Below are 72,089 nucleotides of genomic sequence, written 5' to 3' on the forward strand. Positions count from 1 at the left end.
GGTTAGGGTTGTGTTGTATTTATATGTAACACATATTTTCAAACAGCCCCCTTAAGTTTCAATCATGGTTAAATATGAGTTTAAAGATTTCCAAAGCTTATAACAACTTACGAAAATCAGTATGGACCTCCTAAATTTCTTAATGACACTATAATATGACCAATATCGATTTATTTAAGATCGAGGTCTATAATAATATTTTATAATAATTAAATAAGGTTCTAAAAAAATATGTTGAGTCAGGTTTACGTAATAAAAGTTTACAAAACGGTTACAACTCGGGACTCAAATTTGACGGATGTCACATTCCCCCTCCTTTATCTCTTCTTTCTCTCTCTTCGCCACCACCATCACCACACCATCACCATATCACAACCACTCCGGCCACCATACCCCCACCCACCCCGTTGCAGATTCCATTCCATTCCCACCGCCGCCGTCAGCCACCCATCTACAATCGCCACCACCACCCGGTCAACTCTCCATTAAACCTCCTGGTCGAAACCCGGCCACCACCACCACCGGATCCGGCCACCTCCAACCCATCCACCACCATCGGATCCGGCCACCTCCAACCCATCCACCACCACCGGATCCGGCCATCTCCAATCCATCCCCACCACCGAATCCCAACTCCAACCCATTTCGCTTCTACTTTCACCACCACCGGATCCGGCCACCTACCCATTTCGCCTCTACCTCCACCACCACCAAATCATTAACCCTAGAAACCCTAGATTTCAAACCCACCAAATCACCCAATTTCTCTAACTCCGGCGACAATCCAACACTGACCCACGAAACCCACACCCCCAATTCCCACCACCACCTCCGCTGCCGCCGTAAACCCACCGGATACCCTGTTGGATATCCATGAGCAGATCCGCCGCCGTAAACCCACCGTAAACCCTTCGCACCACCTTCTTAAACAGAGACAGGTTCCTCTGCGTCAAGTTAAGCCTGGACTCCCTTGGGATGTCGGGCCTCAGCAGTGACAATGAAAATATCAGATCCGACTGTGTTGGAGTAGTCAACGGAGGCGGTGATGTTGGTGTCACACCCCGACCAAAGGCGGCGGAACATGCCGGGGTGCAACGTGATTGGAAAATTACACAAGACACTATTTAAAGTGACAATATTTATTCAACTCAATTTATTTCAACAAATCAATAACAACACATCTCGTTCATATAAACAAATAGCATTCATATTGTTCGTTTTACTAATACCCTAATAGTCTTGGTAACGTTTTCCATCAAGCACTCGAGTCAACAAAAGTCAAACCTGTAACATTTCATAAAATAAAGTTTGTCAACACAAAGGTTGGTGAGCAATTCATAAGTTTGAGCATATAAGTATATAGTAATAAAAAGCCACAAAACTTGTATACAAAACAATAAATAAGAGTTATAAACCTGGATAAAATAGTTATCGCTAAACAAGTTAGCGACACCTAGCTATTGGCAATTAGTCTAGGATTTTATTGACAATTGCTAATAAGCTTACATTAGCACCACCTAGCTACAAGGGGTTGCCAAGTAGTCTAGGATTTTATAGTTATCGTTAATTGCATTACGTTAACGACACCTTGCCATTGCCAAATGGTATAGGATTTATAGTTCCACCATCCAAAAGCTGTAAACACATAGGCAAATAAGCATAGAACACCAAATAAAGCAATTATTCAAGTCAAGTATACAATCACGTTTGTGGGTTTAAGACTCAAGTAAATAAAATATTTAGTTTGATAAGTATGAAATGTCACCCCAAAATGAAAGATGGAAAAAGGGGTATGAAAGTACTCACCTCGATTGACGAATCGGAAATAATAAATGATCGACATATAAAAGCTTGTGAACGAAATGAACAATCCGACTTGAAAGCTAATTGAAAACAAATAAATAAAATATATTAATGAACTTGAACTTTTGTGAAACTATATTTGAAACATTGAACAAAAGGTTCGGTTGTAAATAGGATTATCGGTTAATTTGTTAATGGTTAGGGACTCGTACTTAAATGACAATTAAAATAAAATAATATTATTTTATTGAGCTTTTAAATAATTAACCAATATTAAATATAAGCAATACGGGTTTAAAACAAGGGTTCGGATTTTATAAAAAGAAATAATTGATAATAACGTTTATAATAATATTATTAATGATAATAATAATTCTAAAAAGATATGATATATATATATATATATATGTATATATATATATATATAAGATAAAGATGTTAATAATAAAAACAATAATTATTTTTAATAATACTAATATAGTATAATAATTATAACAATAATTATTATTATTAATACTAATAATGATAGTAAAGAATAAAATCTTGGTATTAATTTTAAGGTGTTGTTGATAAAAATAGTAATAATAATAAGTAATGATATTGATAGTAAATAGTGATACTATACTCGATGTCAGTTCGATTTCAAAACGAGTTCACAAAATAACTATATTAATATTATTGCTAGTAATTAATGATAAAATATGATTTTTAATAGATAATAATAATATGACATTTAATAATATTAATAACAATTTTAATATTTATAATAATAATAATAATAATCTTGTTAATAATAGTTTTAACTTCACTATTTATAATAATAATGGTAATAATAATATTAATAATAAATACCTATAATAGTAAACTCAACATATTAATACTAACAATAGTTTTTATGTAGTAATGTTAGTATTAATAGTAATACAATTTTGTTAAATATAAAAATAATGCCAAAACCGGTCTAGGATGAGACCCGAACCCGAGACCTCTAGCTCAACAACTTGTGTATAGCCAACCGAACCAAAATAACAATTGTTAAATTTAAACCCCTAATCAAATTCAAAACAACACTATATCCAATCCAACTCGTTATAACCAAACAATATATCCATTTATTAACAATTTGAATCCGACAATCAACATGAAAATTAATAATAACAAAACCCGAATTAGTTTACCTATTAGGTGATTATGAGGTCGTCGGAGATGAAGACACGGAGGGTTGCCGGAGCAAATTTCCGACAGAGCCGAGAGAGAGATGGAGTAAGAGAGAGAGAGACAACACGAGAGAGATAGAGAGGTAGAGAGAGAGAAAGAGAGAGATACGAAGACAGAGAGAGCGAGAAATAGAGAGCCGAGAGGGAGAAGATAGTGGCCGGAGCACCGGGGGCCATGGCAGCTGCCTGAAAAAAACGCGGGGGGGGGGGGGGTAGATCTCGCAGGAGAACGAAAGGAGGGAAGGAGGGGGTGTTGCGGGGCTGCCGGAAAGCCGAGAAGGGGAAAAGGGAAGTGGTGGTGGTGCGGCTGGAGTGATGGCAGCGGTGGAGGTGGTGGGTGGTGTTCGGATGTGAGGAAGGAGATGATGGTGGCCGGCGAAGGTGGCTGCGGCGGCGGCCGGAATTTCTCACCGGTCGCCGGAAATCGGCAAGAGGGAGGGGTGGCGGCTTGATGTTTATGAAATAGGGTTAGGGTTTGTTCTTTTTATAGGTGGGTATAAATGTTACGTTTTTGGCCCCTCAAGTTTGGTATTTAGTTATAAATGGTTTAAATCTTGAATAGGTTTAAGGAAATCCACTTTAGCCCCTAGAGTTTATTTAACCGAGCTTATAAACTATAAATAACTTTATTTTGACAAACCTCGCACACGCTAGAGTGATAGTATCAATGAGTTGATGAATTCCGATTCGAATTTACAAGTTTAACCACAATTACGAAGTATAACTTATTTAAAATAAACGCGAAATAAATCAGCATGTTACAAAAAGATTACAAAAAAAAAATGAATATAGAACGAGACTCAAATTTGACGAATGTCACAGTATCCCTAACTTTTTGGAAATTTCGTCCCCGAAATTAAAATAAACTTAAAGAAAAAGTAATTATTAACGAATATTATCCTTTGTAAGATAGTTGCATGAACAAATTTTAAGCAAAAGAATAACGTAAAATCCTAGCATGACTCGAAAAACGCTATAAATGAGAAACATGATAAAAGCATTTATATAAAGGATGTACCGGCGGCGTATCCACCATGCTTTTATCCCGATTCGCATTTCTATCGTTTTTCTGTTATCATTCTCGGGTTTGAGTTATCGCACACAACCGTACTTACCACGACTTTCATACGAGGATTTCGATAATTAAGTGTGCACCCATAATTATTTCGATCTTCGTATGGTCCACATGTTCGTTCCATTGCGTGGTTTAAGAGACATATTTATTTTGAAATCTTTAACTATTAAATGTGTAAATAAATTTTTAAATTTTTTTTTTTCAATATTGGAAAAAAGTACTAGCGGTTGAAAATTTTCGGGATTGACTTTTTAATAAGTAGGAAGTTGGGATACACAAATGAAACATTTAAAATTTTAAAGTATAATCAAGGTGAAGATAACTATTTTGGTTCTAAATAAGTAAAGGCGATCAAATAAAAATTTAGGGTAAACAATATAAAATAAGATTCGAAGCCAAAAGTCGTCAAGAGAATGAGGTGAGTTCTTTGGGGTGACGCATACATGCATCAATATAAATAAAATAGTATTTAGTTAACAACCAACAATCGATGAAATGTGATAAAACGTAAATACGGCCACTATTGTGAAACCATTTATATAATCGTCATTATAATAACGGTTCCTAATAGCACCAAAAGTTGTAGACAACTACGCATAGGCAGTTAATAGATTAGATAAAATGATATAGAATAATGTATAGAATTGTGTTTCCATAAATGCTCAAATATGAATAACATAGTCATGGAAATATCGTTTAAAAGATAAACGATATTTTTGGCAAAGTTAAAGTTTTGAAAGTATTACACAAATTGTTATTAAATAGCTTGGATTCGGTCAAATCAAACACCAAAATGAAATCTCATGTGCATAAAGTTACCGTTGAAACATCTCATCAATGGGAAAGAAAATCGCAATAATAGTGAGACTCGATTAAATGACGAAATAGGTAAATCGCGTTTTCTATGTTCATTGGAAATATAAGAATAACACCGAAATGGAATCTCAAGTAAAGTCGTTTTATTGTTTCCAAGAAAATAAATATAATAATATCAATATATCGCGGTATCGCCGGCTAAAGAAAGGTTTTGATCATTATCAAAAGTAAATCTTGTAAGTCCAATTTGTTAAAGGAGTTTGTATACATAGAGTTATTGTGATGAAAATAAATTATATAAAGTGATGATGCTTGCGATAATAAGAGGTAATAGTCGCGTAAATCGTTATTGAGCAAAAATTTGTGTGGCCATATAAAATATTTATAAACGCGTCCCAAAAGATTTGCAAAGCCATGGTCATTTAGTTTATGCAAAATGATGAAAGTTGAAATTTGTTATTGAATAAAACTTACATTCAACATTCAGAATGAAACCTCGTATTTATAAGGTTATTAAAAGATTTATCACCTTAGGTGACAATATTTAAAGCCTTGAAATTATACATATAATCGTTTAATAAATCTCTTTGAAAACAAATCCTCATAATCAATTTTTTGTTGTCATTACCGTATTATATTTTACAACGATGATTTATAAAATGTGAGTATAATAATATGTAAATCATCCCTTTTTTGTAAAAATTTATAATTTAAAAGCGATTATTTGAATACATGAGGTTGTTATAAATAAACTAGTTGTATGTAGGTATACATACATTTATATATATATATATATATATATATATAATATTTAAGGGTAAAACGAAGCTTGCGTTTGAATGGAGAGGTTTTTTTTAGGCTTCGAATGGTAAATGGTTTGGAAATTTGGTGAAGAGTGAGAGTGTTTCGGTTGGCTTGTGTAGTTGGGTTTTCTTGAGTTAGATTTTATGAGATTTGTTGAGTTTAGGTCTTATGAGTGGGTTGGTCTTGGATGATTCGTGTAAGTAATGGTTGTGCTAATAGGTGAGGTTTGGCTTATTTGAACTCTGGTGAGGTTGATAAGTTGAGATAATTTGATCTTAACTAGTTTGGGTTGAGATTCGGTTTATACATATATTTCGTATGGAGTGTTTGGGTTGTTACTTTTGATATCAAACTCTATGGTTGGATGGGAACGGTGTGGCGATATGGTTTAGATTTGACATAGTATGGATCTTTTTGTTGGGTTGATTTTTTTTATATCTTGGGCTTGCATGGGGTTTGGGTAGGTGAGAGTATACTTTTGGATGTTTAGGTTTCGTTCATATTGAGGAAAGATTTGAGTGCTCGGAAAACTTTTGAAATGGAAGGGTGGCTTGATTTAAAGTGGTAGTTTGAGAGGGAATACGGGTGTTTGGGAACTTGTGGCTGCGTTTAGAGAGATTTTGACTAATTGTAGCTATTAAATTGAAAATATCGTAATTTATAAATAATGTTTGAAATGTCCATTAAAATTTGATGATTGAAATTTCAAGTTAATACATATAAATATTTATATTATATTATATAAATAAAATTTTCTGAGATCCGAGCGTGTGAATCACATAATTTCTATAAAGGTTACAATAATTTTTTATTTTTTTTTATTCTTTTTTTTTGCTTATGAGGAAATTTAAAATACGTAAATTAAATGTCAAAATTTGTTTTACGAGATATCAAACATTGAATGATGAGTGTCGTTTTGGGAATATAAAGTTGTGAAAATGAAATTTTTTTTTACCAAGTTCGTTATCTAATGTCTTGTGACGAAAATATCATAGTAAGTTAGAATGACCGGCATTGTAAATCGAGAAAATCACAAGTAAATGATTTTTGTCTTTTAAGTAAAATTTCTATGAAGTTTTGCGTGAGGATTTCAAGAAAGTTATAAAATATAATTTTGCGAATTTTCTTAAAGAATCAAAGCGAAACTACCATAAGAAATTTAAGACGAGTTGTATCATAAGATGCAAGTTTTAATGGTGAAAATTTATAAAGAAGCAAAAATGCATAATGAAAGTCGTTGTAAAATAGATTTCAGGTAATGAGAATTCTACCATGGGTATTATTTAATATAACTAAAAAGTCGTGAAAAGTCTAAATAGTTAATATTGTGAAAGGATCGTTCCAAATAAACGGAATAGTTATAAAAATGAAATTTTATACAATTTTTTTTTTGTTAAAGAAATTTAAAGTTTATATAATAGAAGATTTACTTGAAAAGTTGAGGTGAATTTATCATAAAACCTTCTTAATATGATGAATTTTTTTATATAATAAGATTTTCGTTTGTAAATCGTCTTAATGAAGATAAATGGCATATTAAAAATTATTATGAATAGATCAAACTCTATATATACATGTATTTATTTATTTATTTTCCTTTTTATAACGACGTGATTTTAATGAACGAAATTGCAATAAAAATCCTTGTGAAATCAAAATGAGAAAATTGGTGTAAAACTCTACCATATAAAATCGAAATATAAAAGAATTATTAACAATGTAAAATTACCTTTATAAATGAAAACTTGTGATAAGGACTTATAATAATATAAAGTGAAAAATGGTTTAGATTTTTGAAACGTAATAATAATGTTTTAAAATTTAAAGGTGGAAAAACCGTGCATGAACCACCATGACTTGATATTCCGACACTAAAAACCTTTTTACAAAACTACCACGTTGGGGTCTAAACATGTGCACGAAATCACCGCGACTTTTTCATGTTTTAGACTCAAATAACAATGATAACACAATAAATCGAGATACAATGTCATGTCAAAACACTAGTCCACGAAATCACCGTAGTCCTATTGTTTTAACACCAAAAATTTGGATGGCGAACGGAACGCTCGCATTCGACTACTTAAAGTGGTCATCTAATATGAGACAATCTTTAAGGAGATTTGAAACAACGGGATCCAAGTTAAGCTCATGATCCAGAAAACACTATAAAAAAACTATTGTATTGCGTTTTAAGGTAAGGATACCTTGGAGTACTATGTAAGTGTGTGTTTGTTTATATTTATGATTTTATAAAATAAATAAGTATATAAATAAACAAGTGCAATGAACAATCAAGTAGGGTAAACACGTATAGGCAACACGTATAAGGACCCTAAAGTAAAGACTATACTAGGTCGTCACGTCTAACCACCTATCTTATAGTCTTGTGGCTCTGATACCAATCTGTCACACCCCGACCAAAGGCGACGGAACATGCCGGGGTGCAACGTGATTGGACAATTACACAAGACACTATTTAAAGTGACAATATTTATTCAACTCAATTTATTTCAACAAATCAATAACAACACATCTCGTTCATATAAACAAATAGCATTCATATTGTTCGTTTTACTAATACCCTAATAGTCTTGGTAACGTTTTCCATCAAGCACTCGAGTCAACAAAAGTCAAACCTGTAACATTTCATAAAATAAAGTTTGTCAACACAAAGGTTGGTGAGCAATTCATAAGTTTGAGCATATAAGTATATAGTAATAAAAAGCCACAAAACTTGTATACAAAACAATAAATAAGAGCTATAAACCTGGATAAAATAGTTATCGCTAAACAAGTTAGCGACACCTAGCTATTGGCAATTAGTCTAGGATTTTATTGACAATTGCTAATAAGCTTACATTAGCACCACCTAGCTACAAGGGGTTGCCAAGTAGTCTAGGATTTTATAGTTATCGTTAATTGCATTACGTTAACGACACCTTGCCATTGCCAAATGGTATAGGATTTATAGTTCCACCATCCAAAAGCTGTAAACACATAGGCAAATAAGCATAGAACACCAAATAAAGCAATTATTCAAGTCAAGTATACAATCACGTTTGTGGGTTTAAGACTCAAGTAAATAAAACATTTAGTTTGATAAGTATGAAATGTCACCCCAAAACGAAAGATGGAAAAAGGGGTATGAAAGTACTCACCTCGATTGACGAATAGGAAAATAATAAATGATCGACATATAAAAGCTTGTGAACGAAATGAACAAATCCGACTTGAAAGCTAATTGAAAACAAATAAATAAAATATATTAATGAACTTGAACTTTTGTGAAACTATATTTGAAACATTGAACAAAAGGTTCGGTTGTAAATCGGATTAGCGGTTAATTTGTTAACGGTTAGGGATTCGTACTTAAATGACAATTAAAATAAAATAATATTATTTTATTGAGCTTTTAAATAATTAACCAATATTAAATATAAGCAATACGGGTTTAAAACAAGGGTTTGGATTTTATAAAAAGAAATAATTGATAATAACGTTTATAATAATATTATTAATGATAATAATAATTCTAAAAAGATATGATATATATATATATATGTATATATGTATATATATATAAGATAAAGATGTTAATAATAAAAACAGTAATTATTTTTAATAATACTAATATAGTATAATAATTATAACAATAATTATTATTATTAATATTAATAATGATAGTAAAGAATAAAATCATGGTATTAATTTTAAGGTGTTGTTGATAAAAATAGTAATAATAATAAGTAATGATATTGATAGTAAATAATTATACTATACTCGATGTCAGTTCGATTTCTAAACGAGTTCACAAAATAACTATATTAATATTATTGCTAGTAATTAATGATAAAATATGATTTTTAATAGATAATAATAATATGACATTTAATAATATTAATAACAATTTTAATATTTATAATAATAATAATAATCTTGTTAATAATAGTTTTAACTTCACTATTTATAATAATAATGGTAATAATAATATTAATAATAAATACCTATAATAGTAAACTCAACATATTAATACTAATAATAGTTTTTATGTAGTAATGTTAGTATTAATAGTAATACAATTTTGTTAAATATAAAAATAATGCCAAAACCGGTCTAGGATGAGACCCGAACCCGAGACCTCTAGCTCAACAACTTGTGTATAACCAACCGAACCAAAATAACAATTGTTAAATTTAAACCCCTAATCAAATTCAAAACAACACTATATCCAATCCAACTCGTTATAACCAAACAATATATCCATTTATTAACAATTTGAATCCGACAATCAACATGAAAATTAATAATAACAAAACCCGAATTAGTTTACCTATTAGGTGATTATGAGGTCGTCGGAGATGAAGACACGGAGTGTTGCCGGAGCAAATTTCCGGCAGAGCCGAGAGAGAGATGGAGTAAGAGAGAGAGAGACAACACGAGAGAGATAGAGAGGTAGAGAGAGAGAAAGAGAGAGATATGAAGACAGAGCGAGCGAGAGGGAGAGAGCCGAGAGGGAGAAGATAGTGGCCGGAGCACCGGGGGCAATGGCAGCTGCCTGAAAAAAACGCGCGGGGGGGGGGGGGGAGATCTCGCTGGAGAACGAAAGGAGGGAAGGAGGGGGTGTTGCGGGGCTGCCGGAAAGCCGAGAAGGGGAAAAGGGAAGTGGTGGTGGTGCGGATGGAGTGATGGCAGCGGTGGAGGTGGTGGGTGGTGTTCGGATGTGAGGAAGGAGATGATGGTGGCCGGCGAAGGTGGCTGCGGCGGCGGCCGGAATTCCTCACCGGTCGCCGGAAATCGGCAAGAGGGAGGGGTGGCGGCTTGATGTTTATGAAATAGGGTTAGGGTTTGTTCTTTTTATAGGTGGGTATAAATGTTACGTTTTTGGCCCCTCAAGTTTGGTATTTAGTTATAAATGGTTTAAATCTTGAATAGGTTTAAGGAAATCAACTTTAGCCCCTAGAGTTTATTTAACCGAGCTTATAAACTATAAATAAATTTATTTTGACAAACCTCGCACACGCTAGAGTTATAGTATCAATGAGTTGATGAATTCCGATTCGAATTTACAAGTTTAACCACAATTACGAAGTATAACTTATTTAAAATAAACGCGAAATAAATCAGCATGTTACAAAAAGATTACAAAAAAATGAATATAGAACGAGACTCAAATTTGACGAATGTCACATTTGGTACGAGGAAGGAAGGCGGCGACGTGTTGGAGGTCGAGCATCTCACCTCGGAGCTTGTCGGCGTTGACTTGGGTTAGGATGGTCTGTGCAATGGCTTGGGTTAGGATGGTTTGTGCTACAAGGGAGAGGAGTAGAGAGATAGAAAGAAGACGAGAAGAGAGAGAGAGAGAGTATATCTTTAATATATATTATTTATTTTTTACAATAATATATTTGAACCACTTCGTTGAAAAGACCAATATACCCTCACATGCGTCTCAGTGAGGGTATTTAACTGCGTTTTTCTAACCCAGTTAGCGTAAAGGATGTAACGTGTAGGAAAAAAATGTTTAAAGGACACTGACTGCAAGAAAACTAAAAAAAGGACATAAACCGTAATTTGGCTTTTTTTAAAGAACAAAATTTGTAATTCTATCTTTATAATTTGATTATAGAAGTACCTAAATCTCGTTTTATTTTCTAGTGTTTCATATGACATTTTCATTGGAGAAATAGTAAGAATATGGCTTTTCACTAATTTTTGAAGCAAATAATTATGTGTAATTAGAGTTAACTTCATAGTTGGTCCATATGTTTTGTAGATATTACACGTTTGATCTCCAGACTTAAATAATTACAAATTTGATCCTGATAGTTTTAAACTTTTGTTTATCAAGGTGGTCCAGATGTATGAATTTTGCAATTATTGTTGTTTTTACCCGTTAATGCCATTAAGTTTTTTAGTTAAGTTCATGTAAAATGACTAAACAACCCTCAACAATAATAAAAAAAAACATTATTAAACAATTTTCAATTGAATTCTCAAACTAGTTTTATTTGAGATTGTTGTGACTATCTTAGAAATATTATTCGAGAACTGACACATCTCTAATTAACTTAAGGTTTCACCAGTAGATTTAATCAGGATTTCGGTTCTCGAATTTTGGGACTAAACCATTCTCTTTAAACCTTTTTGTACGGCATGCTATTATCTAGGTAGTACTAGCTTATTATTTTCAACTCCATGGGGTATCTCCATGCACAACACCAAAACACCACCTAGATATATGGTAATCGCTGCGGTGTATTGTTTATTATTTTCAACACATGACAATAATGAGTATGAGCTACTTAACACTCACATACATGAAGGACTGAAGGTGTCATTTGTTGGATGCAGGGTTGATTGTGGAGTTGTTTTGACGCTCACATTTATACATGTTTGGTTTATTTGGTACGTCTTAAATGCATTAGCTCACAAACTTCTTAATTGACTTGTATTGTGACAGCGTGTTTGTTGGTGCATTTTGTGACCGTCGCTATGCAATTCTGACCAGCGGAGACGCCATAGGCGAAGTTAGAACAACTTCGCCATAGGCGAAGTTAGAACAACTTCGCCTAAGGCCCAGCCCAAGCCCGCGAAGTTGGTTTATCTATATATATGTGTGTCTTGTTTAGGGTTCAGTATCAAGAAAGTTAGAGTGTTTTGTGTTACAGTTCATTTGTCTAGAGAGAAACAGAGAGGTAGATTCGTGTGGGACGGCCCGAGGTAGAGCTCACCTCGGGTCGGCCGTGTCTTTGTTTATGTTCGGTTTGTAACGTGGTTTGGTTATTATATAAAAGATCTGCAGATTTGTTTATCCCGTTCGTGTGTTTGTTCATGTGTTTGTTTGTGTGTAATCGTGTTCTTCGTCTTCTACACCATTAAACGAGTCTAGGAGGATTCCGCACTCCTAGACCTCGTGCGGATCTCGTATCGATCAGCGACGCCCCGGGGGGACTTACAAGTGGTATTCTCATTCAATCCCCTTAAATCCAAAATTACACTAAAAATTATTACATTTTCTCTCATTTTTAATTAAATAATATATTTTTATATCTTTATCATTACCAATTCACTTTCCTTCAGTCACAACCACTTTTAAAATATAATAAAAAATTATATGACATGAACAGTAACTTTTTAAATATACAGAAAAATCACTGCATTTATCTCTCCTCTAATCACAACACTATAAATTACACCATACATGCATACATTATAAAAACTCTACGTACTTACATATTTTGATGGATTAAATGTGAATACTCTGAGGCTTGGTTGGATGCTCATAGTCAAGACTCAAGACTAGAGGAGTAGAGGTCATAAGACCATGCGTACTCGGGGAGTTATGCAGACGTTTTGGGCCATAACGTCGGGCGTACCCCCCCCCCCCCCCGGCTTTATCACGCGCGGCGTTTTATACATAACGTTTTGGCCATGGCGTTTTGTGTGTGGAGAGGGGAGAGAGGAGAATGTATGTAATTATTGTAGGAAACTTATGGCGTTTTGCCACTACGCCACTTTTTGCATAACACTCAATTAATGACAAGGATGCCACATAGCTCATAACGCCTAAGAATAAAGTGTTTTAACTACACATGATTTAATAATTTGCAGTTTAGCACTGTTTCCCTTGACCTTTATTGGTGTTGAGACAATTTTATTATTATTATTTATGTTTGATGTGATGTTGCAGTTGATGACTAGATTAATTACCTATATATGACAATGGTCACTTTAAATAAAATTTTATAACTTCATGCTACATCAAGTATGACGTCAATCATCAATTCGTCACGGTTTGCTTCGGTTTACGGTGTGTGATATTAGGGTATATAGTTTTCACGGTTGGCTTCGGTTTACGGGGTGTGATATTAGGGTATATAGTTTTTTGAAGGCTTGGGTTATACATACACTATGTTGGTTATTCATATATCAGGGTAGCTTATACGAGTCGTATAGGCTCTATACGAGTCGTATAGGTGCATGGTCAAGTCATTTTCAAGCAGAAGTGTCAGGTTTTATTCTTTTGTATCGTATAGCCCTTATACAGCTCGTATAGGGCCATATGACTCGTATAGGGTCTATTTGACTCGTATAGTTTTTTTCAATTTTAAAACTACAAAATATTAAAATCAACACCCGAGTTGGTTACAAAATAAAAATATACATAACAACCTATGTACAAAATGAGTGTTTCGGGGTAACGACTTTTTAGATGTGGTAATGCAATCCATTTTGGTTGACACATATATGAGTTATCTAAGCTTTTGAAATATAATTGCTATAAATATAGTTTCATTTGTTGGTGTAGATGTTTTGGCTCGTGTTAACTCAACTTTTGAAATATAGCATTCATAATATAGCCTTTTGAAAATCTGATACCTGGTCTATACGAGTCGTATACCACATATACGAGTCGTATACCACATATACGAGTCGTATAGACCAGAAAAGTAATTAAAAATCTCTGGTCAAAGTACATGCTGACATGTTGTATATACGAGTCGTATAGACCCTATACGGCTCGTATAAGTTAGACGAGTTACGTAGGCTATACGAGCTGGAAAATCTATACGTCTCGTATAGGGTCTATACGGCTCGTATACACTGCAAAAGGCTGCCAGACTGACGCGTTCGTACGCGGGTCAATAGGTTAGTGCTATACGACTCGTATAGGCCCTATACGAGCCGTTTAGCATTATTCCCACACCAAGGGGCTGGTGTATGCATTGCATGACCCTTATTGAAACTCGCTTTGTTTATTTAGCCAAACGTACATGTTAATTTTGGCAAAATCATTCTTCAAAGACACCCATGTTGATCTTAAGCATCTCATCATTTGTGAGAATTATTTGTTTCCCGTTCTCGTACAATAGTCAACAAGAGGATCCTTGAATATGCTTAGTTGTACGTTTATCCCGAACTAGTAGGAACGGGGAGAAAATTGTCTCGGCACATTATTATTTTTATGATTATTATTATACATAACTAGTTTTTCTACCCAGCGTGTTGTGTTGGGTCAAATGGCAAAACCCTAGCATTGAAACCCCGGCGTTGGTAAAACCCGAGCGTTACGAGTTACGACGATGAGTCGACACGAATTCGGTCGGTATTGGCTGCGTTTGTTTCGATATAGACACTATTGGTGATATCTGGGCGTTAAAACCCAAAAAAATTATTCGTGAAATTAACATATAAGAAAAAAAATTATTTAAGACGATGTTTATTAGGTTGGTAAAATCCAAGCGTTGTCGGTCCCCGAGCATTGAGACGGTAATTTGACATTAATTCAATCAGTTTTTTTTACGTACGTTATGGTACCGGAACTAAAAAAACGAAAAAAATATAAAAATTGTGGACAAACGACCAACTGGGGGGGGGGGGGTCGGCAAACTTGCGCATTGGTAAAACCCGAGCGTTGTCGGTAATGTGTTTTAAATAAGGTCGCGAGTCTGCGCGAACTCAGTCGGTTTCTTTTAAGTTTGTTATGGTACCGGAACTAAAATAAAAAATTAACGTTTGGTCGGTTTCCATTACAATCAAACAATAAGCAAATAAAAGCGTCAGTTGACCAAGTCTCATGGACTATGGCTACTATGACAATCGTATGATCATACTATAATGAGATTATACTGGACCCCTTCGAGTTGCTAGAATCAAGTAATCAAGTAACAGTTAGTCATTTAATTGAATACACACACAATATATGACAGTTTTATAGTGTGTATAATATAATACATAAATATTGTAAGTACGCAACATCCCCAAAATGTGATTGAAAATAGTAAATAAAAAGGAGAATGATTTCTCACCTTATCACTTAAACGAGACTAGAAAGTAATAAAAATAACAAAAAATCAAACTTTAACGTGCTGACTGAGATAATCCAAACAGACCTGCAACTTGGAGACAATAAACTCGAATTAAAACCTAGATTACATCCGCCGGAATCAACCCAAACAGACGTATAGAACTCCGGTTATGAGATTTTTAAGTTTTAAGCGACCTGGTACTGACCAAAATCTGAACAGCGAGTCTGTAAGGCCCCGTTACCGGTACCCTACATTTGGTGTTGGATTTACTCATAAACGCAGTTCTAAATATCAGAGTTAATTAAAACTTTACGCGGAATATAAAACTTCAACCATAAAACATTACATAACTTTCAAATCTTGCCTTATCAAACATTCATAGTCATTTAAAAACAAAACATAGTCTTTAAAACATCATAACATTCCCTTGAGACGCCAGTGTCTTCAATTCGATGCCATGTGTTCTCATCAAGCGAACTGTCTTAATCTACTCACCTGCGTGCATACTAAAAGTCAGCTACGCTGAGTGAGTTCTAGTTAATCACACATTATACAATACATACACTTACCTTCAATTATGCATCCGAAGATACACAATAATTACTTTACTAATTTACCTTTATTACATAAGTCATACGTACGCTCGTACTTTAATACCTTCATACTATATAAATTACTGTCCCTTTCTATCTCAGATATTATTAGGGTCTAGTCCCTCTTTCCTTTGTCTATCTCAGATATTATTAGGGTCTGATCCCTTTCTTGTCTATATAAGATATTATTAGTGTCTGGTCCCTTTTTTTTTACTTCTCTATCTCAGATATTATTAGGGTTTGGTCCTTTCTATCTCAGATATTATTAGGGTCTGGTTCCGCTTTCTTCATCTTCGTACATACCGTCTTTACATACCCATAACATACATACTTTCTTTAATCATTCATACATACTCATATATTGTACATATATCTATCATACACATTCATCTATCATAAACATACATCCCTTGTTAGCATGTGCAATATCCGAATATCGTTCACATACCGACAAGCTTTCATTCACATTTAAGATATACATACATAACATATAAACCATATAAGGCATACACTTACCAGTTAAGGTAAGTGTATTAAGGTAAGTGTATTAACTATCACATCGAGTATGCACACAGCCCTGAAAACGTGACAAGAAAATGGGGCTAGAAACTTACCTGAATGCGGTTACGTTCACCGTTTATGGTTATTCCTTTCTTGAACTGTGCACGACTAACTATATAACAATCACACGTATCAATAAACTATTACTACTTGTATCGTATTTCTATCTTTATATAACCCACGACGAACGGGGGTCCGGGGGTAGCGCCCCTGGCAGCGGGGTTCTAGGGGCGGCAGCCCCTAGCGGGGTCCAAAGGGTAGAGCCCCTGGCTGGGGTTAAGCTGTCTTAACACATTTTCTATTAGGATTTTAATTTACTTTCTAATTTGTTAACTTATTCTTCATAACGTATTAAGTCTGATTCGCTATCTGATTCGTTACCGAACTTAACTTAAGCGAACTAAGTTACTGGCGAAGTTAACATCAGCGAACTTAGCTAGTAGCGAACTTAACCAGTGGCGAATTTAAGTTAGGCGAATTTATCATTAAACGAACTTATATCTAGCGAGGTTGACCATGGCGAACTTACGTCTAGCGAAGTTGACCACGGCAAACTTACGTCTAGCGAAGTTGACCGCGGCGAACTAACTGGCGAACAAGCAGGCGAACATGGTTAGCGAACATGCAGGGCGAACTTACAGGGCGAAGTTAAGCATCAGTAGTTACGGGTTTGATTCTTAACCCAAAACATTTCTGTTTCGCCATGTAAATCCCGGGCATGCTGTTAACCAGTCCCGAAATCATTCCTATTGTCATTTTTGGATAAGACTCGGCCCGAAAACGTATAAAGTTTGAACCTTTAAGCTCAAAACGTTTAATAATAAGCTTAGGGTTCATTTTAAACGTGTCATAAGCAGCCGCGAGTTTGTTAAGTTCGTTTCTAACATCAAGTTCACAACTTTACGTTTTATTTACGCCCGATCTAATCTCGTCCTAAGTTCCAAGGCTAAACGTTAATAAAAACGTAAACTTTAAGATCAAAACATACCTTTTCGTGTTCTTTTGGTCTTGGTTAGCTTGTTTATGTATTCTAAATCTGGTATACGGTCCGTATAGTCAAGATCTATCAAACGCCAACCTTGCTTGATCTCGTTTTCCCTCTTTCTCTCTCGCGGCCGCAAGGTAGTGTAGAGGTGTGTGTGTGTGTGTGTGTGTGTATTTGAGTGTGAGGCAATATGGAAAGATGGAATGAAGATTAGGGTTTTAGGGTGGTTTAAGGGGTATTTATATCCCTTAAAGCGCATGGACCTAAGGCTCATTACCCTTTAATCCATCTTCATTAATCCAAGTCCATGATTCTTTACTAATACTAATTAATTATTTAGGCCCAATAACTAAACGCGTCTTTCTTTTATTAAATATGAATTTTTAGAATGTTACAGAGTCGGAATTCGAGTTTTGGTAAGCACACTCAAATTTTTAATTTGAACAAAAAAGTCTTCTGGAGCGAAAGCTAGTTTCGAACAAAATATAGAGATATTAACAAGTCTAGATTGGTTGACTAAAACACCCTTAACCGGTCGGGATGTGTTTATGAGTTGTTCGCTAACATTTTTTTGGGAGGGGGGGGGGTCTTTGTGTTCTTTTAGGTCTATTCATTAATATTCTAAACAAATATGCACAAACGAAGTAAACGAATGTAAACAATCATAAACAAACGTTAACATAAATAAACACAAGCTATCCAAATTCAAAGTTAAATACCGTCATGATCACATGATACAACAATATACAAACTCCTAAAAGTAACCAACAATATCCATATTAAAGTATTAATATTAAATACTATTAGATGATTCCAAAATTGAGTCAAATACAAGCTTTGAAAACAAAAGTAAACGAGTAACAAAGAACGAATATGCAAATGATACGTCAATTAGGATTACAAATAAATAACAGAAACTTTGATACATATCAATAGTTATAAACGACTGAAGATAAACTACACATAAATGAACAAACATAAGCAAACGTTTACAAACATGACATGTATTTATGTTCAGTCATTTAGTGAAATGGAGAAAAGTTTTCTTTGTATTAATTTATATTTGGATCATTTAGATGCCAAGTATCATGAGCTATTAGTTCTTTTTACAAATAAAAGGTACACTTTTTGTACTATTGGATGAAGATAAGTTGAAAAGATGAAGAAGTATACTAGTATAGAGTCATAATCATCTACCAAATGCTAATTGCTTTACATCTACTTATTCATTAATTAAAGAAAAGGATTTTCAAGGTAATGATTCTTGAAGTTTCATGAAGAAGGCAAAGTTTTACTTGAGTGGGCAACTCCAATATCTAAAGCACAAATCAAGAATGGTAAAGGATACAAGTTGACATGAGGGAAACAGCAAAGCATATGAGTGGCATTCCATTCCTAAATATATCCATTTGGATTTAATGGAATTGGAAACCCTTCTTTATTTGTTCATAAAAAGATTAATATCCAAATTCCATAAATCTCAAGTTTGTTTGCATGCGTGCACGCGGTTAGTCTTCTAAAAAAAATTATGTGGCATCTGAGGCTGAGATTCAAGGACCACCATATACGCAACTTGCGTCTAGGAAGCATAGCAATTGATGTTATATAGTGTATTACTGAATCAGTCATGAAGTAGCAAGATTCATGGATGAAGTGAACAGTTTTGAGTTGTTTCCCACTCAAAATGTGAACTTGCCACATCTTTGTTGAGTGCAGCTACAGATGATTCTATTTACCAGACAATTATAATATCTACGCGACATCCCCGTGCAAGCAACGAGTCAACATGTCATAAACAACACTGAGACCATCTGCAACAGGAGTTTGTGGTTGTAAAACCTTTGTCAATTTAGTCTACTTGCCCATTTCATGACACAATACTCCAATCTAGATTACAAGTTGCACTCATTCGTTTATTTTTTTGTTGACAAATGTCACACCTATCAGCCGAATGAAAGATTGAACAAAATGTATAAAAATGATTTAAAAAAAGAAGTTATAACATCGTTGTATATAACTTATAAAGGGACAAATTAAGAGTGTTTTAACAAGTGTAGTTTTATTTTGACACGTCAGCCAAATTTGATACTTCAAAATCGAATTTAAATAACCAAATGAAGATGGAATGATATATTGGTTACTCACGCACTCTAAAATTTCTACCAGTGTAGGCTTGCAAAAAAAGTTCGCAGCTCGAAGCTTGGGCTCGTGGCTCGCTCGATAAAAGCTTGTAGGAGAATTATAAAGTAATAAAAACAAACTCCTGAATTTAAAGATTTTGACACATTTAAAGTTAGAAAATGATAGACTCTTAAACATGCTAAAATATGTGTTTGACAGTTCATGTAGAGTTGATGATTTTGAGTTGTCATTTTACAACTTTATATCACGAACTTTAATTTCAAAAAGTGCAATTTTATAAGTTTCTATTATGTTATTTTCCGGAATCGGAGTTAAAGAAATTAAATTTTCCCTTGAGTTATTTTCCGGAAGCAGTAATGCAGTATTAAAGAAACATCATATTCATAGGGTGGGCACTTAAGTTGTTTTAAATTTGTGTGACCTCAATATGTCTTTTGCTAAATGACAAAACTTAAATATCCAATTATAAGATCTACAATGTTTAAGTGTCAAAAGTCCTTGACTAGTGCAAATGACATACTTTTATTGTTGGGGATAGAGTTGCACAAATCGGGTTAAGGGTTCAAACGGTTCGATTTTGGTTAGGGATGGTTAAAATAGGTTTTTGTTTAAATGAACTTGTTTTCGAACGGAAACGGATCAATTCAGTTTAGAACCGGTATTTAAAGGGGAGTTTTCAAACTGATATCAAACCGGAGTTTCGGTTTGAAAAGAGATTGGTCTCTTTTTTATTTGGGTTAAAAACCGGTACCGATTCACAAACAAGTCCCATATGTTCACCTAAGGTCCTAAGTGAGACTTTAAGCCTGTTTACGACACTAGACTTTTACGACCACTTGGATATTGGACTACTTGTTCTTTTGGGCTTGCTTAAGATACCTTATCGGGATATCGGCCTTCTTTTGACTAGGCTTCTTAGCCTCTTTTGGGCCTGAATTCGGCCTGCTGGTCTGCTTTATCGGCATAAGGCGTCACAATCCTTCAAATAGATACCAAGGATACTTAAGTTATTGTGGATTACATAATTCATTATTATTTTTATATTTTTATATTACTTTTTTATTTTGTTTTATTTTTTTTATTACCTTTTTGGGATTACTAATTTATGTTTACAATTTAGTGTCAATACTAACAGAATTCGCTTTGATTCACCACTATAACGCGCTAGTTTTTTTTCGTTCACCGTGGTTTTTTTTTTAATTTTGATTTTAAATATGTTAAGCACCAAATACGTTCCACGTTTCATTTATTTTATGAAAGCATTCACATGTCAATACTAATTTCTTTTGGCTAGTAGAACTAGTATATTCGTGTAAGGAAAAAAAATCCATTTGTTTACTTATCAGGGTAGACATGGTATTCTCCGAGTTGGCATGTGGGCTGGGAAGGGTACATTGCCGCAACCCTTGTGAGTTCTCTTGGCGGGTTGGTTGGCTAGTTCTTGAACTCGGTGAAGGAAGTGAGATTGAGAACAAGTGTAAAATGTTAGGGTAGTTGTTGATATAACTAGGAGTGTCCCATCCAGATTGGATTGAAACTGATTCAAGTGATACTCCACAATATTATTCAATAACTGTGTAACATCCCGAAATTTCTAAAAATCTTATTTAATATATTATTTATTTATGATGGAAAAGTTTACTTAAGTTAGTAAAGAATTAATAAAATAATAAGGATGGAAGGATAAGTAGGCTAATCAGATGGAGTTTATTATGGACCAAAAATGAAAAATGGGTTTTAGGTCCATGGGCTTAAGGGAGTATAAATACCCCTTAAAACGATAATCCTTTCCATTTTCATACATCCTTACACCATAGCCTCCACCATCAAAACACGCACTTAACTCAATTCCAGTTTTTGAGAAAACCACACACAATGACACAAATATTCCCGGAGATCTAGCCGTCGGATCGGTCCCAAATTTTAACTGAGTGTTCACGGTATATAAATGAAGATTCCCACCGATTAGATCTTCGATCAGAGGTCGGGAAGTATGGTTTTTATCAGCAAAACTGTAGCAGCTCAAAATGAAGATTTCCGGCCACTGTTACACTATTCCGGCGACTGTAGCGGCGGGTTCCGGCGAAGGTGAGCTGATGGGTTTGTATATCGGGACGAGACGGTTCCGTGACCGCTTGAATCACTCAAATCGGAGTTCGTTTGATATGGTTTTGAGCATCTCGAGTGATTTCAAACAAAAACCTCAAAGTCAGCCGAGCTCATTTAAAGAAGGAATTAACAACTATCGGAGGAAGAAGCAGAGTTCAGGTGAGTTTCTAGCCCCATTTCCTTGTTATGTTTTCAGGGCTGTGTGCATACTCGATGTGAAGTGTGAATACACTTACCTTAAGTGGTAAGTGTATGCTATAGATGTTATACAAGTAGCTAATATATAATACTTGCCGGTGCGTGAACGATCTTCGGATATTGCACGTATCGCCAAGGTTAGTGACTGTCAAGTGGTTATTAGTGTGTATGATTGCTATTATGTGTCTTGCTTACTATGTAAATGATGTAATGATATAAAGTGTGTCGTAGACAAGTAGCAGTAGAGTGTGATAGAAGTGGATAGGGGTCTAGTAAGAGTGTCAAAGTGGCATAACGTTATTCGTTATTAAAGTGGCAAAGTGGCATAAAGTGGCATAATTGGCTAAGCTGTATGAGTAATTAAGAGGCTAAGCTGTAGGGGTAATTTACGTGGTTAAGCAATAACATGTTAGACAGTGGACTATGTGCCTTTGGACACATATACAAATGCCTGTAGTGGTTGTATGACAAGTTGTTTGATTAACTAGAACTCACTCAGCGTAGCTGACTTTTAGTATGCACGCGGGTGAGCAAGCTAAAGAGCTAGCATGAGGATGGCACGTGGCATGGATTGAACGGCTGACATCTGAAGATAGAAGAAAATATGTTTTAAATATAATGTTTTGTGTTATGGTATCAAAGAAAAGATTTAATGTTTTATAAAAACTATTAAAGTTTTATATTCCGTGAAAGTTTTGATTAACTCTGATTTGTAGAACTGTGTTTATAAGCAAATTCGACACTAAAGTAGGGCTACTGGTAACGAGGCCTTACAGACTGAGAGATCAGTTGAGGGTTAAATTACCCGAAACACCCCCTCCATTATTTAGTTAAACAGTTTACTACATTAACACTGACCAAAAAAATAATTAAAAAATAATAAATAATAGGATGTAACATATAAAACCCATGAAAATGCAAGGGGCCAAGTCTAAATGCATAACACAAAGAAACGTGGTCTCGTATTTGCCCTTCACAAGTGACCATACCAAATCCTCAATCTCATCTCTTCCTTAAAAGTTAAACCCAGGGGCGGACCCACATAGTGTGGATCGGGGTCTCGGGACACCAATGTTTTTTAAAAATTTATTAGAAGCGATATATTAAATTTTTTGAGGACCCCATAAGATTTAATACTTGGAACCCATACTATTAATGTTGATGTGGTCTGGTGGAAAGTCCCTTGTTTTATCTTTGAAAGGTCATGGGTTCAAGTCTTACAAGGCTCAGTTTTTGGTTTTTTGTGTTAATTTTTAGTGTTAATCAATCATTTGATTGCTAATGTTGCAATGATAACTTTGGAAACATTCAAACACCTCTAAAATACATATCATTGTTTTCAACTTTATGCATGGTTTTCTTTAGAAACATTCAAACACTTTAAAATATCAGTTTTATTTTTCACTAGTTTAAGTTAATGGTTTTCAACACATGCTTATGAAAGGGTGGATCTAGGTTCTATCTCAAAAATGTTTAAGAAAGGGAAAACAAAGTGTTTATGTGTCAACCCGACCCATTTTGACCCGTTCAGGTAGTGATGATTGAAAAGAAAGTTTTATTATGATATTGTTTTTTATTATGTTCTTCTCCTCGACCCGACCTGAACAACGACCGACCCGAAAAATTTGAACACCGAAAATATGGGACCCCATTGGCAAAAAATCCTGGGTCCGCCACTGGTTAAACCACACATCTCCTCATAATATTTCAATCAACAAAACACAAGGCTAACAATTGCTTTGAAGGGAGAAGAAACATTAATAGGAGATGGCTCAAACGATGTTGTTAACATCTAACACCATCATTTCGAGCCAACCTTTACTTCGATCATTAAGACCCAAACCTTTCTCGCATCTCTTACTCCCTCCCAGTCTTCTTCCAAAGTCGTCCCCGGCTTCTACTACATTTTCGAGCCCGGTTGCTATCTTTAAACCCAAGACAAAAGCTCCTGTCAAGAAGGTTGGTACATTAGCTTCTTGCCATTTGTTTTGTTCCTCATGTTACATATTTGTGTAAAGGTTTTGAATTTTCAACATAACAGTTGAGTTTGCAAAGTGAGGTCAAGGTTGAAAAATAAGACTTAACAATCACTCAATTAGGTAGTTGAAAATAAATTAATATTATACGTGTTTGACATAAAATTAATTGATTAAAAAAACGATATACGTGCATAACGCGTTAGGTTATAGTTTCTCAACACAAAATTATAGGTATTTAATGAGCACGTTTGTAAGAGTGGAGTTATATAGTGGCCGGGTTGCACTGTTATTGTTGAAACTTGAAAGTTTAACACAAACTTATGTTTATTTATGCCTAAAATATATAATATTTATATGTTCTCAAAACTATTTGCCCAATAGGATTAATTTACATGCATATCCATCAAGTTGCAAACTTGCAATATTGGTCACACAACTATATAAATTTCAAATTTCCAACAGGAGTTTTGTTTTTATGTTTTATTGTCACACAACTTCTAGAATTTGAATCATTTTAATGGAATGAAAATATATATACGCGCAGGCCGTGGCACCCCCTCAGAAGCTAAAAGTTGAAGATGGCATTTTTGGCACATCAGGAGGGATCGGATTTACGAAGCAAAACGAGCTCTTTGTTGGCCGTGTAGCTATGATTGGATTTGCTGTGAGTGTTCACTCAATACTTTTTTGTTTAAAGATATAGTTTTATGACAATATAACTAGTATATATTATGCAAATTATTAACTTGGTATGAGTTATGTAGGCTTCATTGTTGGGAGAAGCAATAACAGGAAAGGGAATTCTATCGCAACTTAATTTGGAAACCGGGATCCAATTTACGAAGCTGAGCCTCTTCTTCTGTTCTTCATCCTCTTCACACTCCTTGGAGCCATTGGAGCTTTGGGTGATCGCGGTCGGTTTGTTGATGAGCCCACCGGACTTGACAAGGCGGTTATTCCTCCTGGGAAGGGTTTCCGATCCGCATTGGGTCTTAGTGAAGGAGGTATGCATGCATTGTTCATTTGATTGTCTCATGGTCGGCTCAACTCTTTTCGTGTCTAAAGCAGATTCTAAAGTATAACACTTTTTCTAAAACAATTATTCCTTAGATCCTAACACGTGAGTATATGATAGCCCGTAACTTTTCTAAGTGATCAATTTCAAAAATGCACAAAACCTCCAAAATCCAATAAAACCTTTTAGAGACTTAGAGATGCATGAGGGAGTTGTGATCGAAGATAAAGAATCAAATATGAATCAAGCATGGTCAAGCCCTAATACATTTCTCTTGTTTATAGGTCCATTGTTCGGGTTCACCAAGTCGAACGAGCTCTTTGTTGGAAGGTTGGCCCAGCTAGGTATCGCTTTCTCTTTGATCGGAGAAATCATTACCAGAAAAAGAGCATTAGCACAACTAAACATTGAAACTGGACTCCCAATAAGCGAGATTGAACCACTTGTGTTGTTTAATGTTGCTTTCTTCTTCGTTGCTGCCTTGAATCCTGGTACAGGAAAATTCGTCACGGACGAAGAAGAAGACTAGATCGTATTAAGCTGGGTTTGATAGATTTTAAATTTTATATATATATATATATATATATATATATATATATATATATATATATATATATATATATATGTATTTGTGGACATATAACTGTTGACGTGTGAAGTGTGATAAAGTACACCACTTAAAATGTACATATTCTTTTAGTGAGTTTGAAGGTTAAGTTTAATAGCGTATAATGGCATTGAATTAGTGTGGTATGAGTTAGTTGCTCTAAAATAAAATTATAAATATTTTTATTGTACAAGACATTATGTGGTCCTTTCTCAAGAGTTACCCTCACTAACAAAATGTACCCCTCTAAACTACAGAGACCTCTGCTGCATACATTCGACGAACTCGGGTAATAATCACCATTCACTTCTCCGTTTCAGAATCAATATGAACTATACTTATTTTACGCGAAGCTGAGGCACGAAAAGAAAACATAATGAATTCTCAAATAAAGTAGTATATTATTGAATGTGTATGGCATGATATCATGGATCCTTTTACAGGGACTATAAAATTGACATGTATTTACAAATCTTCAAATTGGCAATCAATAATTAATTATCAAAACTAAAGACAAAAAAAACAAATAAACATGTAAATCAAGGTAATATATGAATTACACGTTTTAAAGAAAAACGTATGATATATTCAAGTATTGGTAGGGGGTTTGAATTAGAAGCCCAAGATGATGAATCCGGATCCAACAACTAGGCTAAACCACCCATAGAGTTTGCCATATCATCTTGCTTGTCGAAACCTTTAATTTACCATTTATGACCCAGTAACTCCATTGTTAGCTTAAGTTATGTTCTTTTTTAAATTTAGAACTTTTTTGTTTCATGTTTCTAACCATATAGTTGGTCCAAGTAGACTTTCACTGAATCTTGAATCAGCTTCGTATGAGTCCCATCATTTGAGAAGAACTTGACCTTTAGTTATCTATATCTATACTATATATGAATAAGGAGTTAGGGACTTCTTAAATTTTAAAATGTATCAAACTCATTGCTTTATATATAACACATAATGCATCAAAAATATAAAAATTAGGGATAATTAAGTTTTTACTCACAAATATTAGACAGAATTACAGAAATTGTCCTTTATGTTTACTCAAAATTTCACTAGTGGTCCTTTATCTTCCAAATTGATGATTATTTTCTTTTACGTTTAAAAATATTACACCTTTTGTCCTTTAGGCCTAACCCCGTTAAATAATCTCGTTAAGTTGTTTCATGTGCTGCTCACGTGCTCACGTGGGGGTATTACTGTACTTTTACACATTAAAAAAAACATTTTAGTTTTATCCCAAAACTCATATACATATCTTTCTTTGTCTTTCTATACCACCACCACCAGTCCACCACCACCACACAACCACCCCACCAGACCACCACAAACACTCCCACTGTTCCAACCTTCATCTTCATAAACTCAAAACAATAAAATCTTCATTCCTCATTCCAGTAAGCTCCATTTCTGCAGATTATAATTATGAAAATGTAGAAGATACTTTAAACAACCACTTCTTCATCAAACCTTTACATCCATGGCTGTTCTTTTAGTCCCCAACTACACCATCATCCTGACACGTTGCCCACGAACCAATTTTAACCCCTTTCAAAAATCGGCCCTAATTCAAATAATCAACCTTAACTTACAAGGAATGATCTCTTCAACATAAAACCATAGAACGCGTTTATCTTTGTCAATCGACGGTGGCAAATCTAAGGTTTGTAGTCAGGTGCAGCGGCGGCGGATCTAGGGTTTGATGGCCGCACCAGGGTTAAGATGGATCCAGGGTTTGGTGTTTAGAATCAACCAGCGTGTCGCGGAGAACATAATCAACTTGTTCGTCACCGGCTCAGTTTCAACGACTCGCTACCGTCGCCGTCTTCTCTTCTGCTACGCTGAGGTTGAATGGTGGTTAGTGTGAGGGTGATGTGGCGGCGATGTGGGAATGGGTCATGGCAAGTGGTGGGTGGTGGCGGTAAATGTGGTAAACCGGTGACACCAAGAGAGAGAGAGAGAGATTTTCTTTAAAATAATTATGAAAAGGATGGTTATAAATTGGGGGAATATGAAAACGGGTGAAATTACTATTATGACCCCGCGTGACCTGCACATGACTTAACTTAACGAGGAAGTTTAACGGAGTTAGGGTTAAAGGACAAACACAGTTAGATTTAAAAACGTAAAGGATAAAACATGTTAATTTTAAAGATAATGGACAATTAGTGAAATTTGGTACAAACATAAAGGACAATTTTTATAATTCTGTCCAAATATTATGTAAACATTCATTCTTTCAAAATATACTTACAACTTTGGTTACTCAATTTTACTACTTTTTTTGTAAATTTAAATAATAGTAACACATATGCGTCAAAAAACCAACTACCCACGACTTTTTAACGGCCAACATTTTTTCGAACGTCAAAAAAAGTACATCATAAAAACAAAATTTTATTCTCTTTAATTTGAATATGATATTGCTATAGTTTTTAGCTTTAAAAACTTAACATGTTACGCAATTACCGTTTAGAATCTCTAACAGGTCGAGTCGGGCAACCTCTGGTCATTTGTAAAAGTGGACCAGGGTCAGAACGAGTCGATACAAAAAAATGGTTTATTTGGTTCGGGTTCAAGTCATCAAAGGGGCCAGGTTAGAGTGATGTCTAGTCGGAACGGGTTTGGGGCCAAAACGGGTTGTTTTAAAAAAATGATTTATTTGAAATTACTATATATTTTAGGCTTGCTTCTTAATTTCCGTCACCAGTTACATAGATTCCGTTGTTTACATGTACCGGGATCGATAAACATGTGTCTAGTACCACGTAACGAAAATAACCCAATCTTGGTAAGCGCTCAACCCAACGCCCTACACCGGTAATTGGCATGAATTACACGCGTGGTGTTAGTTAAGCATGTTTTATGTTAGTAAAGTGCATTTCGGTCCGGTTACGCGTGTTCAATCATCGATTACACACAATTAACTTTGCACGAGTTACGTGTCCAATTTTGGGCTACGTGTACACTATCTGTCACACCCCAAACCACGGCCTAGGCGTATGACACATATGTTGGTACCACAATTGTAATTAAATCAGAGTTACGTTTTAATAGCATAAGTCTTGAAAAACTTGTGGATTTAAAATGTAATATTTACATATACAAAAGACGGGATTTAAAAGTTTCCCGTTTGATGTTTAAGGATTACTTGTTTTACTTTACAAAAACCACCATTAACATTATATTATGTTTAAACAAAAATATCCGAGCCAATCAGATATCTTGAGGTCTTCGTCATTCCAAGCGCTAACCTTGATCACCTGCAAAATGTAAGAAAATACGTCAGCAACGGATGCTGGTGAATATGCTGACGCTAAAAATATTTTCTTTACTTAATCACCTCTCGAGACTAAGTAGGTCACGACCCATCATGACTTAGGAATAATCAAGTCAAAACAACACAATTCATAAACTCAAGTCTCTACACTTGGATCCCCCAGCAAACACCGCAACGTTCGACTAGTTGAGTGCCTATACGTATACACAAGGTCATGCTCCCCGCAGGCGAGCGTAATTGTGACCAGGTGTGATGTGCCTATCACATATGTAAGGATCCTTACAAACGTAAATGATAGCCTGAGGCCAGTGTTTATATCCTTGTTTATAAATGTTTTAGAGACACTTAGTCTCATGTAAAGTTTTTCATATAACACATTTGACTCGTCTTGAAAACAAGTTTGTAAAGTTGGGGCGTATTTTTTCAATTTGGATCGGCTTCAAACACTATAAGGCCCCGTTACCGGTAGCCCTACTTTCGTGTTGGATTTACTCATAAACGCAGTTCTAAATATCAGAGTTAATTAAAAAATTTGCAGAACATTAAAAACATTCAAACCATATAACCATAATTCTTGTCTTATCGAGCATTCATAGTCATTTAAAAACAAAACATAGTCTTTTAAAATAAAACATCATAGCAAAATCTTCAGATGCCAGCTTTGTCCAACTCTGCCATGTGTCCTCCTCAAGCTACCTGCCTCTTTCTACTTACCTGCGTGCATACTAAAAGTCAGCTACGCTGAGTGAGTTCTAGTTAATCACATAATCATACAATACATTCTTACATTTCATACTTAACCTCTTAACTTTCTTTCGTACACACATAAGTGCATATACTTTCATTCTTACCTTCATACTTTCTTTACATACATAATCATACGTTTTAAAGAGCCTTTCGCTCTATAACCTCACAGATATTATAAGGGTCTGGTCCCTAACATCACAGATATTATAAGGGTCTGGTCCCTAACATCATAGATATTATAAGGTCTGGTCCCTAACATCACAGATATTATTAGGGTCTGCTCCCTAACATCACAGATATTATTAGGGTCTGGTCCCTAACATCACAGATATTATTAGGGTTTGGTCCCTAACATCACAGATATTATTAGGGTCTGGTCCCTCTTCGTTACCATACAACCATGCCTTTCCTTCGTTTGTTAACTTTATCGCATTCATACATATAAGCAAATACATTATACTTACCTTATACGTTACACTACAACCTGACAGTACGTGCAATATCCGAAGATCGTTCACGTACTAACAAGCAATCATTCATACATTTCACATCATTCATATAAGGCATACACTTATCACTTAGGATAAGTGTATTAACAAACATATCGAGTATGCACACAGCCCCGAAAACATAACACAGAAGTGGGGCTAGAAACTCACCTCAATGCGGTTGCGTTCGCCGTTTACGGTTATTCCCTTCTTCAGATGTGCACGACTAACTGTATAATAATTACAATATTATGTACCGCTCTAGTCATCTCATTGCTACTTAATTAGTCTTACACGTCTAAGCTGTTTTACTTCATTAAATCATTACCTGGTTAGTTAATCGTTACTCATTTACCTTTAAAGGTATCTTTCATAAATTGCCAAACTCCAAGGGCTGTTATGTAATTATATAATTCTTTTCTAAGTCCAGGGACCATTCTGTCTTTATATTAAACTCCTAGTTCGTTTCTTTTCCCTTAACGAATTGGGTAAAGAATCACCCTCTGATTCGCTAAGCTCCCATAACGAACTAGCTAACGAATCACCCTCTGATTCGCTAAGCTCCCATAACGAACTAGCTAACGAATCACCATCTGATTCGCTAAGCTCCCATAACGAACTAGCTAACGAATCACCCTCTGATTCGCTAAGCTCCCATAACGAACTAGCTAACGAATCACCCTCTGATTCGTTAAGCTCCCATAACGAACTAGCTAACGAATCACCCTCTGATTCGCTAAGCTCCCATAACGAACTAGCTAAAGAATCACCCCCTAGTTCTCTAAGTTTCCTTAGCGAACTAGCTAACGAATCACCCTCTAGTTCTCTAAGTTTCCTTAGCGAACTAGCTAACGAATCACCCTCTAGTTCTCTAAGTTTCCTTAGTGAACTAGCTAAAGAATCACCCTCTAGTTCTCTAAGTTTCCTTAGCGAACTAGGGTTAGGTCAGGGAACATTCCCTGACACCTTTATCTTTTCCGGAGCCGCCTTTCAGGCGCCGTCATCGCCGGAAAACCGCGTTTTCGCCGGAAAAACGAGATCTCACTCGTTCTTCCACCGTTTTCATCGTTTTTCGTCACGTTTGATCCAGATTTGAGCTAGGGTGATCCCTAAACTCATCTTAGGTCCGGTTTATACCCGATTCCACCCGAATCTTGTGATTTAAACGGTTTAACGGTGTCGGCTCGTCGTTACGCGACTATAACTAACGGTTTAGGCTCGTACAATATTAAACTATCATTACCTCGGGTCGGTGCTCGGTTTCCTTCTTGATTTCGGCTAGATATAAGGAAGAACTAGAGAGAAATCTTAAGTGTGTGTTTTGGGTGGTGTATGGAATATGTGTGAATGAGGATTAAATGGATATTAAGGGTTTATATATTTATGGATCATGGGCTTAAGCCCATGGTCTTTCCTTCTTTCTTTCCTAACCCAAGTCCATAACCCATATTCATTTACCCAACACTAGCCCAACTCGTATTCTATTTATCTAAACCGATAACGACCCATTATGAAATAACGAAATTTATTTTTATTATAATAACCAAAAGTAGGATGTTACAAACACCTTCCGAGGGTCTTTCCCGTTGCTATCTCGCACCTGTAGTACGAGTATAACCAATTGTTAGTCGGATATACAATCCGGCTTAAGTCCTTTAGTCTTATTTTATAAACTTTACCTCGATGAACCTTTAGTTCAAAATCCCTTTTACTTTAAAACATTTAGTTAAAAAGTAATATCATAAACCTTTAGTTTATTTATAAAACCATATGTTTCTTCTTCTCTAAGAAACGTATTATTTTCTTTTCTTTATTATTTAAGAATAGTTATTTATTACTTAAATAATATTTCTATAACAAAGAATCACATATAATATAATCACGTATATTTTCATAATTTTATTTTTTCTTTTCTTTGTTATATTTTCTTTTATTTTATCGAGGTATCGAGTATAACCTCAACTTAAGGTTTAAGCCTTTATAATATTTTATTATTATTTTATTCAGGCATTATGCCTACCTTTGCTCGGCTTATAAACCCTAATTACTCAAGCAGCACCTCAACAACGTTTCACCTTCTTTATCTTCTTGGTCAAACTTCTTTCTCGTTACCTTTCCTTGGCACGCAAATCTATGAACACCAATACTTTAACACTCGTCCGCACGCTTAATCATCATGATGTCAGGGATGACAAACTCCTTCTTGGCTGATACGTTGGTGGAAAGTGGTACAAACAACGAGGAAAATGGGCACGGAAATCGAGGAATCAGGCACGGATTTCGAGGTGGATCGATGGAATGGTTGTGATATTCTAGAGAGATGCTAGAGAGAGAGAGTTGTATGTGTAAGTTGGTGTGAAAATGAATGAAACCCGAAGTTGCTATTTATCGGCAAACTAGGAGAGGCATCGCGATACGCGATGGCCTCCTTGGTCACCCGTCGCGTATCGCGACGTTGCGTTGCACCGTCACCATATAGGTCGCCACGTGGCGGACGTTGTGCCACGTGTGGCCACGTGCCTCGTTGTCAGACAACCCATCGTGATACGCGATGGGTTTTCCTTCTGATCCATCACGTATCGCTATGGGTTAGGAAAACCAGAATTTTTAATTTAAACCCTAAGGTTTGGATTTTGACATTTTTGGTCCCTTGACTTTAGGAAACTTGACATTTTGAACCCGAAACTTTCACAATGTTACACTATCATCATCAAGTGACGAATGTACCGACACGGACTTAATGTTCAATGTCGAGTTGCGCGAACACCCAGCTAGTTGGAATAAACATTAGAGTTTAAGAAATAAACATGGAGTCAACGAGTTCAATAAATATAGTCTTGTCATTATATAAGTCGGGTATGAGACTTACTTATTCGTTCGTAGTTATTGTAAATTCCAGTTAGAAAACGTTCAGTTTGAAGATAAACATGGCATAATTACCTATTGGGTCAAGTTATTCTATAAAATATGACAAAAACAAGATTGATGAGAAGAGTTTGTGGTAAAAAAAAACCCTAAAATTAAAATAACAAATTAATTAAAAAAAGCCATAACTAAAAATAACGGAAAAGTCAAAAAAAGAAAACAAAAAATGTTTCCCTTGTCTTTCTCATTTAAAAAAAAGACACAATACCGAGGAAAAAATCATTGTGTCTTTATTTATCAATTGTGTTTTTTATTTATTTCCGTCATTGATTATGTTTTATTTTCTTGACGTTGTGCATTTTTGTTCTTAATATTGTGTTATATTTTCAACATTATGTTATATTTGCTTGGAATCGTGTTATATTTTGCGATCTATTGTGTTTTTTTTATTTGTCATTGTGTTTTTTTATTTATTTCCGTCATTGTATCTTTTTTCTCGACATTGTATCTAGTTTTTTTATGTGAAAGACGTGACAAACATTTTAGCTATTTAGTTTTTATTTATATTTTGAGTTATGATTTTTTAATTTTTACTGTTTTTTTTTACTCGCTACAAATCATTATCACGCATCTTATTTTTATCTTTTTTTTAGTTGAACTTTTATCTTTATCTATTTACCTACTTTATTGTTAAAATAGAAGCCCTAAGTAAGGAACTCAAATTTGACTGGTAGGCCAAACCATCTATGGCATTTGCCATATTATCCGGCTTGTTGAAACCTTTCTTCTTACTTTTTATGGCCTCGTAAGTCCACGCATACAAGTTATGCTTCTTTTTTCTTTTTTTTTTTATATATTGTTTCTTATTAATCATAACTATTATCTTTTGGTGGTTGTCGGTCCTAACTAACGAATTAGCTGTTTACGGTTCCATCTTTTATGGTATTTGTTCCCAATAGTCCGCGAATAACAAAATCATAATTTCGTTACTTGTTTGTCGCCGGAAAAACGCTTTTGGCCGAAAAATAACACTTTTTGTCAGAAAACACCACCTGAACACCATTTGAACCCCGCCGCCACCACCAACTAATCATCACCACTTGACCACCACCAACCTATCCCAACGATGGTTCTAAGGTTTCTACATCAGTAATTGGGGCTTTTACTAGAAAAAAGTCCTATGTCTTATCAAAGGTTAAAAGATATTTCGAAAGAAAATGTTGAGTTTTACGAAAAAAAATAATGTTTAAGTTTTTCGGCCAAAAAAGTTTTTCATGCATCCTGCAACTAACGGCGTTAGGTTTCGGTTAGTCGCGGACCCTTGGGAATTAATATCTTAAAAGACGGAACCATTAGCAACCAATTCGTTAGTTAAGACCGACAACGACCAAATGATGATAATTGAGATTAATAAAAACCAATACACATTTTTCTAATGTTTACTTCTTTTTTCCTATATTTCTCTTTATGTAGCTGGTCCAAGTAGACTTTGCTAACTTTTTAATCAACTTTTTCTTTTTCTACTTACCAAACAACACAAAGTAATTATATATTATATTTTTATAAGTTAGCATAACATGATTAAAGAATGGTAATAATCAATTTCATTTTGTTTCATTGTCCATTCCATTATCATATACCAAAAATTACCCTTAATGTTATTAAATTTTTTTTTAAAACATGATTTTAATGTTTCAATTATGACAAATTGATCAATAATGATCCGCACTAACAAGTAAAGAATCACTCATAAATTTCCATGTTTTTGTTAATGACAATCTCACCCCTAATAAAAAGTAATTCTATTCGGCCATAACTTTCGTTTAGTCGCTACTATCACTACTATATATAAATTAGAACTTTGGTGCCGCAAGTGTTCTATTGGGCCACTTGGCGGCACTGTATATATTAGTCCGTTAATTTTGTCTTTTGTTTTATTTAGTGCAGTTATCATATCGAACGTAATGAAAACCGATCAAATTTGTGTAGAAATGCTGCCTCAACACTCGTGACCGACAGCGCTTGGGTCTCACGGACACGGAAGTTTACTCCCCCCCCAAATAGGCTATTGGTTCACTTTAATTTTTATATACATATATTTTCGTTGTTTAGCTCCGGTACGATAACGAATGTAATTGAAACGACCGAATTGATGTCGAGTTACCGCCTCAATGGTCGGGATCGACAATACTTGGATTTTACAGTCGTCCGAGTTTGCTGATAATAAACATCGCTTTAATTATTTTGTTTTTTTTATATGTTTTTTATTTGTTATTTTGACAAATTAATTTTTTTGTTTTAACGCTCAAATTTTACCAACCGTGTCTGTAACATAACGAACGTAATCAATACCGGTCGAATTTGCGTCGACTCAGCGTTGTAATTCTTGGGTATCAACGCTGGGGTTGTGCTAGCTGCTCGACACAACGCAATGAGTAAAAAAAACTAGTTTCATATAATATTACGATTGAAAAAAATAGTTGTTTATTAGGGCACATGGAGTTACCTCAGTCAGGGCGCGCTCAACATATATGGAGGCCTAAAGCAAAATAATATTTTGATGTCTTTTTATGACTTGTTAAGGAAAAAATGCTTATTAATTACAAGTTTTGAACTCATTACCTATACTTTATTAGTAGTAAATATTTTCTATTTTTTGAAAATAGTTAGGGTTCAAATATCATAATCGTAAAAACATGTGTAATTTCAAAGTAGAAGATAGAGAGTTTGTAAATTGTTATTAAATAAAATAAAGTTGGGACATCACAAGTCACGTTGACACTATTGATTAATATCACCCAACAAGGCAACAATTTTAGTTTGCATTATAAGTTAAACTTGTTAGATAAAAAATACATAAGTTGCTAGATTAAATTCAACACCAACCTTTAAAATATTTTACTAAATTAACGTAAACATATTTGTAGTGTTCAAGACTTTTGTTTAAAACATTTATAATACCTACAAAATAAACTGATTCCATTAATTTGAATTTCATAAGATTCTCTATTTTTTAGTTTTTATTAAAAGGGTACTTAAATCACATTTCACACATCAATTGTTACAATACAAATACATATAAAATGATCAAAATCTACAAAACCCAACTTGATACTTATCTAATCTTCGTCTTCGTCTGTGACGAATTTTCCAGTACCAGGATTTAAGGCAGCAACGAAGAAGAAAGCAACATTAAACAACACAAGTGGTTCAATCTCGCTTATTGGAAGTCCAGTTTCAATGTTTAGTTGTGCTAATGCTCCTTTTCCGGTAATGATTTCTCCGATCAAAGAGAAAGCGATACCCAACTGAGCCAACCTTCCGACAAAAAGCTCGTTCGACTTGGTGAAACCGAACAATGGACCTATAAACAAGACAAATGTATTAGGGCTTGACCATGTTCGATTCCTATTTGATTCTATCTTCGATCGCAACTCCCCCATGCATCTAAAATGTTTTATTGAAATAATGGGGTTTGTGCATTTTAGAAATTGATCACGTAGAAAAGTTATGGGCTATCATATACTCACGTGTTAGGATCTAAGGAAAAAATTGTTTTTAGAAAAAGTGCTATAACTTTGGAATCCGCTTTAGACACGAAAAGAGTTGAGCCAACCATGCAACAATCAAACGAACAATGCATACCTCCTTCGCTAAGACCCAATGCGGATCGGAAACCCTTCCCAGGAGGAATAACCGCCTTGTCAAGTCCGGTGGGCTCATCAACAAACCGACCGCGATCACCCAAAGCTCCAATGGCTCCAAGGAGTGTGAAGAGGATGAAGAACAGAAGAAGAGGCTCAGCTTCGTAAATTGGAATCCCGGTTTCCAAATTAAGTTGCGATAGAATTCCCTTTCCTGTTATTGCTTCTCCCAACAATGAAGCCTACATAACTCATACCAAGTTAATAATTTGCATAATATATACTAGTTATATTGTCATAAAACTATATCTTTAAACAAAAAAGTATTGAGTGAACACTCACAGCAAATCCAATCATAGCTACACGGCCAACAAAGAGCTCGTTTTGCTTCGTAAATCCGATCCCTCCTGACGTGCCAAAAATGCCATCTTCAACTTTTAGCTTCTGAGGGGGTGCCACGGCCTGCGCGTATATATATTTTCATTCCATTAAAATGATTCAAATTCTAGAAGTTGTGTGACAATAAAACATAAATACAACCATATTGTCCATATAGTGAAAAGGTTTGAAAGAGAGAAATAGATGCAATTTCTTATACTTTTTTATGTGTCACTTAAGTGTAAATGCAATTTTGTCGGTTTTTAATTCAAGACTGGTTATCTACATACTATTTATAAACTAAAATTATTAACTTATTTTCGTCTATTTGATTGTTAGCTCATGTGTTATACTACGCGTGCGAGCGTGAAAAGGGACTTCACCTAGTAGGACTCACGCTCATTAGAACATCACGTCGGGGCGTGAGCGGTAAAAAATTTTTTAAATAATTATTTAATAAGTGATTGGTCAAAAATAGTTAATATTAATTATAAAAAATCACTCAATAGCTATAACACATGGTGAGTTAGTGACTAAGTGTCTTTCCTACTTACGTGGCCCCTTACATGGCGGTGCTCACCTCTTACCATTCACTAAAAGTACCCAAAAACTAGAAAGTGACTTCATTTGTATAGTGTCTAGAAGGTTGATAATGAATGACTATATAGTGAATTAACTAAAGTCTATAACAAACATGAACTATGAAATTACTAAAACAAACCTTCTTGGCAGGAGCTTTTGCCTTGGATTTAAAAAGAGCAATGGGGCTCGAAAATGTAGTAGACATCCTAGACGAGTTTGGAATAAGACCCGAAGGGACTAAGAGGTGCGAGAAAGGCTTGGGTCTAAGTGATCGAAGCAACGGCTGGCCCGAAATGAAGGTGTTAGATGACAACAACATAGTTTGAGCCATCTTCTATTAAATGCTCCTTTTATCTCCCTTAGAAAATGTTGTGTTATTTGTTATTTGAAATATTATAGAGTTGTTTTCCTTATGTTTATTTGGTTGAATAGAAAGAGATGAGATTGAGGATAGGGTACGATCACTTGTTAAGGCCAAATAGAAGACCACGTTTCTTTGTAATCTGCATTTACACTTGCCACCCTTGCATTTTCTTGATCTTTATGTCTTGCATCCTTTTGTTTTTCGGTTTTTGTTATTTGTATATACAACCATATGTTTTTTACTAATGTCGTAGGTAGAAACATTTTTGTCTAGTCAGATCAGGTCAGGTCACTGAAAATAACCGGAATTTCCATAGTTTATATTTTGGGGTCTCAATACACATAACGCTGATCAGTAATCAGACAAATAATTGTCATTCGGTACATGTTAATGCTACTTAAAAGTTTTAGACAACTTCAAAACACCATTAGTGTAAATCTCTTGGGCGCATTATGTCATCATAACAAAATACGTTGCATCATTATTTAAAAATATACTTGGTGAGTTTTTTTTTTTTAAATATTGTGGTTGTGTGTTTTTATAAAAAAATATTCGATCTTTCTAGATTATCCGATTTTAAGGTATATATGTGGCAAGGTCTTGTGTTTTTCCTCGTCCATATATTTCAATTGCGTTGAATATATAGTCAAAAGATCTACGTCAATTAAATTGGAATTTTTTGTTGATATAAATAAATTATAAATTCTTAAAAATATAATAGATGATAGACAATAGTTCATCCACACAAGAGGTAATGCTTATTTCTTTCTTTTTTCGTTTTCTAAAGCCTGAAGGAAAACAAATGAAAATGAATCTCACTTATATCCAAAATTAAGACCTAACATGGCAGATAAATATCGATCTTAATATATAGCAGAAAACAATTTTGATCATAGCATTTATTACAATGTTTTAAAAACCAGTATTTTACTTGTACCGGACTGAGCTAAAAAATGGTACAACCGGTTGAACCGGGTTATACCGGAAAGTTCAACCGGTTGAATCGTTTATAATTTCCTATAAATGTAACTTCAATAAAAAAATAACCCTAAAGTAAATAATTCTATAACAAAAAATAATCCAAAAGTTAATCAATATTAAAAATATTAATGCAAAAACACTCAATTTTAAAAAAAATAGTCATAAATTTTATACGTTTAAATGTTAATTGTTGGGTTAAAAGTAATTTTGAAAAAATATGGGCCGCAAATATAAAAAATTTCTCGGACATATAACCAGTTTGCCGGTAAAAACCGGTATTTTAGACAAAAACCGCCGGCACGATATTCTAGCAAACTGGCCAAAAATACCGAACTCAAAATACCGGTCTGCTGTACGAAATCCGGTTTAACCGGTTCAACCGGCCGGTTTGAACCGGTTTTTAAAACACTTGTAATAAATGCTATGATCAAAATTATAAGCTTTCATTAATATACCACTAAGTTTTACATTTATATAACCGCTATATAACAATAACTATATATAAGTAAACATATTCTTTAAATTGATATAAACAAATTCCAAAGATCTGATACAATTGCTAGAGATTCAAGTATATGTTTTCATAACCGGATGTCTTACCGGATCACGGACTGATCGGACGAGATTTAAGAACCGGTCACATTAATAACTGGTTTAATTTTTTACCAGTACAGAAAATATACATTTACATAAGTAAATAAAAAACTACCTGTCGTGGATATATGTCCTTTTAACAAAGAAAAACAAAAATTACTATATAGATAACAAATATTTGGCAATGGTAATTAATTAATATCAAAAAGACACAACGAATAAATGATAAAAAAATAATAATAATTAAAAAAAGTAAATAGCCATGTTTTCTGATTGCTTACCTAATTGCTAGTGGTCCAGTATCGAAGCTTGAGTTTACTCACAGCGGTAAACTAAGTCACGAATCAAATAACTCAAGGATGACCGTGCTCAATAATCATAAAAGTTTTCGAACAAAATCGTGAAAATTTACCAAAACGGGTCAAATATGTGTTATAATCATTTTTAATATTTTAAATTTAAAAAAAAAAACTAAGAGTATTGCCAAGTGTGGGGCCCAGGGGTAACCCCGAACGTATATAAGTCCTCCTCATCGTCTTCTTCCAATTCGATTCCAAAATGGAAAAAGCAACCTGCAAAAGAATCAATCAAAATTAGGGTTTAATGATCTGACGATTGAAACCCTACGTGATCGAGCCGCTACAATGAAGGATTGTCTTGCCAGGAGTCAGACCATCACCGACAGCATGACCTCCATTCTTGGCTCCTTCGATCTCCGCCTCTCCGCACTCGAAACCGCAATGCGACCGACGCAGATTAAGACGCATTCGATGCGGCAAGCGCATGAAAACATCGATAAAACGTTAAAGTTTGCCGATGCGGTTTTGATCCAATTCGATCTTGTCAAACAGGTAGGCTATTTAATTAATTACTTTTTTAAATTTAAATCAAAGATATGTGTTTAAGTTGTTACCACATTATCATATATGGGAAAGTTAACGTGCAAATAAAATCAACTACTAACTGTGAGATCAACTAGTGTAATTATATTTACAAGTAGTGTAATTATGTAATTATATTGTAACACTATGTTGTATATATAATTATACTACTTGATTCTCACAGCTAGCACGTTAATTTTATTTGTATTTGATCCTAACCCATATATAGTAATTATGTTAACACTATTATTATTCTGTAACTTTTGAACTAGAGTAATTATTCTTACAATATTTTATATTTTAATAATTACTCTAGTTCTAAACTGTAATTACTCTAGTTATTTGTATGTTTAATACGTTAATTTTATTTGTACCGGATCTCACCCCATCTTATATTAATAATTTAATATGCATGCATGGAATATTAGGCTGAGGCTGAAATTATGAGAGGTCCTCATGAAGATCTAGAGAGTTATTTAGAAGCAGTTAATCAACTCAAACAAATCGTTCGGTTTTTCAGCACTAATAAAAACCTTAAAAGCAGCATTGGAGTGATCACACATTCCACAACTTTGCTTCAAAAGGCTTCTTTAATGCTTGAAGAAGAATTCAGACAACTATTAACCTCTTGCAGGTCAACATCTAATAATAATAAGTTATGTGTTTGTTTATGTTAATAGTTATTTGATTAATAAGTTATGTGTTTGTTTATGTTATAGTAAACCAGTGGAACCTGATAGGCTTTTGGACTGCTTGCCTGCTTCCCTTAGACCATCAACTGCTGGTGAAGGTGGCAAGAAAAACCCTTCGGATCATAATAAAAGTGCGGAAAACGTTGTTTACCGCCCTCCGACACTTGTATCGCCTAAAGTTGTACCATTGTTACATGATCTAGCTCTGCAAATGACTCAAACTGGCCAACAACAACAAGTATTTATTATTTACAGGTGACACTTTATATATATATGATGAAGAGTTAGATTCTGAATCTTGTATCAGTTGTTTATAATGTGATTAATTTAGGGAAGCTCGGTCTGCGTGTATGGAGGGTAGTCTTAAGAAACTTGGAGTAGAAAAGCTTGGTAAAGATGATGTGCAAAAGATGCAATGGGAGGCTTTGGAGGCTAAAATTGGAAATTGGATTCATTTCGTGCGGATTGCTGTTAAGTTATTATTTGCTGCAGAAAGAAAAGTGCCTGATCAAGTTTTTGAAGGGATGGACTCGTTTATGGATCAATGTTTTGCAGAAGCAACCGCAAGCGCCGTGTCTTTACTTTTAAGCTTCGGAGAAGCTATTGCCAAAAGCAAAAGATCACCTGAAAAGTTATTTGTGCTTCTTGATATGTATGAAATTATGAAAGAAGTTCAACCAGAGGTACTAAATACATATACGCACATATAGGATCAGGATTGTTTCAAAATTTCCAAATAATTCAAGGATTTTAAGAACTCTTAACAACCGACCATTTTATTTATTCGTTTTATAGATTTAGTATTAATTGTATTATGATTACACGTCCGTAAATTTGTTATTACACATATATGTAAACTTGGGATTACATGTGATCGCAAAGTTAAATATAAAAAATGACAAAACTACCCTCAAATAACATTTATTTTATAAAATAAATAGAATAGAAAAAATTGATTGGTTGTTTGGAGTTCTGGATATACGAAAAAAGATAATTGAAAGTTAGGGATAGTTACCTAATTTCATACTTTTCTCTATACTGATCGGGCTCGTTCACATTATGAATTCAGTTTATAATTTACAGTTCAATACATTATATGCAAGCATTTCTGCTGCGGAATTGAGGGAATCTGTTTCTGCTCTGACCAAACGGTTAGCAGAGACAGCTCAAGAGACTTTTGTTGACTTCGAAGAAGCGGTTGATAAAGATGCTACAAAAACTGCTGTTCAAGATGGAACTGTGCATCCATTGACTAGTTATGTTATCAATTATGTCAAGTTCTTATTTGAGTAAGTACTTATCATTCTTGATTAATACAAGTAAAATTTAGCCATTAATGTTAACATGTTGACTTTTAAGGTTTGTTTATAACACAGTTACCAGTCAACATTGAAGCAACTGTTTCTGGAGTTTAAAGAAATCGATCCAGATGCCCAACTGGCGAAAATAACAACGCGAATAATGCAGGCTTTGCAAAATAATTTAGATGGGAAATCTAAACATTATAAAGATCAAGCTTTGACTCAGATATTTATGATGAATAATATTCATTACATTGTTAGATCTGTGCGAAGGTACCGTCCTTTTGTTCAAATTGTTAATTTATTTTCTTAAGCGAACAATACGTTTTATTATTTCAGGTCTGAAGCTAAGGATATGTTAGGAGATGATTGGGTCCAAATCCACAGAAGAGTGGTGCAACAACATGCAAATCAGTATAAAAGAATTTCTTGGTCTAAGGTTTTTTACTTTTTTTATATTTCACTTTTCTTGATTTTTGGTTGATCAATAATCCTAACCGAACTATGCTAATTGTCGTTACTTTTGGTTTTATCAGATATTACAATGCTTCACGATTCAGGGTGCACCCAGTGACGGGATAAGCACGACTGGGATGTCTAGAGCCACGGTTAAAGAAAAGTTTAAGACGTTTAATACTCAGTTTGAAGAATTACATCAACGACAATCTCAATGGACCGTTCCCGATAGTGAGTTACGTGAGTCACTGAGACTGGCTGTAGCCGAAGTCCTTTTACCTGCCTATAGAGCCTTCCGGAAACGTTTCGGGTATGTTTTATAAATGGACTCTTTGGTTATAAATGGGTATTTTGGTTCTTTTATTTAAACAGAAAACTACATAAGTTAGTCTTAAATTCCAAATTTTGTTACAAAATTCAATCATAGTTCATAAACCTTAAACTTTCAACTTGGACATACTACCCAAAGGTTTGACTTGAATCAAGTTATAGGAAGCATTCTAGTAATTAACTCATTATTACACTAATAAAAAAGTTAGGTTAGTAATAAAATGATATAAATGTTTTCCAATTTGTTTGTTTATGTAGGTGTATATATATTATGCATTTGTCTAGTAACATGATCAAGTTTTGTAATTATGTAGACCTTTGATTGAGGGTGGTAAAAACCCGACAAAATACATTAGATTCACGCCAGAGGATCTTGAGAGAATGTTGGCGGAATTTTTCGAGGGAAAAGTAGCGCCAGAGCAAAAGCGTTTGATTTGATGAGAGCCTTTTTGTTGTTGAAATGGAAGTTTTTTTATATTCTTTTTAGTTACAAGATGAGATGAATAAACTGGTGAATGGTGAATTTTCCATTCATTCTTATTGTTGAAATGTCAGGTTTTTTTATATTCTTTCAAAGATTTATATTACAACTTTGTCTCATATGCCTTAGACCCCTCTTGCTTAATTTGCTAGAACACTAGAAGTGCAAGTTTTGTTGTTGTGCCATCAAATATGAACTAAAGGTTTTCAAGGAAGTGCTTAAATTATTAGACTTGATATAGTGTATTTTACAAGGTATTTTCAATTTTTGTAATCTTTTGTGTGTTTATTTTAGATCATCTCGTGAAGCTCGTTATAGGATCATTGAAATGTTGACCAGCTTGATAGGTTTGGTTGTTCCTTTCGGGCCGAAATCTAGCAGGCAATCTCTATGCCCAAGAAGGCCCAAACCATTGCAAATGGTTTCCTTTGCAAATTTTGTCACACGAAAACTGTTGATCGCAAACTTGTAGCTAAATAAGCAGCCAAATGAAGCCATCACAATTTCGGTCTCATTGAAACGAATGATTTTCATCGCAAGACAGACACAAGTTTAGTGACGGATTTGATACCTCACACCCGTCTCAAAATACTCATTTACATGGTAGTGATATCTCCAATTGAAATATATGATATATCACTAAAGAGTGCGAGACATTACCGTGAAAGATCCTTAAAGATCAAAATCATGTACAATTGATAAGAGGACTATATATGATTTATACCCAAGAAAGTGACAATCTTGTACTTGTCTATAAAACTTGCCAATTTGTGAAATGTTGTCCTGTGGATAACATTCAAATAGATGAATTTATAATTAATCGAAAGATATCAATAGGAAAATTTATCGCATATCTTTTAAAGTATACATATTTATCTATGAAAAAGTTATGTTTCTGCAGTAACGGAATGAGAAAAAGAATAAAAACATTACATTGTAGACAATGAACAGATCTATTTGTTTCTCAATCTTCAATTATAAAAGAAGAATGACACCACTATTTACAAACGTGTCTACAATCTGATAAACTGAAAATACAATTAAACATCCATACTAAAACTGAAATATAACAAACTACAACAACCCGCAGGCGAAAAACCTTTTTTTTTCTTTATCAAGTTTCTCTTTAATTCTTCTGCGACACTAAGATCCGGTGTATCTTCCTACCATATGTAACTTGACGTGTAAACAAGTGATAAAACATTTGCTTTTCCAAACCTTATGCTAATACTTAGTGTCATGGGCAAAAATATTGTTAAGGTAGTAAATAAGAGAATTTTATAAGATGATAGTCTAACTTGTTCTTTTAGTTTTGTTTGGCGATAAATATGTATCTTGGAACAAATTTACTTTTTAACTGAGAGTTGTTAATTGTTATATACTTTTATTGGGCGTGATAAATGTAGCCCAAATTCTAACCCAAAGTGTGGATTAATTAGTGGGTAATTGGATATTCAGTTATTCAGCACATATGGAACTAGCATAAAGCCCATATAGCATGTTGTCTATTTGAGCTGGGCCAGGCTAGTCCCCAAACATGCCAAACATAATGGTAACCCGTTGTAGAGGTGCACAAATCGGGTATTATGAAAAACCAGGTTCGGGTATGAAACCGGGTTCAGGTATGATCGGGTATTGAAAAATCGGGTATTAACAATAATCGGGTCGGTTTGGGTAGGGTATTGGCTTGAAAAACCATACCCTGTGTACCAGGTTCAGGTAGGGTATTGAACCGAGTCTTCAATACCCGGGTATTTGAAGACCCTATTTTCGGGTATTGAAAAAAACCCGTTTTATGGGTTTTGAATACCCTATTTTCCGGGTATTAAAAAACCTATTTTCTACAGTTTTCTTCTATTAACGGGTCTGCTTCATTTTTTTATCCTAACTCCATTTTTTTGCATATAAACTTTAAAGTTCATTCAAACATACATAAACAACTAAACAATGATACAAAAAATATATATTTTATGTGTTTTCAGTTGTTGTTTGTTATATCAAAAGGTGTTGCTCTAAACAAGTATTTATATCATATACGTGCTCCAAAAAGAACCGTTGGAGAACGACTATAGATCTGTGGACAGCCACAGAAAAACATGTGCATAAACACTAATATCCTAGCAAGCAAAAAATCCGGTTCGGGTATGCAAAAAACCCGGGTTTCGGGTATAACTAGAACCGGGTTTCGGGTATAGCTTAAACCGAGTTTCGGGTATACTTAGAACCGGGTTTCGGGTATTATCGGGTTTAGATCGGGTACGGGTTAGGGTTCAGGTTTCAACATTGAAAGTCATACCCTATCCCGGGTTCGGGTTCGGGTATTAAAAACTCGGGTTTTAGAAAAACCGGTTTCGGGTTTTCTTTCGGGTCCGGTTCCGGGTTCGGGTTTTTTGTGCACCTCTAACCCGTTGCCCGTTGGTAAAAGTCTATTATTGTTATTATTATTATTTTTTTTTGTTTAGCCTAGATATTCTTGATATGTAAGTAAATTACCAAATAATTCTCAATGTGTAATTATATCTTTTTAACCTGTAATTATTTATTATTTTTTTGTGATCGGTTGAACATGTTTGTGATTGAGTTTGAAAAATGCTTATTGACTTTTTTAAAAAGCAATTTTGAAAAGTCTGGATTCGGGGATATTTTAAAACTGTTTTTTAACCCTTTCAAAAAGCTAAAATAAAAAAAAATTGTAATTGCCAAACACATTTTGGCTTATTGGCTTTTTGAAAACATCAAAAAACTAATAAGCATTTTTCAAACTTAATCCCAAATATGCTAAGTCACCGGGAATTTTTGTCAAACTGTGATTGTCGGTAGTACTTGTTTTTCTAGCATTGTTAGAATTTCGTTATCGCTTATCAATTAATTTTATAAGGTTAAATATAATATATGTGACAATATTATTAAGAAAATAAACCGGAAAAAACTTACAAGAAGTAAATAACCCAAATGTGCATTTGAGAAAAGAAAAACATACCCTTACATTGGGAAATTGATAAAACTAAAACCGCACCATTTGTCATCTTTTTTCTTGACCCGTCACTATCTTCAATGGTACATACATGCTTATGTATTATATTACCTGACTTGCTTTCACGGAATGCAAATGCATGATATGATGATTTGAAGATGATCTTACTAGCTACCTCTTCTTGGAATTTTGAAACATTCTCTTTTGCTTTTGCAGCGTAGCCCCACATGCCACACAGAAGCTGGTTACTTTTCATGCACTTAAAATGCTTGTAAATATTATCTAAAATTTCTTAGTAAAATACAAGGTTTATGTATATAAAAATTATTTTGGGTACGTAATACCATGTTGTATATCAAGAGAAAATATTTAAAATTATAAATTAGCATATATAAGAACATTGAATTTGTGTCAATGATATATGTAAAGGTTAGCTACGGAATACAAATAAATAAGAGGATTCTCAAACGGGATTTTTGTGATTATGTATTTTTTTTGCTTTTGGTTTTCCTTTTCAAATTCTAAGTGCCTCCGTCGAAGATCCATTGATCATTTTCTATAGCACCGAAGAAATATAGAAAACAATATGATACGAGGCTAATAACTAGAATGGGCGACTCTATGTGAACCGATTGGGATGCAAAAGGATCATGACCAAAATAAACCATAAGTTACAAAATAATCATATCATAAACCATATTTTATTATGAGTTATTATTTTTATTGTTGAGTTTTTTTATTTGTTTTAAATACGTCTAGTGGGTTCTTTACGTAGGCCGAAATCAGTTCTATTTTCAAGTTCATATTTCATTGAAAAGTACATATTTAGTTACTTAATGACTTACTGAAATAAGTAGTGACTCATTTTATTGCTAAAAACAACTTTCGATATTACAATAAGTGTTCTCCCATTTGAACTTTATCTAAACATTTGGTAGAGCATAACAAGCAATATTTAGCGCTTGTGGTTAGCTTCAGATGGTATCAGAGCATGTTAGCTAGTATCATGATGTCACGTTGCGCTGAAGTAAATTAACATCCTCAAATTATGGATATCATGGGGTTAATGGTTTGTGACACGCGTTGGAGGATCTTTCTACTAAGGTCAATAATATTGACATAATCGATGATGAAAAAGTTGCCATGATTGTAGGCGACAAAATTGTTCACAAATATCACAAGGGTACTTACTATAGTGCTATTTGACATCAAGTTAGTAAGAAAAGGAGGTGTTGGTAGCCTATTCGTAGCTATCAACATGTTAACATGAAGAGGTCCATTCCTTATTCCAAATTGTTATCCGACGAGAGGTATGTTCATATTGATGATAATTTCAAAGTTTAAACCGATGAATCTCGCAAAGATGATGATGTGTTGCATTAAGATAAAGAGGTAAACAACAAGCATAGAGAAATTTCAATTGTAATGTTGTATGTGACAAAAACATTAGCATGGTGAAAAGTCATAAATTAATTATATAAAATGCTAAAGAGAACGAAGGCAACCAAGCTACTAGCTAGCATCATTTGTGTTCCTAAGGTGGAGGGTATTCGATCAACCATCAACAAAGTTAATAATGGATGAAATTATGATACCAAAAGGTGAAGGTGGCAGTAGAGAAATTTATGGAAGTAGAGTAGCAAAGCGACTCACCAACTAAAGTTCTTCACTCCAAGAGCTCAATGACGAGTTCTTTTCAAGTGAGAAAAAATGGTGATGGTCCTATAACTTGAATAAGCAACTCGCATGTGAACCAAAGTTAATGCGAAAGAAGGGTGAGAAGATTGATTCATTATAACTCACAACATAATCATCACAAAACCATATATATTTTTAACAGTTTAGATTTTATTTTATCTTGTTGGGTTTTTATTACTTGTATTACTTAAGTCTAGCTACCATACTTTGGTTTTCTATTTTATTTAGGAGTCTAGTTAGTATTTGGTTATTTTGAGTATTGACCGAACTTAATGAGTGAATTTGTAGAAGAATATAAGAGTTATTGCATTGTTAAAAACTTTTAACTAAAATCTTAAGGGTCGAAGGATAATTAAAAGATTTTTTTTTATTTTTTTTGGACTCGAAGAGTTAAACGGGACAAACCACAAAACAAAATGTTCGACCTCTCCTAGACGGCTAGACCCGTGAGCAGACGGCTGTAAAAGTCATCTAGTAATTCAGATATAATGTTCATATTATAAATTTATCTTCTGTGTCAATAAATCATTCAAATGTTATCCAACAATAGCTTACAAGGAAAAAGTATATATTTTGTCATTGTGTTTCTTTTGTTAAAGACTAAAAATATATTCTTAAGGCCTGATGATTCTGTGAATGTGGTTGTGGAAACTTTGTCTCCATATGAAATCTTTCCCAGATGCCAACAATTCCTCTTTTATCTTCATTGGGTCCGCATTTTCTTTATTTCTTTTATAAGTTTTCTGTCACTTTGAAGTTAATATGATACGATTGCAAAGAATAATCATAAAGTAGATGGAATGCAACTATATTACTAGATAGATTTTGCTTAAATGGTGATACCCTCGCTACAAATTAGACGATTTTCAGCCGACAACATGTGTAATGGTTAATGTCTTTTAAATCATAACCACATAAAAACACACATAGACTTTATTGAAGCAATGCCAAAGCCCTTTCATGCCCTCTGTAATACCCCGAGTGATGGTGTAAGGGCTTTGTTCGCCCTTATAATGCTCATTATGCATGGTCTTAGAAAACAGAATGCGTGATAGATTTTAAGAAGCTTAATTGTAGGTATTGTAATTATGTTTTTTGTTACACGCTCCATGATTAAGCTATGTTCACTTCCTTATAAACAAGTTACCTTAAAAGTAGGTTAAGTTCAAGCAATTTGTGGTCCAAGTTAATAGGAAGATAGATAATGCTCCATGGGGCCATTGACATATTCAAGACCCGAACCAAGGTGGTCAAGAAAATGATTTAAAATATTAAACAGGAAAATAGATTATAGCAATATTTATTTGTTTGCAATAATATAAAGGTGGATTGACTTTCTAACCAGTATAATTTCATGTTATTGAAATTGAGACTGTTCGGTGGTTTTAAACAAATCTCAAAGCTTTTGTCACTTCGAAACATTAAAAATATATATGGAAAACATTTTTATGTTTTCTTTATGTATAAAGTTACAAGTATAACCCCTGAAGTTTCATAAGTTGTGCACTTCCAGGTTAAACCTTTTAATTTACTTTAAACAACTTTGCAAGAATGACCATAAAGCCCTGGCATTCACTAATCAGTTTAAACTATATGTTTAACCATGAACCAAACTAAGCATCTTATCCAACAGGATCTGTAAAATATATGCAAACTTGGAATCCACCACGATACTTGTTTATAACCCATTAGTGTTGAAAGAGAGTGTTGCAAGCCGAAAACGGGGCACATCTTCGCCTCAACTAGAACCAAACTCCCATAACTCACACACTTCTTTCTATTTTTCCTTCTATTTTAAAAATATATACACATGTCTCTCTATTTTAACACTAAATCCAAATTACCCGAAGAACAAAGCAACATCGTCAACCAAATGGGCATACCAAACCGGAGACACAAACAGTGGACGACCAAATTAGGTTAAAGTGAGGTGGAACATGTTAATTGGTTTGTAGTGTGGATTGTTGTAGTTTAAGGGGGAGTGCCCCTCCCACCCTAATAAGCCACATGATTTTTGTTGTATTATTATTATGTTGAGCAATTAAGAAATACTTGAAGGCGAAGGAAAATAAGGTTTAATTTCTTTAAATTTGGTAAAATAAATGAAAAAAAACTTAGAACATCACAATAATGCTACTTTCGTATGTCCTTAAATCACGGAAACCTACCTACTATACACAACACTCTGTCGAAACTTAACACATTTTTGAACATGTAATCTATTTGTAACATCCTAAAATTTCGTATTTAATAAAAGAAAGTCGCGTTTAGTCATTGGGCCTAAATAATTAATTAGTATTTATAAAGATCATGGACTTGAACTAATTAAGATGGATTAAAGGGAATGAGCCTTAGGTCCATGGGCTTTAAGGGATATAAATACCCCTTAAACCATCCTAAAACCCTAACTATCATTTCCATCTTTCATAAATCTCTACACACTCAAAATACACACACACCCTACACCACTATATTCGGCCGTGAGCTAGGGGAGAGGAACGAAGCCAAGCGAGCACTAGTTGGTGATTAGATCTTTAGCATACAAGATAAACACAAGATCTAGAGTTCATAATCAAGCCAAACGAAACCAAACGAACCCGTTAAGGTATGTTTTGATCCTAAAAATTACGTTTTTATAAACGTTTAGTCTTGAAACTTAGAACGAGTATAGATCGGATATAAATGAAACGTAAAGTTGCGAACTTGATGCTAAAACGAACTCGTTAGACCTGCGAATATGTGCGGCACGTGTAAAATGAATCCTAGATCTAATATTAAACGTTTAAGCCTTAAAGTTTCATGCTTTATGCTATTAGGGTCAAGTTTTATCCGAAAATGAACATGAGAATGTTTACGGGTTTGGTTAAACTCGCATTCAAGGATTTCGCGATGAAACGATTATGAATAAGGGGTTTTAGAGCGAACAGTAACCCCTGCTGAGCAACTTCGCCTTCAAGCTAAGTTCGCCACTGCTAAACTTCGCCACCTTAAGTTCGCTGAGGTATAAGTTCGTCTGTTACCAAGTTCGCCCATGATAACTTCGTCTGGCATATGTTCGCTTAGGGTTAACTTCGCCGAACACTAATTTCGCCTATGCTTAAGTTCGCTAACGATAAATTCGCTTAAAATTAAGTTCGCCAAAAGTTAAGTTCGCTGGGAAATAAATTAAAATCTTAATGAAAAATATGTTAAGACAGTTAATGGAAATAAAATTTTTTCCAAGCTGACCTGGCAGCTCGACCCCAGCTAGGGGCTCTGCCCCTTGGACCCTTCTAGGGGCTGCCGCCCCTAGAGCCCGCTGCCAGGGGCGCTGCCCCCGGACCCCCGTTCGTTGTGGGTAGTAGCTAAGACTAGAAAGATGATATGAGTAGTGATAGTTAATTGATACGTGTACTTATTATACAGTCAGCCGTGCACAACTGAAGAAAGGGATTACGATTAACGGTGAACGTAACCGCATTCATGTGAGTTTCTAGCCCCATTTCTTTGTTATGTTTTCGGGGCTGTGTGCATACTCGATGTGATAGTTAATACACTTACCTTAACTGGTAAGTGTATGCCTTATATGGTTTATATGTTACCTATGTATATCTTAAATGTGAATGAAAGCTTGTTGGCATGTGAACGATATTCGGATATTGCACGTGCTAACAAGGGAGGTATGTTTATGATAAAGGAATGTGTATGATAGATATATGTACAGTATATGAATATGTATGAATGATTAAAGAAAGTATGCATGTTATGGGTATGTAAAGACAGTATGTACGAAGATGAAGAAAGAGGGACCATACCCTAATAATATCTGAGATAGAGAAGGAGGGACCAGACCCTTAATAATATCTGAGATGGAGAAGTAAAAAGGGGCCAGACCCTAATAATATCTGAGATAGAATGGACAGTAACTATATAGTATGAAAGTAATAAAGCATGAATGTACGTATGAAATAACGTAATGAAAGTAAGTTAGTAAAGTAATTATTATGTATCTTCGGATGCATGATTGAAGGTAAGTGTATGTAATGTATTATGCTTGATTAACTAGAACTCACTCAGCGTAGCTGAGATTTAGTATGCACGCAGGTGAGTAGGATGAGGCAGCTCGCTTGAGGGACACGTGGCAGAAGAATAAGAGTCTGGCATCTGAAGACTTATGATGTTTTAATTTTAATTACTTTGCTTTTGAAAGACAAGTTGTTTGTTAAGGCAAGTTTTGGATTGTTATGAAATGTTTTATGAAAGCTTTTATGTTCCGCGTAAAGTTTTAATTAACTCTGATATTTGAACTGTGTTTATGAGTAAATCCAACATCCAAAGTAGGGCTACCGGTAACGGGGCCTTACACTTTTTTTGTTGTTTTTTACACATTGATCGAAATTTTGAAAAGGGTAGATTACGGAAGTTAATATTTGCGAGATTTTGTATAATTTTACATAATAGCAAAAGATGTAGGTTAAAACTGAAAGTGCCTACTTACATAGCACACAAACTATGTCACTACTAGAAAACAAGTCTTTTTCCCACAAAAATTTCCTACAAATTTCCTACGACAAGTTGTTACAACAGATTTCCAACAAAAAAATTAAACTCCAACTTTGCTACAGTATTATCTAATAAACATTATGGTCAGTCAAAATAGTTTTTGTAGGAAAGTTGTAGGAAGTTTACAACAACATGTTTTTGTAGCAATTTTGTAAGAAACGTTGTTGGGAAATGGTTGAAAACGATTTTCAAGCATGTGTTTTTCCAACGTAACTTTTTTAACCTTTTTGTTAGAAAAATGTTAGAAACTTGATTTTCCAACAAATTTCCTACGAATTCAGTTGTAGAAAAACATCTATTTTCCTAGTGGTGTTTGCAATTAAGCAACTTCTCTTCTTTTGCATCCTTGACAATTGCAAGTTTGCAACTTGTGGCCTAATCTACAAATTTCATGTGATCATTTTCTAAAACACTAGAAGTTACATTAGTTATTTTGTATATTGATGATTCATTATAGTGAAATTAAATTACATTAATGTAACTCTTTGGTTAATAATTGATGATAACTATATGTTTTTAAGTAAGCTCGAAATTAAAGGCTATTTGATTAGTGAAGAGGTAGGTCCCAGCAGAGGTGTTTAGGACCCGCAAGACTCCCTTAAAAGGAGACGTCTGCGCAGTTGAACACGCAAGACTCCTTAAACGGACGTCTGCGCAGTTGAACCCGCAGACTTCACCATAGGGACGTCTGCGCCGCGACCTACCAAACCCGCAGGACCCACCACGCTCAGAGTTGTGACGACCTCACATGCGGTACGCAAGCTGGTCCCGCAGGAAATGCCTCCCTATGGTTTCCAAGTATCCGCCTGTTCCCGCAGGTGCGGATACCCGCCATTAGGGACTGGCCACCCGCGCAGCATGGCTACACGCATAAGGCTCAAACTCGTAATAATTCAGTAGTCACCTGAAGAAGGAATGAGCAAAGCCGGGAACATTCCCGCATAAAGGCGGGAGGGGGAAAACTCCCGCCTAAATGAGCCAGTCCGTATAATAATGGAGGATCTTTTGTGTGATACCTGACGAGGTATGGACAAAAGATCTGACCAACGATACGACAGCTCACTGACAGCAGCATGGCAGACAACACGCCACAGCACTGTGACCAATAGCCGCCGCCTGCTCACCAACTCCTGCCATACCACGTGCCTAGCCTGTAGTTGGTGGAAAAGGAAAAGTGAACAGCACGCCTGGTCACTGTCAGCCGCTGCCTATCCACCAATTACCAGCAGAGCACGTGTGTAGGCCACAGTTGGCAGAGTAGTAGGCCGGCTAAACCTCCTTGGAAACCCACCTTCGGCTATAAAAGACATCAAATGGTATTATCATTTCATCATCTAATATCTTGTATAATTTACCTGATAACTGCTCTAGCATTAATAATATACTTTTATATTCAAAGAGTAATATAGACTGATTCTCACGCCGGAGGGTGGTCACAAGGAGGAACCCCCCCCTTTCTTAGTGACGAGCTCACGGTGTCTGTTTTGCAGGTTATCGGAAGAACCATCTTGCCGGAATTAACCCCTCGTGGGAAACGTCGATCTAACCCTCAGGTTACTCGTAATCTGTCGGGGTTCGACTGGTGTTTCTTCATTGGCGCCATCCGTGCATAAAGCTAGAACTTTATTTTTCTCCAGTTTTTTCAAAACTTCTGGAAAGATGGTTAAGGATACTCCGGTCCCGAAACCGAGTAACCAAGAGACTCCGGTTATCACAACCCCAGCTACTGGGGGAGATACCGGGTACACAAACTTTACGCACACTACCCCAGCTACCCAAGCCGGGGCAAGTGGAGTAAATAATCGTTCACTGGGATTCACTGATACCCAGATAGAGAAACAACGAACGAGGCTCCCCTACCAAACTCTTGATGAAGTTAAGGCGTGGGCGGAGGCACGTCAGAAAAAGTTCCAAGCCGAGCTGGACGAACGCCTACGTTCCGTCCAACAGGCTTACGAATTCGGAGGCACACACCAGCTCAACATGAGCAGTGAATGCGAATCCTCGGATGAAGATTGGGAGGAATCTGATTCCGACGCAAACCCTCGCCTTAGGGTGAAAGGGAAGCGTAAGAGAACAGACTTCCAAACAAGAAATTTCGGAGAGCCTTTCGAACAAAGGAACCCGGAGGCAAAGTCTCGTGACTTTTCCAAAACCTTTAGACCTACGGTTGCAAACGCAGGAACTTCGAAGTTTGCAAGGGACATTGCGGAAGCAATCGCCCCAAAAGGCGCCAAACAGATGCCCAACATTGGCACCTACGACGGCATATCCGACCCGGATGATCATCTGAACAGATTCATAGCGGGGGCAACCGTCAGTAACTGGACGGAGCCCACGTGGTGTTACATGTTCCAGATGACACTGGTTGGAGCAGCAAGAGCGTGGTTTGACCGTCTACCGGTCCACCACATCTTTGATTGGGCGGACTTTCAACACAAGTTCAGCCAACACTTCAGTCAACAGAGGAAATACTGAAGAACAATGGACAATACTCAACTGCGTTAGAGATAAAAACGAGCCTTTGCTAGATTTTATTACTCGCTTTAACTCAAAGAAGCTGAGTCTGGGTGTTATAAGCGAAGACCTTGTTCGCGCAGCTTTCATTCAAGGCGCGGATTACCCAGAGCTTATCCGCACGTTGACGGGTAAAGATGGCATGCCATCCACATGGGATGCCATCATGACGGCAGCCAAGCGCTTTGCCGAAACAGAGAAGCAACTGGGTAGAGATCTGCCCAAGACTACAGACTTCTATACGCAAAGAACTAGAGAAAATGTCCAAACCGCCCAGCGGAACAAAAGGAGGAAGCTACACATGTGGCAGTCAAGGGTAAACTTTGACACCTCATCTAGCTCTCGCTCCTTCGCAGGCGAAAGAGGTAATACACAGCTGTTGGATCAGCACCCCAGGTGGACGCCGCTCACTAAAAGTGTCACGGAGGTATTCACCACGGAGACGCTCCCATGGCCAAGAGCTCCGAAGATCCGACAACATCCGGATGCAGATCAAAGCAAGTATTGTGACTTCCACGGCATAAAAGGCCACAATACTGAAACGTGTTCCTCCTTGAAAGATGTTATCGAAACATTTGTCAAGAATGGCAGACTCCGACACCTGGTGGCATTAATCAAGAACGGAGGGAAGAATGACAACCGATACAGAAACAACGGGCGAAAGCCAGTTGACATCAGTATCCACATGGTCCAGGGTAACATCATGGGTAGGAAGAGACGAGCGACAGAACTGTGTGCATGGAAAGAGGCCGAGGTACGTTTCCCACGAGTGCCAGGAGGACCCAGCAAAGAGGGCCCTATCATCATCAAAACCCAGCTGGGGCATTACATCACTTCCCGCACTCTCGTTGACAACGGCGCTTCATCAACGGTTATGTACAGACAGTTCTTTGACAAGCTAGATGAGGAAGACAAGGGGCGGTTAGAAACGGTCTACGCCTCGATGGAAGGATTCGATGGCAGCACGAACACCCCCCTGGGTATCTTATCTTTCCCCGTCACTCTTACGGATGGGAACCGCTCACGCACAGAAGATGTGGATTTCGTTGTCATGAGAAAGCCACATCACACATATGACATCCTCTTCGGAAGAGATGGGATGGCAAGGTTCAATGCCGTTGTATCTTCGGTCCATGGCATGATGGGATGGCCAACAGCGGCAGGTGTAGCAATGATCACCGGCGTTCCCCAGGTATGTATCGCATCTGTTTCTTCCAACCCCAAACCAAAAATGGCCAAACGCACATTCACCGAACCAGAAGAATGGGCTTTCAATGGCAAATAGCCCGATCAGGCGGTCACCATTGGCCCAACAATCACTGACCCCACACGCACCTTACTCAAGCGCTTACTACAGAAGAACGCTGATATCTTCGCATGGAAACCAGCAGATATGACTGGTGTACCTCGAGATAAAGCGGAGCATAAGCTCAAATGTGACCCGGCTTTTACGCCGGTCATACAAAAGCGTAGAGTAATGGGGGCAGAGCAAGCTAACGCGTGTAGAACCCAAGTCAAGGAACTCCTTGACGCGGGCATCGTGCGCGTTAGCAGATATCAAACTTGGGTTGCAAATCCCGTTATGGTACCAAAGGCTAACAAACAATGGCGCATGTGTATAGATTTCAAAGATCTGAACAAAGCATGCCCCAAAGATTGTTACCCGTTACCCGAAATTGATCTCAAGGTAGATTCGTTAGCACCGTTTCGCCTTAAATGCTTCCTTGATGCGTATAAAGGATACCATCAAATCCACATGGCCGTTGACGATCAAGATAAGACCGCATTTCGGACGCCCGATGGCACATTCTGTTATCAAATGATGCCATTCGGACTTAAGAATGCCGGGTCCACATATCAACGCCTAATGGACAAAGAGTTTCACGCCCAAATCGGAAGGAACCTGGAAGTATACATGGATGATCTGGTCATCAAAAGTCTTGACCCGGAAGCGATGTTGAAAGACATCGAAGAAACATTCAACACTCTTAGGAGGATAAACATGAAGCTTAACCCGAGCAAATGTTCTTTCGGGATGGAAGAAGGGAAGTTCTTAGGAGTCATCGTTACAAAAGATGGCTTCAGAGCGAACCCTGAAAAGGTCGAGGCCATTGTCAAAATGGAATCACCTACTACCATCAAGCAAGCTCAGACACTGAACGGACGCCTAGTTGCGCTTAACCGCTTCTTGGCAAATCATGCGGAAAGGGCGTTCCCGTTCGTGTCGACCCTGAGAAACTGTTTAAAGAAAACGCACTTCCGCTGGACACCAGAAGCGGAAGCAGCTTTTCAGGAAATTCGGTCACGCTTGATCGAACTTCCAACGCTCACAGCACCGGAAGCGGGAGATGAGTTAATCCTATACCTCTCCGCAACAGACAGAGCGACCGGGGCCGTCCTGTTAGTCGAGCGAAAAGGCATCCAGATGCCAATCTACTATGTTAGCCGCCTCCTAACGGACGCTGAAACTCGGTATTCTACCCTGGAGAAATTAGTCTTAGCGCTGGTGCAGGCTTCACGCAGGCTAAGACGATATTTCCAAGGTCACCCAATTACTATTCTCACCAACTATAAACTTGCAAACGTTTTGGGCAAACCCGAACTGTCGGGACGCCTAGCCAAGTGGGCAATAGAATTGGGGGAATATGCAATAAAATACAAGCCACGACCAGCCATAAAAGGCCAGGTCTTGGCAGACTTTATTGCCGAGGTCCCCGCATCGCGAGAGAAGGAGTGCCAGGACGAGGCTCAGCCCTCTCCAGCACAAGACATCGACGAGGTCTGGCGACTTTACACTGATGGAGCGTCCAGCAGCGAGGGCTCAGGCGCAGGGTTAAAGCTGACCAACTCAACAGGCCAAGAGTACACTTATGCTATTCGGCTAGACTTCCCAAGCACGAATAACGAAGCTGAATATGAAGCATTTTTGGCCGGGTTAAGGATTGCGCGTAAGATGGGAGTGAAAAACTTAGAAGCCCATGTAGATTCCATGCTAGTCGCCAATCAGATTAACGGGACGTACACGGCAGTGAACGACACAATGGCCTTGTACCTCGCTCAAGCAAAAACCCTCATGCGCGATTTTAACAGTTGTAAAGTCATACACGTCAAGCGTAGCGAAAACAAGTCTGCGGACGCGTTAAGTAAGCTCGCGTCACTGGCTTTCACCCATCTGGGAAAAGATATCCGCATCGAAATCCTTGGCGCACCATCAGTCCCGCACAAAGAGGTATGTGTCATCCAAACCGGCACAGAAACATGGATGACACCAATAATAAATTACCTTGCGGCGGGTATACTGCCAGAGTCAAAAGCACAGGCGAGAAAACTACGCTGTAAAGCACTGAATTATCAACTCATCGATGACATACTTTACAGACGTAACTTTCTTGGCCCCCTCCTAAGATGCGTTGACGACCAAGATGCTAACTACCTCCTAAGGGAGGTACACGAAGGCATCTGCGGGATACATGCAGGTCCACGCGCAGTTGTAGCCAAACTGAACAACGCGGGATACTTTTGGCCGGGGATGCATACGGATGCGCTGGCATACATCAGAAGGTGCAGATCTTGTCAGCTCTACGCACCTAACACGCATCGCCCGAAGAATGATCTTGTTCCAGTCACCTCTTCATGGCCATTTCAGAAGTGGGCCATCGATGTGACAGGCCCATTCCCTACAGCAGCAGGAAACGTTCAATTCCTAGTGGTGGCCATCGATTACTTCACCAAGTGGATAGAGGCAAAACCCTTAGCCCAAACGACGGCAAAACATATCAAAAAATTTATTTGGGAGTTTATCATCTGTCGTTTCGGGCTTCCACAAAACTTGGTGAGCGATAACGGCACCAACTTTGCTGACAAGAACCTACAACGGTGGCTTAAAGAACTTCAAATCACCCATACCTTTACCTCAGTGGCACACCCGCAGGGTAATGGTGAGGTGGAAAGAGCAAATAGGAGCATCGTTGATGGCATAAAGAGAAGGTTGCTGGAACACAGATCTGGCTGGGTGGACGAAGTTCCACATGTACTGTGGGCTCATAGAACAATGAAAAAGACAAGTACAGGAGAAACACCGTTCAGCCTCACTTATGGCACCGAAGCCATGGTCCCGGTCGAAATTGGTCTACCTTCACCAAAGGTCATGATGAAACCAGAGGACAACGACGCGGAGAGACGGTTAGACCTTATGCTGACCGAGGAGCGCAGAGACTTAGCTGCAGCGCGTGAAGAGAACTACAAACGACAAATGCAAAAGTACTACAACACGCGGGTGAAGCTATGCAACTTCAATGTAGGAGACTACATATTGCGTAACAACGAGGCTTCAAACCAAGAACGCCCAGGAAAACTGGCACCGGTCTGGGAAGGGCCGTACATTATCAAAGAAGTTCTGGGAAAGGGCGCATACCGGCTTGAAAGGCTCGATGGCACTCCCGTCCCACGAACATGGAACGGAGCTCAATTACGCAAATGTTACATGTAGATCAATTCCAAGTTTGTACCGGCCAAGAGCCGCTTTTAATGGAAATGATTCTCCTTAAAACATCGACGTTAATGGTTTTGCATTCATATATAAACTGTTCACACGGATATGTCGGTCTTCACCGCGTACATAAGTGCAAAAGTCGTTGCATGGGGAAAGCGGTCAAACCCGCATAAACCCAACAATTGGTAAACCTTCACGCAGACTCGCTGCATGGGGAAAGCGGCAAAACCCGCATTAACCCAAAGAATAGAAAACCTTCACGCAGGTCAGTCATAGTTATATGTCGGTCACCCTACTGAATGAAAATGCAGGTTTTAACCGCATAAATCATGAAAGGTACCTAGATCTATTGACAACCACGCGATGAACGGTTAACCTATCTAGAATATGAGGAGAAGCGCTAGAATAAATTTAAATATGCATGCGCAAATCCCAAAGATTCGAAAAGTAAGCGGGAAAAACCCCTTACCCTGGCTATCCAGTTGACCGTAAGACGGCTGCGGGTACAGTGTTAAGGCAAAACCCTTCACATACCTAGCACCCGCAGGGCACGGAAACCGGAAAAACCCAACTATGAAGTCGGGTGCGGGTACAGTGTTAAGGCAAAACCCTTCACATACCTAGCACCCGCAGGGCACGGAAACCGGAAAAACCCAACTATGAAGTCGGGTGCGGGTACAGTGTTAAGGCAAAACCCTTCACATACCTAGCACCCGCAGGGAACGGAAACCGGAAAAAACCCGACTATAAAGCCGGGTGCGGGTACAGTGTTAAGGCAAAACCCTTCACATACCTAGCACCCACAGGGAAGTGAAGCCGAGAAAATCTTGGCATTCCACCCAACTACAAAACGGGCACAGGTACAGTGTTAAGGCAAAACCCTCCACATACCTAACACCCGTAAAAAGTCATACCTCGGCACCCAATTGTAAGTCGGGCGCGGGTACAGTGTTAAGGCAAAACCCTTCACATACCTAGCGCCCGCAGGGGATTAAACGCCAGGAACACCTCGGCAACCATAAGTCAGGTGCGGGTACAGTGTTAAGGCAAAACCCTTCACGCACCTAGCCCTGCAGGGATTTAACGCCAGGGATACCTTGGGAGTAAAGTAACTAATAAGACGAAGTGCGGGTACAGCGTCAAGGCGAAACCCTTCGCATACCGAGCACTCCATGGGAATTGAAACCAAGAAGGATCTTCTGGGCCATGCTTGCAGAAACGGGATTAACATCCCCGCATAGCGGGAACGTCAAGAACTAGATTGTTTGAAACTTCATGATGGAATTGGTGGTTATAACATGATCGATCACTATGTTCAAAACCACCAAGACCTCATGGAGAATCTACACAAAAGGTTCTAAACGCTCCTGACTTGCGGGGAGGTTACAGACCTATCCGCATCATCCCAGAGATCAAGCAGAACATTGAGAAATTCTGCGTGACATTGGGAAACCCGTGGGTAAGACTTCCCGCGGAAAACCCATAAAACTAAACCTTTTTCAAAAACCTCTTGCTTAAGTCCAAAAGTTCACCTCACTTTATTAAACATTCATGAGAAGAACATTGGACTGGGGGGACTTGAAGAGGTAGGTCCCAGCAGAGGTGTTTAGGACCCGCAAGACTCCCTTAAAAGGAGACGTCTGCGCAGTTGAACGCGCAAGACTCCTTAAACGGACGTCTGCGCAGTTGAACCCGCAGACTTCACCATAGGGACGTCTGCGCCGCGACCTACCAAACCCGCAGGACCCACCACGCTCAGAGTTGTGACGACCTCACATGCGGTACGCAAGCTGGTCCCGCAGGAAATGCCTCCCTATGGTTTCCAAGTATCCGCCTGTTCCCGCAGGTGCGGATACCCGCCATTAGGGACTGGCCACCCGCGCAGCATGGCTACACGCATAAGGCTCAAACTCGTAATAATTTCGTAGTCACCTGAAGAAGGAATGAGCAAAGCCGGGAACATTCCCGCATAAAGGCGGGAGGGGGAAAACTCCCGCCTAAATGAGCCAGTCCGTATAATAATGGAGGATCTTTTGTGTGATACCTGAGTTTCTAGCCCCATTTCTTTGTTATGTTTTCGGGGCTGTGTGCATACTCGATGTGATAGTTAATACACTTACCTTAACTGGTAAGTGTATGCCTTATATGGTTTATATGTTACGTATGTATATCTTAAATGTGAATGAAAGCTTGTTGGCATGTGAACGATATTCGGATATTGCACGTGCTAACAAGGGAGGTATGTTTATGATAAAGGAATGTGTATGATAGATATATGTACAGTATATGAATATGTATGAATGATTAAAGAAAGTATGCATGTTATGGGTATGTAAAGACAGTATGTACGAAGATGAAGAAAGAGGGACCATACCCTAATAATATCTGAGATAGAGAAGGAGGGACCAGACCCTTAATAATATCTGAGATGGAGAAGTAAAAAGGGACCAGACCCTAATAATATCTGAGATAGAATGGACAGTAACTATATAGTATGAAAGTAATAAAGCATGAATGTACGTATGAAATAACGTAATGAAAGTAAGTTAGTAAAGTAATTATTATGTATCTTCGGATGCATGATTGAAGGTAAGTGTATGTAATGTATTATGCTTGATTAACTAGAACTCACTCAGCGTAGCTGAGATTTAGTATGCACGCAGGTGAGTAGGATGAGGCAGCTCGCTTGAGGGACACGTGGCAGAAGAATAAGAGTCTGGCATCTGAAGACTTATGATGTTTTAATTTTAATTACTTTGCTTTTGAAAGACAAGTTGTTTGTTAAGGCAAGTTTTGGATTGTTATGAAATGTTTTATGAAAGCTTTTATGTTCCGCGTAAAGTTTTAATTAACTCTGATATTTGAACTGTGTTTATGAGTAAATCCAACATCCAAAGTAGGGCTACCGGTAACGGGGCCTTACACTTTTTTTGTTGTTTTTTACACATTGATCGAAATTTTGAAAAGGGTAGATTACGGAAGTTAATATTTGCGAGATTTTGTATAATTTTACATAATAGCAAAAGATGTAGGTTAAAACTGAAAGTGCCTACTTACATAGCACACAAACTATGTCACTACTAGAAAACAAGTCTTTTTCCCACAAAAATTTCCTACAAATTTCCTACGACAAGTTGTTACAACAGATTTCCAACAAAAAAATTAAACTCCAACTTTGCTACAGTATTATCTAATAAACATTATGGTAAGTCAAAATAGTTTTTGTAGGAAAGTTGTAGGAAGTTTACAACAACATGTTTTTGTAGCAATTTTGTAAGAAACGTTGTTGGGAAATGGTTGAAAACGATTTTCAAGCATGTGTTTTTCCAACGTAACTTTTTTAACCTTTTTGTTAGAAAAATGTTAGAAACTTGATTTTCCAACAAATTTCCTACGAATTCAGTTGTAGAAAAACATCTATTTTCCTAGTGGTGTTTGCAATTAAGCAACTTCTCTTCTTTTGCATCCTTGACAATTGCAAGTTTGCAACTTGTGGCCTAATCTACAAATTTCATGTGATCATTTTCTAAAACACTAGAAGTTACATTAGTTATTTTGTATATTGATGATTCATTATAGTGAAATTAAATTACATTAATGTAACTCTTTGGTTAATAATTGATGATAACTATATGTTTTTAAGTAAGCTCGAAATTAAAGGCTATTTGATTAGTGAAGAGGTAGGTCCCAGCAGAGGTGTTTAGGACCCGCAAGACTCCCTTAAAAGGAGACGTCTGCGCAGTTGAACACGCAAGACTCCTTAAACGGACGTCTGCGCAGTTGAACCCGCAGACTTCACCATAGGGACGTCTGCGCCGCGACCTACCAAACCCGCAGGACCCACCACGCTCAGAGTTGTGACGACCTCACATGCGGTACGCAAGCTGGTCCCGCAGGAAATGCCTCCCTATGGTTTCCAAGTATCCGCCTGTTCCCGCAGGTGCGGATACCCGCCATTAGGGACTGGCCACCCGCGCAGCATGGCTACACGCATAAGGCTCAAACTCGTAATAATTCAGTAGTCACCTGAAGAAGGAATGAGCAAAGCCGGGAACATTCCCGCATAAAGGCGGGAGGGGGAAAACTCCCGCCTAAATGAGCCAGTCCGTATAATAATGGAGGATCTTTTGTGTGATACCTGACGAGGTATGGACAAAAGATCTGACCAACGATACGACAGCTCACTGACAGCAGCATGGCAGACAACACGCCACAGCACTGTGACCAATAGCCGCCGCCTGCTCACCAACTCCTGCCATACCACGTGCCTAGCCTGTAGTTGGTGGAAAAGGAAAAGTGAACAGCACGCCTGGTCACTGTCAGCCGCTGCCTATCCACCAATTACCAGCAGAGCACGTGTGTAGGCCACAGTTGGCAGAGTAGTAGGCCGGCTAAACCTCCTTGGAAACCCACCTTCGGCTATAAAAGACATCAAATGGTATTATCATTTCATCATCTAATATCTTGTATAATTTACCTGATAACTGCTCTAGCATTAATAATATACTTTTATATTCAAAGAGTAATATAGACTGATTCTCACGCCGGAGGGTGGTCACAAGGAGGAACCCCCCCCCCCCCCCCTTTCTTAGTGACGAGCTCACGGTGTCTGTTTTGCAGGTTATCGGAAGAACCATCTTGCCGGAATTAACCCCTCGTGGGAAACGTCGATCTAACCCTCAGGTTACTCGTAATCTGTCGGGGTTCGACTGGTGTTTCTTCAATTAGGTAAAAGATTAATCACGGTGGGTAGAAGAAAAAGGCTCCCATAGAAAAAAAGATGTGACAATGGATAAATGGCTCTTGTACGTGGAAGATAGGATAACATAAAGTTCTACCTCACACACATAAAGGTAAAAAAAAGGTGTGTATTTGGTTATAGTAATGAGTGTGTCCTTTGTTTCATATTCTTTTCCGTTAAGCATTAGAATGGCATTGAAGAAGTTATATGAAGTTTTTAAAACTTTTAAATACAGGCAGTACTTATCAACGGACATTTGGCACATACAAATGATATTCTAGCATTAACTATGTCAACCGATGTGGAATGTTACATTCCTTCCTTTAGAGATCGAGGGTTCAAATCTTGCAGTATGCAAGTTTGATTGATTTAGTAGTACATTTTAGCCGTTCAAAGACAAAAGGTAGTACTAAGTAATGCTACCTTCTAAATTCAAGATAAATTTTATGATGATGTCATAGGAACATTTTTTGACTGACGGTTTGATAACAACTATTTTAAATGGTGAGCATTTAAAAATACTTTGAAGCCGAATGAAATTGTGTCACAATATATATTATACAAAATGTTAGATAAAGGAATGGGGATAAAATATGTAGTATTCAAACAAGTTTCAAATATTAAAGCTCTTGTAAGCGGTTTAATAGTTGCTCATCCAACTAGTACTATAAACAGACCTTTCACTAACAACCTGATCCATCGGTTATCTTTACTTGAAGTTAGGAAACTTCGGTAACCCGTTGTTAAAGATTCTGGGGCAGACAGAAAGACATCACTTAGACATAAACGGATGGTATTTCGATGGTGCATTGACAGTGTGTTCACCAACGAAGAATAAGTGACAACTGACAACAATATCAACTAAGAATGGGAGCCTCTTCCCACAACATCCTTCGATGATGAAACTCATTTTTCTAGTGGGATAGCAATGAAACATAAAATCAACTCTAACCAGTGGGGCTTGCCCCAATGGCCAGGAACATAATGTCCCGGGTTCGAATCCTAATTCCGACCGGATTTTACCAGAGCATTAAAACATGTCGTGCCTTCGGGCGGGGTGAGCCAACTGGGTTTTACCGAGAACGCCAAGCCAAACTCGGATGCCAGCGTGGATCCCGATCATGTCAACATAGTTGGCCTGAGTGGGATGGCGGGGCACGACGTGTTCACGCAGTGAGATAACTTAATTGTGAAAGTCACCGTTCGAAAAAAAAAACTAGCTTAGAATAAATTCCTAAGTAAACATTTATAAACAGGAAATGACTTCACCTGATTCACCTAATAAAAAACCTGTATACAATAAACAAGGGTAACTTTGTGGAATAGTTCCTAGTTTTTTTTATCTGTTTTACTGAAGTAGCTCTTTTTTTTCATCTCTTTTTGTTTCTATAAATCATTCATATTTATTATTTATTTGATATTCCAAATCAGGCTTAGCTTCCATCTGATAAATATTAAAAAAAAAAAAAAACAATGAATCAAATGTATGTTGGTTCAAATCTTAAGGTTATGACCAAATATCCCAACAACTTTTTCTAGATCAACGGCCGACAACGCAAAAAACAAAAACTATACAAATATTAATTAATTTAAGGAAACCAAACAAGTAACTGTAAGATTAAAATCTTGAAAATAGTGGAAATATAACTTTTTCACCGAGTCAATTTAACTACTTTCAAGTGATAACAAGGCGACAGATAAACTATATACTTGTGATCCATATGTATATAATTCACATATTTACAATTCATATAATAATGCAATTGAACTTCTGGTCCAATGACATGAGAGTGGTGATTAAAGTAATAAAGTTTGAGATCTTAAAGTCTCATGTATGAAATCTGCATCAAGAGGGTTTCTCAAAGTAATGGGTTCATCCTTGATTCGTTTTTGGCGAGTTAAACCTAAAGTATCAAATCAATATGGGCAGTTGTCATCCCGTATTAGGGGTAGTTTCAAACATTAGTCAAAAAAATCAAATAATAATTTCTTTTTTATCCATGTTAGGCACCTTGTACAATTGTTGCAATAATATTAGAGAAAATATATAAAAGTAATTAAGAAATGTAAAAAAGGCAAAGGCATATAAAAAGGAGGGCAAAAAGTTGTAGAAAGAAAAGTTTTTATAATACCCACAAAGGGGTTTAAAAAGTGTGTACCTTTTGTTTTAAAAGGGCTGTCCACTTTCTAAATATTTATCAACATTCATGTACTGATTACTTAATTAATTAATTACTAATTTAATTTAAGTTAACTAAACGGATGCTCATGGAGTATCTTCCTTCCTCCTTTTAAGGGAAAAATAGATTCCATAAATCCCATTCACTACACATTTTAACAAACCATGCATTCATATCTCTAACTACTTTAACAAACTTCCCACCATTACTTTGGTTGTCTACAAGGTTTAAATTGAAATCTTTAACTAACTATGCATTATAACAAAGTTATAAAATAACAACTAGGTATTAATATTGTTACTCAACTTTCATTTATTCTTACAATGTTGTAAAATAATTTCAAATTAAGTAAAGTGAATTGAATATACATCAAACTTCATTTTAGGGTGTGTAGTCGCACATGTCCCGCTCTCACGGGAAGACCATAATTTATACATAAACCGATTTTAAAAAGAAAACCACAAAATAATCATCCGGATGCCCTAAAACATCATGCAACACTTTGGGCTTTCTGATCCACAAATGCAGCCTGCTACCACTTCATAATTCAACTTCACAGTTTAGCTACCACTTTCGTTCCAAAGTTTAACAATTAATTGAATTAACATATTTTAATATATAGTAACAGAGTAATACTATTTTCTTTTAAACGGCAGAGGTTATATTAAAAAAACGTTGAATTCACCAAAAAGCCGAAAACAAAACAAACAGTTTGTATCAAGAGGAGAATTTTGTAACCACTCGTCTCAAGAAAATAAAACTTTACAGTTCCTATGAGCATACCATAAATACGAATTTATCGTCAATACTATTTTTTTCACATATAAGTTTATATGTTTAGGGCCCATTTTTCTATTATTACGTACAAGGCCCTCTGAGAGTCGCAAATTCTAAGGGACAACCCTTTTTTTGCGATAATTTTTCTTTTCAACTTGATTTGATTGTAACAACTATAAAATTTGGTTATTATCAAGTAATTTTTATCACTATTATCTTCATATATCATCTAGATTTACAAAATAACCAGTATCTATTTTTGAATAACTAAAATACACCAAATCCGAATTCGGCATGTTGACATCTTGAAGAGCAACGACACACTAGCATCTAACTCCAATGGTTTTGTTAATTGGACCAAAGTCCCCACCCAAATAACCATTATATATGTGCTAATCAAAATTCATCAAGTTAGTTTTAGATTACTAAAATAAAAATAATATTTACGCAGTTTTCACAATAGTGAAACAAAAGTGTAACTTGTTTTACTCGAACGTTAATAAAACTTATTATTCTTGAGCGCAATATTTCCTTATGTATTAGCAATGTTGTCTATGAGTTAACTTACCTTGTGAGCTTTTTGCGGGTTCTTTATTAATCTAGACATTTAAGTTTGAGGTTATTAATAATTTCTATGGCAAAAAGAAGACTATAGATCTTGTCATTTATCATGAGATCAAAAGAAAATATGTCTTTTAGTAACACACCAAAAGTGTCACTCAAACTCTCACTTAATCAGTTTCAAAGTGTTTTAGTCATAACCTTATGTATCAGCAGTTATTTTTAAATAATCAGTAAGTCATTTCTTAAGTTCATATCCAAACAATTACAATTAAAAATAAATAATACAATTACTTTGCATGCTTTACTTATTAACTATATTAAATTTTGATAAATGATAATTATCAGTTGCATGTGGTGTATATAATACGATTAAAAATAAATAAATATAAGGAGTTACTAAACAAGTTTAAAATCGACTTTAATAAGGTCGCAGAATTAGATTTCATAATATTAAATTCTTTTTTACATAATAAAGCAAAGGGAATTAAAATATAATTTCAAGTGGTTGTTGAGGAAAGACCAACACCACTTACGTACGCCCAAGCCTAAAAATGCTTCAAATTCTAGAAACTGTATATATAGTAGTTTAAACTTAAAAGATTTAAACAATAATTAAATAACATTATTATTAAGAACAAAATTAAAATACAAATAGAGATAAAAAAAATTATAATAAGTGTAAGAATGATTTATGGTCTAAAAAACCCCTGAAAAAAAAAACAAGAAAAAAAAAATCATAACCCAAAATATAAATAAAAAAGTAAAAAAAAAAAAAACCTAAAATGCCTCCCTATCTTTCTCGTTAAAAAAACACAATATCGAGAAAAAATGCACAATGACAAAAATAAACAAAAAACACAATCATAAATAAAAAAAGACACGATAGTCACAAAATATATCACGATGTCGAACCAAATATTACACATGTTAAGAAAATATAAAACAATATCAAAAAAAAAAATGCAATCAATGATGAAAATAAATAAAAAACACAATAAATTTTTACTAAATATTGTGCCTTTTTTAGAACGAGGAAGACGAGAGAATTTTTTTTTCTTTTTTCTTTTTTTTTTTAATTTGAAAGTTGTGATTTTTTTATTGTTTTTTTTTCCATAAATATTTCTTATCCTTTTCATTTTTGTTTCATTTTATAGGATAGTTTGACTCATATATTAGAAGCTAGAAAAGGTCTATTGTGACAAACCGTATTTTTTTACACTTTTAATATAAGGCAATTTGGAAATAAATAATCTCACATTTTGCGTATAGGTCGATAATAATCCTACCTTCAAAAATCACTATCAACGGTCTGACTTTTCAACTATTTTTGTCTCAGTGGACCTCATTTAAAAACGCTTAACACTGTTAGATTTTTTTTTCCGAGTTTCAACCGATGTTTTAGGGCTTTTGATCGGAAGAATGATATGAGTCAACTAATGTAAAACTTATCTCGAAATGAGGGTTCAAATTGCTTGATTTTTGTTAATTGAAAATTCAAACACCCGAGTTGAAAGACTGTTTCATCGTTTCGAGATAAGTTTTACATTAATCAACCTGTATTCTTCTTTCGATCAAAAGCCCAAAAACATCGGTTTGTAACTCGGAAAAAAAACCTAACGACGTTAAGTATTTTTTAACGGAGGTCTATTGAGACAAAAATAGTTTAAAGGTTGGACCGTTGATAGTGATTTTTTAATGTGTAATTATTATATGGTAATACACAAAAGGTGCGATTATTTAATTCTAATTTGTCTTAATATACTAATATTTGATGTATAAACTTTATTTTAGAGACAACCCAAGAATTTTGAAAATATAACATATAGCAGAAATCTTAATTAAAAACTATTGTTCCCGTTGTGTAGCTTAGTTGGTTAAGTGGCGTAACACTTAGAACAATAACCTAGAGGTCGTGGGTTTAAAACCGATCCTAAGTGTCAATTGCCTTGCCGCTGAGTGAGGCTGATTTACCTCTCACGTGATGGGCTTGGGACGGTCTGGCGTGGGCCGGTTTGCGTGTCCGAAACAACACGTTTTGGAACAATAATTAAAAACTACTCACAATCAATTATTAAATAAAGGTTGTAATTGTAAAAGCTTTAAAATGAGATGTAATTAACCAAAACATGGTTCAAACAAGCTTGATAAGTTTATAGACAAGCTTATACAGTTCGAAGCTAAATGGATACACCATGTGGAGAATAACAAAATTTTACATATACCGACGTTTAAGGAATCATTAAATATATCATCATTAGTGTTTTATTACCATTATTTTTAGTTTCAAGCACCATATGTTAATTAATAAATTTACGTAGATCGATCTTAATTTGTCGTTCGTGCATGGCTTCCTCATGGTAGTTAAAACATGAAAAACATTAGTCGTATTTTAATTTCGAAACTTTTTCTAGAAGGTTACTTGAAAAAGAGGACTCATGTCCAATTTTTTTTTTAAAAAAAACAAAAAAATTGAACTTGATGGGTAGACAAAAGAAAGAAAGGGATTAGTTGATAAACACCAAAAACTATATAACAAAAAAAAAAGAAATTTAAATAATAAATGTTTATGTTAACGTAATTTTGATATATTTTATGATGTAATTAATAACACGTAATATAATATTCATATATTATATGCTCTAAAATTCCGTTTGACATATTTTTTAACATATGTTAATTTATTTTTGAAATCATATATTAATCGGCACTTTTTTCATGCATTTCAACTTTTTTACCTTTTGTTTTAAATTTCGAGATGATATGTTAACGTTTCACTTCGAACGACATTTATTCCCTTTTTGGGCGTGGGCACGACTAGCAAAAACATCAGAATCCCAACATGCATGAACGATTTATCTCTCTTTTTAATCTATATCATTATGCATTATATGCTATTACTTTTAAAATTAACTAATTAAGCATATGCCACTCTAAATATAATCCCTTTTGAAAGAAATGATTTGTATATATCTAGCTCGGTGGTAATTAAACAAACAAATAAAACACTATATAGAAAAAAAAACTCTGTTATAACAACAATAATACAGTAATAATTTAATGCAATGGAAGTACCTAGCAGTGATCACTGAACAATTATTAATGCATTCAAAAAAAAACTTTGGTTTTGTTTCCAAGTATTATGAACACGATTTTTTTCATTTTTTATTTTTACTTTTAAACAGAGTTCAGTTAATGTTTCAAAGTTTAAACTATCATACTTTAAACACACTTTAATTGAAATTCCTTTGATTATCTTTCTATTTATAAATCTATGTATATTTACATAACTTTATCTGAAAACCTTAGTATTATTTCTAGTATTTAGCTACTTATGTTACTCTTTTTTTTGTTGATGCATATTATTCTAGAGATTGATTCGTGATTGTTCTTTTTTGACCTTGTTTAAATAGTCATACACTCATGCAAATTGATTTCACTCCGGGATATGTTATCTTATCATACCCGGTTGTAAAACCGGGTTATAACATGTTATATCTTCTGTAATATAAATTGCATGGTTTTTTTTAGTGTATTACATATAACTGGCTAATTAACTCGTATTTAATATCGTCATTGCGTTAGTTTTATCATTTAGTACCGAAAATAACTCAATAAAAAAACAAGGGTGGATCAACTCACTAAGAAGCCTTTATGTCACGTGATCGATGATACTGATAACTTTTCATTACATGTATTTGATATACGACTGACAATGTGTCTTTAAAAGATATTTTTACTTGCTTAAATATGATTTTAGAATTTTAGGTGGTCTTTGAAAAATGGAAATGTGTGATTCATGCTAACCTAAGATCGTA

At 35.9% G+C, this 72,089-nt stretch overlaps 2 protein-coding genes and 1 pseudogene across 3 annotated transcripts; 2 read left to right on the forward strand and 1 right to left on the reverse strand.

The window, feature by feature from the left end:
• The first annotated feature begins 23,800 nt into the window (after nt 1-23,800).
• Nucleotides 23,801-25,678, forward strand: LOC143627915 (photosystem II 22 kDa protein, chloroplastic-like; annotated as a pseudogene). The gene is made up of 4 exons (XR_013152661.1): nt 23,801-24,074; nt 24,639-24,758; nt 24,859-25,098; nt 25,394-25,678. The product of XR_013152661.1 is annotated as a photosystem II 22 kDa protein, chloroplastic-like (transcript).
• Nucleotides 25,679-36,091: 10,413 nt separating this feature from the next.
• LOC143627916 (photosystem II 22 kDa protein, chloroplastic-like) lies at nt 36,092-38,155 on the reverse strand. Its single transcript, XM_077097631.1, has 4 exons — nt 37,849-38,155; nt 37,092-37,211; nt 36,751-36,991; nt 36,092-36,469 (listed from the first exon to the last, which is right to left on the reverse strand). The coding sequence occupies exons 1-4, from the start codon at nt 38,038-38,040 to the stop codon at nt 36,225-36,227; spliced, it is 798 nt and encodes a 265-aa protein (XP_076953746.1). The 5' UTR covers nt 38,041-38,155; the 3' UTR covers nt 36,092-36,224.
• A 639-nt stretch (nt 38,156-38,794) lies between these two features.
• Nucleotides 38,795-43,746, forward strand: LOC143627949 (exocyst complex component EXO70A1-like). The gene is made up of 10 exons (XM_077097652.1): nt 38,795-38,824; nt 40,230-40,499; nt 40,958-41,163; nt 41,249-41,476; nt 41,553-41,904; nt 42,305-42,510; nt 42,598-42,795; nt 42,862-42,961; nt 43,059-43,288; nt 43,623-43,746. The coding sequence occupies exons 1-10, from the start codon at nt 38,795-38,797 to the stop codon at nt 43,744-43,746; spliced, it is 1,944 nt and encodes a 647-aa protein (XP_076953767.1).
• The last annotated feature ends 28,343 nt before the right edge of the window (nt 43,747-72,089 follow it).

Source organism: Bidens hawaiensis, unplaced genomic scaffold, assembly GCF_021521415.1.
Source record: "Bidens hawaiensis isolate Kalapana, Puna unplaced genomic scaffold, B.hawaiensis_p1.1 tig00004748_1, whole genome shotgun sequence".
NCBI classification, from domain to species: Eukaryota; Viridiplantae; Streptophyta; class Magnoliopsida; order Asterales; family Asteraceae; genus Bidens; species Bidens hawaiensis.

What these genes read in the sequence shown, in the direction of transcription:
- LOC143627916 (XM_077097631.1), bottom strand. Translation starts at nt 38,040, where the DNA reads ATGGCTCAAACTATGTTGTTGTCATCTAACACCTTCATTTCGGGCCAG. An exon ending in CAAAAGCTCCTGCCAAGAAG is followed by an intron (nt 37,212 to 37,848) that starts GTTTGTTTTAGT and finishes ATATACGCGCAG; the next exon opens with GCCGTGGCACCCCCTCAGAA. An exon ending in TAGCTATGATTGGATTTGCT is followed by an intron (nt 36,992 to 37,091) that starts GTGAGTGTTCAC and finishes TGAGTTATGTAG; the next exon opens with GCTTCATTGTTGGGAGAAGC.
- LOC143627949 (XM_077097652.1), top strand. Translation starts at nt 38,795, where the DNA reads ATGATAGACAATAGTTCATCCACACAAGAG. An exon ending in ATTGTTAGATCTGTGCGAAG is followed by an intron (nt 42,796 to 42,861) that starts GTACCGTCCTTT and finishes TTATTATTTCAG; the next exon opens with GTCTGAAGCTAAGGATATGT. An exon ending in GCCTTCCGGAAACGTTTCGG is followed by an intron (nt 43,289 to 43,622) that starts GTATGTTTTATA and finishes GTAATTATGTAG; the next exon opens with ACCTTTGATTGAGGGTGGTA.